Source organism: Salvelinus sp. IW2-2015, linkage group LG4q.1:29 (genome assembly GCF_002910315.2).
Source record: "Salvelinus sp. IW2-2015 linkage group LG4q.1:29, ASM291031v2, whole genome shotgun sequence".
NCBI classification, from domain to species: domain Eukaryota; kingdom Metazoa; phylum Chordata; class Actinopteri; order Salmoniformes; family Salmonidae; genus Salvelinus; species Salvelinus sp. IW2-2015.
In genome coordinates this window covers 7,524,704-7,584,343 of record NC_036842.1, presented here as the reverse complement: position 1 = coordinate 7,584,343, position 59,640 = coordinate 7,524,704, and the positions used below count along the sequence as shown (strand labels likewise).

Below are 59,640 nucleotides of genomic sequence, written 5' to 3'. Positions count from 1 at the left end.
ACAACATCCTGTGATGTCAATACATTGCATTCAATGGGAAAAGATGTGTGTCACAGGATAGACGCTTATGTCAATACATTTACAGTAGTACGGAGCGATTAGTGCTTTTTGAGGTCGGTTCGATTATTAAAAAAGAAACATTAAATGCACTATGCATTATGTGGGTTGAATGCTGTAACACAGAATAAAACAATTAATAAAAGTCCCATGATGGTAGTGACTGCCCATTACCGCTTATCACTTATTAACTATCTTTTCACATTACTTTACTTTGATAAAATATTTCAGTTGTTGCGCAAGTCATCATCTCATCTCTATAGAGCTGCTGCCTATGCTGTCTGACAAAATAACAATTTTAGAAGTTCTTCAAGGTAAGTAATGTATACTTTCATGACTGCTGTATACCAACTATCAGTCACTTAAATCATGTATTTTCAGGTAGAGATACCTCCCGAAGCAACTGCTCTCTATCCCTCTCGAATGTGCGTCTTCTGTCTCTTCTCTCCCTCTCCGGTGTGCCGCACACAGACCGGCGCCTAATGGATTATGGTCATTGTAGTTAATTACCATGTTTTCTGCGTTAAACTATGTATAAAATTGGCCTGTAGGAAAATATAACTCCGTACTACATCGCACAGTTCGGACTTGATCTGATTTATCTCTAGAAAAAACGGAGCAGGTCACAGGGGGAAAAATGAGTTGTTTAAAAACTGAAAAAATAACCTACATTTTGGTTAATCGCTCAGCAATAATTTGCAGTCAATGGGGAAAAAATGAGTGTCAACCTATTGACACACTAGATGAATACTTTGCATTCAATGGGAAAATAAGGGTCACAAGATTGATGCTTATCTCAGTACATTGCATTAAATGGGAAAAGATGAGCGTCAACCAATTGATGGTTATGTCAATACATACACCTCTACATACACTCGTTCTATCTCCTTCTCTTTGCCTCCATCTCTTTCTATCTCCTCTACTCTCCCTTCCCCTTCTTACACCCTCTCCCCCTTTCTCTCTCTCTCCCTCCCTCTCTTTTATCTCTCTTTCTTTCTCCTACCTCCCCTCCCTTCCTCTCATCTCTCTCCCACCTCTGTCTGTTGACTATCTCTCCCCTCCCTCCTTCACCCTCTCCCTTTCTCCCTACTCCCCCCTCCATTCTCTCTCCTTCTTTCCCTCCCTCCCCATCTTCTCATCTCTCTTTTCCTCTCCCTCTTCCACAGACAGGATATTTGACACATAAATATGCATCGAGGGTATTCGCGCACAAGTCTATACATTGCATTCCAGTCAAAAAAGTTGGGTGATACAGCTGCAATGGATAAATTGGTGAAAAACGCACAGACAGACAGAAAGACACAGACAGACAGAATAACAGACAGACAGACACCGACAGATAGACAGGCAGACAGTTTTCAGGGATGTAGTATATTCAACCTAGCTTCCTTTTCCCCTATATTCAACCTCGCTTAGGCATTTATTAAACACCTGCTACTTTAGTTTACATCAACCCTAACCCTAGCTTCATATCTACTACTTGCTCAAACCTTATGCTTCAACCCTGACCCTAACCCTAAACTTTTGCTTCATCTCTACATTTTGTCTCAACCCTAGCCCTAGACATAACCCTACACATAACCCTATGTAGCCCTTTCCTGCAGTCAATGACCAAAAGCGCCCTCTTTGGCTTCATGGGTGGAATGTCATTAATATTTTTCATAATGAATAAAGACTGATGAAAATCCAGTGTTTTTATGTTGAACGGTTTTGTTCTATTTCAGTCTTCTGTGATGTGTATATGATGTACAATATTGGGATGAAAACTCATAATTGAATACATTTCAACTCTATATCTGACATGGTACCGTTGTCTTATTTTTTAAGCCCATAACCATGAGTGTGAGATGTATATTTTTGCAAGCCGGACCATGTGAAAGGAACTCTTCAACAGTGAAAACTTTGTTCCCAAGAGAACAAGGCCTTTCTTCCATAGAGGAAAGCATTTCCTACAGCCCTCATATAACCATGACGCATCCGTGGTCTGCAATTGCGCTAGCTAACCGTCCTTGCGCACAACCCATTGCGACCCATTGAGAAGAGGTGCAGCGATGGAATGAAGGAGGGAGAGATAATGGAGGGAGAGAAATAGAGAGGGTGAAGGAGGGAGGGGAGCGGGAGAGTCAACTGACAGAGAGAGATGAGAGGAGGGAAGATGGAGAGGGTCAAGGAGGGGGGGGGGGAAGAGATAGGAGAGAGAAGCAGGGAAAGATAGGTGGTACAAGAAGGGGGAGGGAGGTAAAGAAGAGCTTGAGAGAAAGAGACAGAGTGAATCAAAGAGGAGAGAGAGGTAGAGGGGGATTAGAGAATAGAGAGAGAGAAAGAGACATGTATGTCTGTCTGAGTCTCGTCATTTCATATTTTCCCATTGACTGGAATTTATTTACATAAACATCAATTTGTTGACACTCGTCTTTTCCCATTGACTGGAATGGATTGACATAAGCATCATCCTTGTGGCTCTCTTCCCATTGAATATAAATGTATTGACATATGTCAACCCTGTCACACTCCTCTTTTACCATTGAATGCAATGTATTGACATACGCATCAAACCTGTGACAACACCTTTTCCCATTGAACGCAATACATTGACATAAGCGTCAACTGGTTGACACTCATCTATTCCCATTGACTGGAATGGATTGACATAAGCATCATCCTTGTGACAATCATCCCACTGAATGCAATGTATTGACGCGTCAACCCCGTGACACATCTTTTCCCATTGAATGCAATGTATTGACGTGTCAACCCCGTGACACGTCTTTTCCCATTGAATGCAATGTATTGACACGTCAACCCCGTGACACGTATTTTCCCATTGAATGCAATGTATTGACACGTCAACCCCGTGACACGTATTTTCCCATTGAATGCAATGTATTGACCTGTCAACCCCGTGACACATCTTTTCCCATTGAATGCAATGTATTGACCTGTCAACCCTGTGACACATATTTTCCCATTGAATGGAATGTATTGACCTGTCAACCCCGTGACATCTTTTCCATGCTCCGTAGGAAAGAGTAATAGCAGTACGCCTCTTGTTTTCAGCACGCAAGCTGTCCTATCCTACACTATAGCCTGTGTGACGTGAGAGCAGGCCACTTGTGGTGCGTCTCCCAAGTATGTGGGTTTCTGCTGTATTCAATTATGCTAATGCATACTATGCTATTATAATGGAATCGTGTTATGTTGGCATGTTGCCAATGGGTATAGAGTAAAACCATAATAGATCTTCTGTACTTGAAATGAAAAATAAAATGCACACAAACGTTACTCCATCCTCAGAGGACTTGGGAGGGACATCAGCTGCTTTTCCAGACAATAAACATAAACACGGGGAAGATTTGCGTTAAGGTTCTCGAAAACCATACACAAAATGTATCATTGGACCCAATGTTTAGGAAGAGGTCATCGTTTCATGAAGTCTGAAGGAAGTAACCAAATGGAAAAAGTGGTGAGCAAGTTAGGTCCAAAAAACACATTTTCACCAGGTCAAATGAATTTATTGTGTTAGAGGTTTAATTATGCTTGTATCTAAGCCAAAGTAGATCATTTAAAGATTGTTCTATACATCAGTTAGGGTCTCTCTAAGCTTCAATATGAGGTCCTAAACCAGCATGAAAATGTTTGCCTTGGAGGAAGTTGAGCCAATGGCAATGGGGTAAATTGAGCCAATGGCAAGTTGAGCCAATGGCAAGTTGAGCTAATGGCTATGGAGTAAGTTGAGCCAATTGAAATGTTTGGTCCCAGGCGTAACGCAGGACATTATCACTGGGATATGAGGTAACAACAGGGCTTGGCTTATGTTAAAAGTGTTTGTTTTTTTAAAGTACAAAGTCTTTGTTAAGTGTTAAGCCTGTGTTCAAATCTGCTTAAAATGATTAAAAGACAATGGTTTTAAAAAGGTAGTGGTCATATTTAATTCAGTACAGAAGTTTGTAGACGGCTTAATTTACCCTGTTCCGCGGCTCAACTTACCTCATACTCAGGGTAAGTTGTGTCAAGATACCACTTTTTTTGGACAAGCTTTGCTTTCAAAACTAATGTTTAAAATGAATTCAGATTTTTCCATAGATACACAATATCCTTACCCCCACTTTTGCCCTCAGAACAGCCTCAATTCGTTAGGGCATGGACTCTACAAGCTGTCAAAAACGTTCCACAGGGATGCTGGCCCATGTTGACTCCAGTGCTTCCCCCAGTTGTGTCAAGTTGGCTTGATGTCGTTTGGGTGGTGAACCATTCTTGATACACACGGGGAACTATTGAGTGTGAAAAACCCAGCACCAGCACCTTTTCACCTGGATACACCTGGCCAGTCTATGTCATGGAAAGAGCAGGTGTTCTTAATGTTTTGTATACTCAGTGTATGTCGGTATCTTTGTTAGAAACAATACTATATTTCCCTTGATGGAGTGATGCTGAATGTCAAAAATGGCTCAACTTACCCCACTCTCCCCTATACTATAGTTGATTATTGAAAAGCCCTCTCCAACGCATGGCACAAAGTCAACAAACGCACACATAAAGCATCTGTATTAAATCATTTCTCTAAGCTATAATAATGGCACGATGATACTCTATAGACATTCAGTTACCCACACATCAGTTTAATCATATGTATCCTCTCAGCCGGATCCAGTCATCTACAAAGGAAACTCCACCATCTGGACGTGTTTACTTATCTGGTCCCCACAAGAATAGTAAACAAATTAACATTTGACCAACTGGTGATCTTTTGTTAGTCCCCACAAGGTCAAATGCTATTTCTAGGGGGTTTAGGGTTAAGTTTAGAATTAGGGTTAGGAGCTAGGTTTAGTTTTAGGGCTAGGTTTTGGGATTCAGGTAAAGTTAGGGGTTTAGGGAAAACATGATTTTGAATGGGGCTGAATTGTGTGTCGCCACAAGGTTAGTTATACAAGACTGTGTGTGTATGAGTTTAACCAGGGGTTCTCACAAGAATAGTAACCTAAGAAAAAAATGGACCAACTGGGGACATTTTGTTAGTCCCCATAAGGAAAAAGGCTATTTCTAGGGGTTTAGGGTTAAGGTTAGAATTAGGATTAGGGGTTAAAGGTTAGGGTAAGGGTTAGAGAAAATATGATTTTGAATGGGAATCAATTGTGTGTCCCCACAAGGTTAGCAAAACACAACTGTATGTGTGTGTCCAATAAGAACTAAACAACCAAATCAATAATATATAGGCTATTGATATCGACACAGTATAAAACCCACACAAGACAGGTATAGAATACAAACAAATACAGTCATTCCACCACTGGGGGAGGAAAACACAGGCATATAACAGACGAGCTTATCTCTCAACAATACTATATAGTACAGTAGAGTAGTAATAAAAGTCCTATGGTAATGTTATCTCTCATTACACATAATAATAGAGTGGAATCAATTCATCAAAGGGATAGATCAAAGTTCGGTACATGCTCTCGTACCTCACGTCTTTTTCTCGTGTTCTGTCTTGTATTGAATTCAAATCTGAATCGCTCCCACTACGAAGTACATCGTGACCGAACGACTTCTGTTTTATACCTGAGAGTAGTGGTGTCGTGTAAATGTGGAGACTGAACTTTCAGCATAGTGAGTAGATAACGCTGAAATGTTCCTGCGAGCGTTTTTAAACGACTAATTCGTCGCCATGGAAGCTGCAGTACGGCCTTGCTTTGACTGATATATTGAATATCTACCCGCCACTTCTTCCACGGTCCGTTAGTTCACCTCTATGCTTTCAGAGAATCTATGATCATTAAAGACTGAATCAGTCAGAGACCAGTAATACTCATCCACTCAGTCTGACTCCTCAGTCATCTATCTGACCTCCTCAGTCATCTATCTGACCTCCTCAGTCATCTATCTGACCTCCTCAGTCATCTATCTGACCTCCTCAGTCATCTATCTGACCTCCTCAGTCATCTATCTGACCTCCTCAGTCATCTATCTGACCTCCTCAGTCATCTATCTGACCTCCTCAGTCATCTATCTGACCTCCTCAGTCATCTATCTGACCTCCTCAGTCATCTATCTGAYCTCCTCAGTCATCTATCTGACCTCCTCAGTCATCTATCTGACCTCCTCAGTCATCTATCTGACCTCCTCAGTCATCTATCTGCTTCTCAGACGTCTACTTAGACATTGCTTTATTCCGCATGTCTGTGTCTCGCAGACAAGCTGAACGTGGAGGGAAACAGACAAGTTATACATCACAGGCGATACATTCTGATTGATGGTAAGGCAAGGGAATAAAATAAATGTTCCCCGCAACCAGCGGCCCTATTTCACACCGCCTAATGACATCTCGATGTGATGAAGGATGGAAGGGGGGTGGGGACTTGGTACAGGTGACGTGAGTTTCCACGCTAGAGGGAACACACCAGGGACCTTTCCTCTCTCCCTTACGTCACGTTCTGGTAAACATGTCGAAACATATAAAGTTAACTCCCATACACCATTACCTCTGCATGTGACTGACATTTACCGTCCACGTTTCGGTCGTGACCTTTTTGAAGACACGACAACCAAAACGTTGACAATAAACAGCATGTGTATCCTGAATGCAGGAGTCATCTTTTATAATGCCTCCCCACCAGTCACCCTGCACTAGAAACCCTTCTCCATTTTTGTGATTTGAAAAGGTGTCTGGTTGTCTTGGTTTCCAGACTAAACCTTGGATTAACTAACCAGTGAGTCAAAAACGACACCTTTGTGTCAGAACATAATGTAGAATTCAGGGATCCAAAAGAACAAAGTACAAAATATAGCAGACGAAACATGATGAGAAATCATAATGCAGTGGCGGTCGAAGAATATATTGACGTCTCACCGTGGACTTCTCAACCACGACTTGGTTCAGTGAGAACCACCACTCATGCTTCTTTATCTTGTGTGCTGTTGACCGCTCCGTAGCTCCCATCCCCTGTCCTTAGTTTCCTGGACTGTATTGTTTCCACGGAGGCTTTCTTGCGGTTGCTGGCTAGGCCCATCCAGCACATGAGGTCGATAAAACAGGTGGTGGGGTTGAAGCGCAGGCCGAACTCACTGGTCGAGTAGTCAAAGGGGAAAGTGTGGTGGAAGTTGTGGAAACCCTCACCTAGGAGTATGTGTATAGGGGATAGGTGGGGAGTGGAAGTACAAATGTCATGTATTATTTTGCATACAGTTCCAGTCATTTCAGTCCATTCATCTGAATCGTAAAACATCAGACAATATATCAGACAAGTCACAGCAGTAATGAAGAGTGACCCTAGATACAGCAACAGTATCAGTCACTACAATATAAGACATTGTACAGGAGTTATAACATGTTATAACAGGTCATAGCCAGACTCACCGATGGCTCCGAAGGTGACCCAGCGGTTCTCGCGGGGGCTGATGTTCTGGTCGTACGGCCGGTTCCCGTACATGTGGGCGGCGCTGTTCACCAGCCAGGTGACGTTGAGCGAGACCGTGTAACGCAAGATGGATGCCAGGAAGTAGGAGTTCCACAGTGTCTCACCCCAAAAGTACCAGGGAACCACAGTGGGAACCAGGAAGCACATGATCAGGACTGAGGTCTTATAATACCTGGGATGAAATAGTAGAAAGGGAAAGGAGGTGAGAGGGAAGAGAGGAGAGTATATCTTAGCTCTTATTCAGAGTAACTTGTGATATCTGTATTCAACTTATGGTAAAACAAGGGCAGAGTTAGGGTGTTGTGTTCTGGTCAATCAAACAGGGCTAGAGCTAGGGCTAAGGGTCAATGTGAAATGGGGCAGTGGACCCACCTTCTCTGGAACTGGACGACGGGGTCAGCCAGGAGATCAGTGACGTCCAGCTTTCTTCCCTTCTCGATGACATCGCGGTGTTTATGCACAAACAGCCAGCCAATGTGAGCGAAGAAAAAGCCTCGTGTTGCATTGTGGGGGTCTGCATCTGTCTCTGAGAACTTGTGGTGCACACGGTGGTCTCTCGCCCACTCATAGATGTCATTCTGGGGAAGAGAGGAGGAAAACGATGTGTGAAAATGTGCGAAGTGAACATTTTGAATCCTGCATTCAGGCAAGTTTTACATAAAGAGGACATTCAGTTTCTGGTGGACATTCATGATTTATTTGTGAAAGAGAGACATGACATCATCTACAGTTTGCTATTCTAGACAAGTATCTCACAGTGCACCTGGGTAGTCATGACGACACCACTATTCTTTCTGTCCAGGAGACTTCCCACAGCAGCCATTGTTTCCCTGCTTTAGAAACCAGTGGTGTAATATATGTCAGGTCCTGGGAGGAGACTGAGAGCACAACGGTCAGCCACTTAATTAGATTCATTAAGCTGAAACTCAAATGGGGTCATGTGTTCCAGAGGGAAGAAACTCAGCTCAGGTTTATAGTTTGTCTGTTGGGTTGTGTTTTGGTCCTTTCCTCAGAGGTAATGCTGACATGACGCAACAGAGCCGCAGAGAGACTTCGGAAGAAATAGCTTTTGATTTGTTGAAGTACAGATATTAAACAATTAATATCTACCTGTTTTAGAAATGTATTACAAAAACTCTGACGTCTTTTATGTGTCTGAAAGGGCAGAAAGACCAGCGATACGATACTACATTGAAGTTGTATATTTATCCCCTGTGCTTTATGAAGGTTCTCTAATGAGTGACTCCCACCTGAACTAATTAACACATATCTTCAGGGGATGTCAACAGTTCGGAGGGAGAGAGAGGGATGGAGGACATGAACTAACCTGGAAGGCCATGGAGTTGGCGGCTGCGAGGAAGACTCTGAGAGGAAGCTTGGCCCTGTAGGAGCGGTGGCTCCACAGCCGATGGGCCCCTGCTGTCACCCCCAGGGCTGTCACGATGAAACACACATAGGCTGCAACAACAACACACCAGAAGACACGACAGTCATAAAAAAAATATGAATAAACATATAGGTGAATACCCTCCTGTTACACACCTGAGCACACAACAGTTTCATCTTTAAAAAACACATTCCTCTCTTTTATTTGACATTCATCTATCTGGGTTAGTCTCACTGAGATTACATTTATTTTACAAGAAAGGCCTGGTCCAGGATAGCAGCAGGGCGAGCAGGTTAGTAAATGTCACAGGTGGATACCAGGCTGAGAGTTTATGCTCATCCAAATCTCCCTGTTCGGCACCCAGTTCCACAAAAAAATTGTGCTTTTGAATAATGAAGGCTCATAGACCGGAGGCTGTGCAGCTATAAATAGTGTCCCTCCTGTTCAAACGATTAATGACTAGACTAATGAAAAGGGTTCCACTTGGAGAGCTGTGCTGTCTGATGCCTCTGTGGAATTGTTTCCAGGAACAGTGCATCACTGTGATGACTGACTGGGGCATGGTAAACACCCACCCAGAGTGGTACAGACACTGCCCATACAGGGCCGGACACACTGTGACTGGGGCATGGTAAACACCCACCCAGAGTGGTACAGACACACTGTGACTGGACATGGTTCAGCTTCAACGTTTTCCAAGAAAATAAAAAAATGACAGATTATGGTTATCCATCAATTAATATCTTAATAGCGCAAAATTATGATGTAGCTAATAATTATAACATGGTAATTTGGTAGATGATAACACTTGATTTTTAATGATTATTTTTAATTCGTTTCGGATATTACCTACCATATATTCATGTTTTAGGTCATCAACACACTTTCTCACTTAATCGTTTAAACAGGTTTAATTTAGAAACCCTTATAAAACAAGATGCCTGCTGTTTCTGACATGGTGCGTACTTGACGCCACTACATTTTGAAGGAACAATCTGTTCAAGATGTTCAGTTGTCATCTCAATTATCTCACTGAAAGCTCTCACAACAAAAAAAGATGTAAAAAATCTACACATTTGCTTACGTGAATTAAACGTCTATGACAATACCTTTCCAGTTATGAAATCAGAGGAATTACTGTCTCTAAAATAGTTGGTTACAGAGTAAGAAGACAGGTTACTCTGCTCTATAACATTGAAAAAACACAATATGCCTTTTTTTTAGGTCAAATTCCATTCACAGGCGCATTAAGGAGTAATTCAATTCACAAGCGCAATACTAATCATTATTTATAGTGCTGGCATCTCCTTTGTTTACTCATAAATGTGTTAACATAAATAGCATACACTTTGGGAGTCGGGTAGGCTACATATAACATGCATCTCATCACGTTTTCAGTGGCATCTGCTTGCACCGACCGACTGCAATGGTAATTTCCAGAAGTTGCACAAGCACGCTATGAGTGGTAGCCTCCACACTGCAAGTTATCTCCGGCAGATAAGACTTACACCAGACCCAGGTAAGGGGCTTCGCTCTGGGGATAACAAGGATGGAATACACCGCCCCGATGTGCAGAAGGGCCATGAGGATAACGTTTCTCCATATGATTCCCAGAGACCGCCACCGGTCAGCCTTCTCATCTCCAGCCCGACACCGAGCTTCCATCGCCATCTCGCTGCAGTCCTCAGGTCCCATTGGCTCCTCGACTACAGTCTCCCCATCTTGAAGAACAACTGCGTCCGGAACACTCACCATCTCCACAGCACAATGCGCAATGTGGTCTATGATCAGTCCGACTAGGCTAAAACGATGTTACCTCAATGGAAAATATAAAGTCACAAACTATGTAGCAAAAACGCATACATTTCCAGGTAAAAGCTCACACACACTGAATCTCTCGCCTTCCTCTGCTCTGACCTCAATGCCAGTGAGGATGAGGAGGTGCGCTGGCTGAGAGCGTTGAAAGCCCTACTGTGGCGCACCCAATAGCGTGCCGCAGCTGAGGTGGTCCTGATGTAAGAACACGTGGAATCAGGACCAGCTGAGCGCAAGGATGATGATCTAAGAAAATAACTTTCCGTGTACAGTTTAGCTTTTTACCGAAAGGTTTTCAAGCAACAGGACTGTCTGTAGACGAGCATATTTGCCACAAGACGATTAAAGTAGGTGTTGTGTGAAAATATTCTGTGAGTTAAAGTCCATCTGTACAGGCTCGATACGTTACAGTAGCCTAATGTATCATGATAGAATATTGGAGATCTGAGGAAAAAGATCAGACTGCACATGATTTGTGAAAGCATTTATTTATTTTTTTACAAGTTACATAGTTAAATCTAATGTACATACATATTAAGCCTAGTACATATGAGGGAGGGCAGGCAGAGATTGTTATAAAAGCTAATTGTAACTATTTTGTAAATACATAAGAACATTACAAATTCAAGATACTAAAAACTCCAAGGTCAAGGCTGAAGATGGATCTAGACAGTCAAGACATGCATTTCATTCTCCGTTCCAACACACTCACATTGCATTCAGACACTGCATCCAGTATCAGATTAGTTAAATGTCCAGTACCAACTAATTGGCCAGTATTTGTAAACGGAAAGACAATTAGTCTATTAAAACATGGCATCCAAGCTGTTTATGACACACATTAATTAGTGACATCTGAAAGCAACTGATATTAAAACAATGAAGCAGCAGGTTTTAAATAAATACTATTTATTGAAAATATTGCATGTTGTCGATTTTAAAAATGTCCCATTTGCAACATAAGTGTATTTCTGATCTTACCAGGATGAAGAGACAAATAGACTGTTTAATCAAAAGCCTAAATCATACTGAAGACAACTGAGGGAAAGGAAATGGACGCTGTCGCGTGAAATTCATGGCATGACGACCATTATTAAAAGCTAGTTCCCTCATTATTAAACCTGACAATAATACCCAATTAAAACCAGTCTGATGATGATCCCTGGCATATTATCTTAGCATGGATTCCTCCTGTGTTTTAAAGTACAGTCTCTGGTTTCTGTGTTTTAAAAGTACAGTCTCTGGTTAAAAGGGGAGCAACCCCCATTGCACTCTGCTCTGTCAAAATCATGATTACACTAACAATGAACAAGAAAATAAAAACAGAACGAAAAAAAAATATTCTAAAAACAAAATATGATCCTCAAAACTGGGTTGTTTGGCTTTTTAACATATTATCCCAGTGACAACGATAAGACTGGCAATATCAATACATCTTGGTCCTATGTCCCGCATGTGTTTACTATACTGTATTGATACTGGTGACATGGCTTGTGTTTGAGTTGTAAAAGAGAAGGGGGAGGGGTCTCTTGAGTCCGGAATGGGATGAAGAAGTTGATCGGACAGTTATGTCATAAAATCTCATGATTCTACAGGAAGTGTAATATCTGCACTGGGAGCCACATGGAACTCCCACTGATTAAAACACCTGGCTCCCTCCGTCTACTTCCTGGCCTCTTATGACATCATCTCTGACCAATCCATCTCACCTCAGACTCTGAGGAGTCGGGGAGGGTCTCTCCTGCTCAGACCCCCAGTTTGTTGGCTTGTGTCAGCACCACCTTGAGCACAGGCATGAAGGCAGACGTCTCGCTGAAGTTGCTGCTGCTCACTATGTGTGTGTGGATGTTGAGGCTCTCCACGTAGGATCGAGACTCGATGCACTGCACCATGTTGTGCAGGCCGCCTATGATGGCTGGGGAGAGCTAGAAGGAAACAGAGAGAGGCGAGAGAGAGAGAGCGTGAGAAATGTGCGGTGTAAGCGCACGTCTCAAAATGATATGCAACATTCTAACACAGAATTTTTGAATTGTAACAACGTAGAATTGTTCCAACTCACGGTCTGCTCTCGTAGCTTGTCGTAGAGGGCCTCAAGGCGTTTGTTGGCGTCATCCAGCTTCCTCTTGGTTTGCTGTGGGGAGAGAGAAATACGATGACACACGCATATCAACAGCCCTAAGCTGAGGGAGTGTTTGAAGAGGAAGTGTGAACAATTTTACACGAATTATATAACTTAAGGAAAAGTAGTTGTACGTGACGATTTATGAACTCCGTAGCTAATCTGACTCGATAGACACGCCGCACTCACAGGATCGGTGGCAGCAGCCAAGCACTTGTGGATGAGGCCCTCAAAGGTGTTTTTCAGGACCAGATGCTCATCAGGCATGGGCTTCATGGTGATCTTCTCAGCAGGGATGGACTGCAGCGGCTGGAAGGTGAACAGAACCACAGCACATGGGTTTTAGACTAACTCTTAGGAATTGTCACGTTTTTTATTTTTTTATTTCACCTTTATTTAACCAGGTAGGCTAGTTGAGAACAAGTTCTCATTTGCAACTGCGACCTGGCCAAGATAAAGCATAGCAGTGTGAACAGACAACAACACAGAGTTACACATGGAGTAAACAATAAACAAGCCAATAACATGGTAGAAAAAAAGAAAAAAAGAGAATCTATATACAATGTGTGCAAAAGGCATGAGGAGGTAGGCAATAAATCAGATAATTACAATTTAGCAGATTAACACTGGAGTGGTAAATCATCAGATGATCATGTGCAAGTAGAGATACTGGTGTGCAAAAAAAAGCAGAAAAGGAAATAAAAGCAGTATGGGGAGGGTGAGGTAGGTAAATTGGGTGGGCTATATACCGATGGACTATGTACAGCTGCAGCGATCGGTTAGCTGCTCGGATAGCAGATGTTTAAAGTTGTTGAGGGAGATAAAAGTCTCCAACTTCAGAGATTTTTGCAATTCGTTCCAGTCGCAGGCCAGCAGAGAACTGGAAGGAAAGGCGTCCAAATGAGGTTTTGGCTTTAGGGATGATCAGTGAGATACACCTGCTAGAGCGCGTGCTACGGTGGGTGTAGCCATCGTGACCAGTGAACTGAGATAAGGCGGCACTTTACCTAGCATAGCCTTGTAGATGACCTGGAGCCAGTGGGTCTGACGGCGAACATGTAGCGAGGGCCAGCCGACTAGGGCATACAGGTCGCAGTGGTGGGTCGATAAGGTGCTTTAGTAACAAAACGGATGGCACTGTGATAAACTGCATCCAGTTTGCTGAGTAGAGTATTGGAAGCCATTTTGTAGATGACATCGCCGAAGTCGAGGATCGGTAGGATAGTCAGTTTCACTAGGGTGAGTTTGGCGGCGTGAGTGAAGGAGGCTCTGTTGCGAAATAGAAAGCCGACTCTAGATCTGATTTTGGATTGGAGATGTGTGATATGAGTCTGGAAGGAGAGTTTGCAGTCTAGCCAGACACCTAGGTACTTATAGATGTCCACATATTCTAGGTCAGACCGTCCAGGGTGGTGATGCTAGTCGGGCGTGCGGGTGCAGGCAGCGAACGGTTGAAGAGCATGCATTTGGTTTTACTAGCGTTTAAGGCAGTTGGAGGCCACGGAAGGAGTGTTGAATGGCATTGAAGCTCGTTTGGAGGTTGGTTATCACAGTGTCCAAAGAAGGGCCAGAAGTATACAGAATGGTGTCGTCTGCGTAGAGGTGGATCAGGGAATCGCCCGCAGCAAGAGCAACATCATTGATATATACAGAGAAAAGAGTCGGCCCGAGAATTGAACCCTGTGGTACCCCCATAGAGACTGCCAGAGGACCGGACAGCATGCCTTCCGATTTGACGCACTGAACTCTGTCTGCAAAGTAGTTGGTGAACCAGGCAAGGCAGTCATTAGAAAAACCGAGGCTACTGAGTCTGCCGATAAGAATATGTGTTGACAGAGTCGAAAGCCTTTGCCAGGTCGATGAAGACGGCAGCACAGTACTGTCTTTTATCGATGCCGGTTATGATATCATTTAGTACTTGAGCGTGGCTGAAGTGCACCCGTGACCGGCTCGGAAACCGGATTGCACAGCGGAGAAGGTACGGTGGGATTCGAGATGGTCAGTGATCTGTTTGTTGACTTGGCTTTCGAAGACCTTAGATAGGCAGGGCAGGATGGATATAGGTCTAACAGTTTGGGTCCAGGGTGTCTCCCCCTTTGAAGAGGGGGATGACCGCGGCAGCTATCCAATCCTTGGGGATCTCAGATGATACGAAGGAGAGGTTGAACAGGCTGGTAATAGGGGGTGCGACAATGGCGGCGGACAGTTTCAGAAATAGGGGGTCCAGATTGTCAAGCCCAGCTGATTTGTATGGGTCCAGGTTTTGCAGCTCTTTCAGAACATCTGCTATCTGGATTTGGGTAAAGGAGAAGCTGGGGAGGCTTGGGCGAGTAGCAGCGGGGGGGCTGTTGGCCAAGGTTGGAGTCGCCAGGAGGAAGGCATGGCCAGCCATTGAGAAATGCTGTTGTTGAAGTCTTCGATCATCACGGATTTATCGGTGGTGACCGTGTTACCTAGCCTCAGTGCAGTGGGCAGCTGGGAGGAGGTGCTCTTGTTCTCCATGGACTTTACAGTATCCCAGAACTTTTTGGAGTTAGAGCTACAGGATGCAAATTTCTGCTTGAAAAAGCTGGCCTTTGCTTTCCTGACTGACTGCGTGTATTGGTTCCTGACTTCCCTGAACAGTTGCATATCGCGTGGGCTCTTCGATGCTATTGCAGTTCGCCACAGGATGTTTTTGTGCTGGTCGAGGGCAGTCAGGTCTGGAGTGAACCAAGGGCTATATCTGTTCTTGTTCTGCATTTTTTGAACGGAGCATGCTTGTCTAATATGGTGAGGAAGTAACTTTTAAAGAATGACCAGGCATCCTCAACTGACGGGATGAGGTCAATATCCATCCAGGGTACCCGGGCCAGGTCGATTAGAAAGGCCTGCTCGCAGAAGTGTTTTAGGGAGCGTTTGATAGTGATGAGGGGTGGTCGTTTGACCGCGGACCCGCAGCGGATACAGGCAATGAGGCAGTGATCGCTGAGATCTTGATTGAAGACAGCAGCGGTGTATTTGGAGGGCAGGTTGGTCAGGATAATGTCTATTAGGGTGCCCATGCTGACGGATTTAGGGTTGTACCTGGTAGGTTCCTTGATGATTTGTGTGAGATTGAGGGCATCTAGCTTAGATTGTAGGACTGCCGGGGTGTTAAGCATATCCCAGTTTAGGTCACCTAACAGAACAAACTCTGAAGCTAGATGGGAGCGATCAATTCACAGATGGTGTCCAGGGCACAGCTGGGAGCTGAGGGGGGTCGGTAGCAGGCGGCAACAGTGAGAGACTTATTTCTGGAGAGATTAATTTTTAAAATTAGAAGTTCGAACTGTTTGGGCATAGACCTGGAAAGTATGACAGAATTTTGCAGGCTCTCTCTGCAGTAGATTGCAACTCCTCCCCTTTGGCAGTTCTATCTTGACGGAAAGTGTTATAGTTGGGTATGGAAATCTCAGATTTTTTGGTGGCCTTCCTAAGCAGGATTCAGACACGGCAAGGACATCAGGGTTGGCAGAGTGTGCTAAAGCGGTGAGTAAAGACAAACTTAGGGAGGAGGCTTCTGATGTTGACATGCATGAGGCCAAGGCTTTTTCGATCACAGAAGTCAACAAATGAGGGTGCCTGGGACATGCAGGGCCTGGGTTAACCTCCACATCACCCGAGGAACAGAGGAGTAGTAGGATGAGGGTGCGGCTAAAGGCTACATCAAACTGGTCGCCTAGAGCGTTGGAGACAAGGAATAAAAGGAGCAGATTTATGGCCGTGGTAGAATAGATTCTGGGCATAATGTGCAGACAGGGGTATGGTGGGGCACGGGTACAAGCGGAGGCAAGCCCAGGCACTGGGTGATGATAAGAGAGGTTGTATCTCTGGACATGCTGGTTCAATGGGTGAGGTCACGCATGTGTGGGAGGTGGGACGAGGGGGTATCAGAGGTACGGAGAGTGGAACTACGGGGTCCATTGCAAACCAAAACAATGATAACTATGATAACTAGCCTGACAAACAGTTACAAGGCATATTGATATTTGGCAGAGTAAGGCATAAAGTGATTGCAGGTCTTGATTGGGAGAGCTAGCTAAACAACAGGTGAGATAACAGCAGCTAGTCAGCTAACACAGCAACAGCAGGTAAAAATGGCGACGACTAGGCAGAGAGGGTCGGATTAACTACACACAGAGCCTGAGTTAACACAGAGCCGACAGATAAAACACAAGTAAACAGAATGGAGTACCGTAAATTAATGGACAGTCCGGCAGGCATCAGCTATGTAGCCAGGTGATCATAGTGTCCAGGGGGCAGCCGTGATGGAGCAGGGAAGTCGCCGCTAAGCTAGCACGCGGTGTTTAAAGTTAGTAGCCCGGGGGGGTGAGTCTGCTCAGACGAAGGGGTCTGCTCAGACGGAGCCGGTTGAGGGTACAGCGGATGGGGTATCGTCTGCAGACCAGATGTGGACGTGTCGACAGAGAATCCAGGCCGGATGGCGAGAGAGAGGTTGTGATTGTAGAATTGTGTTTGCTAACTGATGCTAGCTTCGTAGCAGTGGCACTAGCTGTGCTAGCTGCGTTAGCTGCAGGCTAGCTGTGAGGATCAGAAGTAGTGGCTCAGGGATTACCGGCAGGGATCCGGCGTTGTTGTCGAGAGACAGTCCGATGCTGTTAAATTGGTGAGTAATATCCAGGCTAATAACAGGGCTGGTGTCTGTGCCGAAAGTAAAAGCTGCTAGCATCGGTTAAAAATGGCTAAGTAGCTTGTAGCTGGTAGCTTGTAGCTGGTTAGCTACTGGGGGTTCTTGAATGTGTTCCACAGTTCCAACGGTAAAAGCTGCTAGCATCGGTTAAAAATGGCTAAGTAGCTTGTAGCTGGTAGCTTGTTAGCTACTGGGGGTTCGTGGATGTGTTCCAAAGATAAAAAATGATAGCGATTTCGTACCACATTGGGTGAGGTAGGTTACCGGAAGGTATAATCGAATTGAAAATCGAAAAGAGATAGAAAAAAAAAATATATATATATACAAGAAGTACGAAAAAATACAATGTGCACGAGAGCACTAAAAAATACACGTCTACACTGCTACGCCATCTTGGATTATTGTCAAGTTAAGAGCTTTGAGGCCATATTGCACTACCAGTAATGTAATCCACTAGCAATATGTTTCTCATAATTTCAATGAATAGACCAAATGTATGTAGGACTAGACCAGCACCTGTATGATATCTCCCGTCGGGGCTCCGGGCGCTCCCTCCACACTTCCTCCACGTGTCTTGAGCATGCCAGGGTTCATGGGTGGAGGGGCCGTCTGCTGCTGCATGCCCTGGTAGGGGGCCTGGTTCTGGGCCTGGCCTGGAGGCATGTAAGGGGGCTGCTGGGGGTCCCCGGCACCGAGGGGAGAAAAGATGGGGGCCGTGATGGGGGAAGGAGGCGTGTAGTTCTCTGGAACCTGCAACAGTGGTGTGTAATGTGTGTAATGTACACTGAACTAAATATAAAACAACATGTAAAGTGTTGGTCCCATGTTTCATGAGCTGAAATAGCAGAAATGTTCCATACGCACAAAATGCTTACTTCTCTCATATTTTGTGCACACATTTGTTTACATCAGTGTTAGTGAGGAATTTCTCCTTTGCCAAGAGAGGGCAGAGCCCCACCTGTTTTGAGCCCCACTTAAAAATAATATATTTTTTGTGGGTTTGATTACAGGCTGTAATAAAAAAAAATATATATACACACACATATACATATATATATATATATATATATACATATATATATATAAATATACTTACTTTTTGCATGCTATTTTGGCATTAATACGTGTCACATTAGTTTGCAAACTATGTAAATAAAAATGTATATCATTGAATTAATAAAGATGCATACAAACAGTCTCTTTTTTGTTTTCTTGAGTAAGGCAGCTCCAAAATGCAGCCTAGCTCGGTGCCTTCTGTGGTGGTGTGTACTACTCCCTTCACAGAACAGCGCAAAATGGCTCTAACCAGAATAGAAAGAGGTGGGAGACCCCGGTGCACAACTGAGCAAGAGGACAAGTACATTAGAGTGTCTAGTTTGAGAAACAGACACCTCACAAGTCCTCAACTGGCAGCTTCATTAAATAGTACCCGCACATCACCAGTCTCAACAGCGAAGAGGCGACTCCGGGATCTTCAGTTTCTTGGCAATTTCTCGCATGGAATAGCCTTAATTTCTTACAACAAGAATAGACTGATGAGTTTCAGAAGAAAGTTCTTTGTTTCTGGTCATTTTGAGCCTGTAATCGAACCCACAAATGCTGATGCTCCAGATACTCAACTAGTCTGAAGGCCAGTTTTATTGCTTCTTTATTCAGGACAAGTTCAGCTGTGCAAATATAATTGCAAAAGGCGTTTCTAATGATCAATTAGCATTTTAAAATGATAAACTTAGACTAGCTAACACAACGTGCCATTGGAACACAGGATTGATGGTTGCTGATAATTGGCGTCTGTACACCTATGTAGATATACCATTACATTTATATATATATAGTGAGTTATATATATATATATATATATATATTTTTTTTTTTTTATCAGACGTTTCCAGCTACAATAGTCATTTACAACATTAACAATGTCTACACTGTATTTCTGATCAATTTTATGTTATTTTAATGGACCATTTAAAAAATAAACAATAATCAACGGCTCCTATGTCCTGGAGAGCTAGAGAGCTATAGAGCAGTGACCACAGCATGACAATGTATAAGTGTAATTGATTGTGTGATAGGTCTCACCTTCTTCTTCTTTGGCACTCTGTTCAGGGTAGGCGGGTCGTTCCAGCCATTCTGAGGGCCTGTTGACAAGCAGATAAACCCATCACACACACCCGTCTCTTCACTACAGTCTGGGTGCCACGGTCTCTGCACTCACACGTGCTACATTGTTAGCTAGCCTCGCTAACTCTAGCTGGGCAAGATAAACAACCCCAGTTCGACTGGCACCTAGGCTACTCGCAGCACAACACTACATATTTCATACAGCATCAGCACGACAATGAGCAAAGAATGTTTTCTTCTTGTCATTTAGCAGACCATCTTATCCAGAGGTACTTACAGGAGCAATTAGGGCACAATTTATTTTTCCACCTAGTCGGCCCGGCGATTCGAACCAGCAACTTTTCGGTCCCTGGCCCAACACTCTTAACCGCTAGGCCACCCTGCCACGGTTGGATCATTTTCTTACCATTTGAGCAAATGACCAAAAACAGCTCTTTCAGGCTAAATGTATTGGTATTTGAGTGCAGTGTAGCCTGGGCTGACCCCTAAATATAATCACCATGATCCCCCTGCCTGCCATTTTCATCAGGATATTGCCTGCCCTAGATAGCCAAGCAAAGCTCCGAAATCAGACCAATCTGACTAACTTACCAACCCAATCCTTACGCTCCTGCCCAGAACACCACACATCTGGGTCAACCAACTGACACTCATATCCATGTTTACCTTTCTATCGACAGCAACGATGATGATTATGTCCTTGGTACTTCAGGTCTATGAAAAAGTTGATTATGTGATAGCGCCCGTTAAAATGAGCTGGTTTTAAAAATTGCTGCAGATTCTTTGATTGAACATTCACCTGAAAACAGAGGCGGCAATGCAACATAAGCGGTAATTCATCACATTGTTGATCATCAGGGATATTGGAAGAGCGCTTTTGATTAAATTGATTAGTATGATCTGGTCAGGCCGGTGACGGTCATTTACAGGCAGTAATTGCATAAGGTAGCAGAGCGGTCTTTCAATTCACCTTCACCTTCCATGAAACAGGTAGTGTCTGGATTATATCCCTCTGTGGACGAAAAAAATACACTCTAGAATACTTCACTGAGCCAACAGAGCAGATGTGAGAGATGCTAATGAAGTTGATAGCTAGGGAACTAATAATAGCATACTCAAAATGTGTCGTTAGTGAGTGTTACTGTACCTGTACCTGTTTACAACTAATAAAGTCCCATTTCATTTAACAATGCGCTAATGCTAATAACATTAACACCCCTGACACAATTCGGTAACCCCCCCCCCAAATAAAAACAGTAGTGACCCTGTTAATAAGGAACCACCATATTTCAGAGGAGTAACAGTGTCTCAGTTAAATTGCTACCTCCGCTTTCCCCACCCAGGGAGAGAGAGGTGCGAGAAAGAGGCTTGGAACAGCAGCCGTTGACTAATCTGAAGGCCGTCTCTGCTCGGCTGCACTGTGCTCACTAAGCAGATAGATAGCACACACACAGACTCCTGGCTCCGCTATGGCCTTACAGGTGGACACTGTCTAAACAGCTGCTTTCGGTCACTTACTCCATCCAGACCAGTTCAATATCCGCCATTAACTTCCTATTCTGGTCTCTGACCCTACACTTAACATTCCCTGTCCACATTTGGCCCGGCCATTCAAACAGAACTATGGCTATGTTCCAATACCCACACTAGCATACCACTTTAGAATACAGGTCCACTGCTTCTTTCTGAGGGGTATTGTAGTGTGGATCCTGAACAGATCCAGTCACACCTGTTCTCCCAGAGGCCGGATCAGGCTGTGTACCTGAGGATCCGGTTGGTGGGAGCGGCGGCATGTACGAGGCGGGCGACCCCGGTCCGCCATGTTGGAAAGACGCTCCAGATGACAGCGGAGGAGGAGAGAAAGGAGGAGCGGAGGACACAGGCTGGCCCATGGAAGGAGGTGGGTAGAGGGGTTGTTGGGTGTATTGGGGCATGAAGCCTGGAGCTGGGGCTTGGGGTGAGGAGGAAGAGAAGGAAGGAGGAGGAGGAGCAGAGTACTGGAGAGGCGAATAGATAGCTGGGCCACCAGTGCCACGGTTGTACTGGCTGGCCGGAGGGTAGGCTGGGGGTTCACAGGAGAGAGAACAGCATGCATTAGTCACGTAGTTACGTTAAAGACTTCAACTGGAACAGTGCTCTCTGGGGTCCTGTAGCAGTAGTAACATGCATTCTAATTCTTAGCAGTTCAGGAAATGTGAAACGGAAGCATTTCCTCTTAATAATTACAATATGGTAACGTTACAGAAAAATGCTTCAACTGTTAGAACTTCATTCAAAAGTATGCAGACGTTTATAGATAGTCTATCGGGCATGAAAGATTTGTTATTCAGAACGGAACAGCATGCAGAGAGATAGTTAACAGCCAAACATTCTCGTTCTCAATTAAGGGCGATATTTCAGGTTTAGAAACATGGCCATAGAAGGGCTCAAGGCCGAGCTAATTAGCAAAGAACTTTCGAAAGGGAGAACACTAGGCAAACATTCTCCGCCAGAAAATGCTTGACGGTTTAAAATGTAGAATAACGGGGCTTCGAAGTCAGACTAACTGTATATAGAATACCCAAGGCTAGCACCTGTACCGCACCTCTGATCCAGAGGGGTTGGGTTAAATGCGGAAGACACATTTCAGTTGTACAACTGACTAGGTTTCCCCCTTTCATCTGTATGCGCGAAGCCACGATTAGCTCCTGAAACCACACAGTGTGTACTCCAAACCAGTTGGTGGCAGCAGACACACACTTCCAGGTGTTCAGGCTGCCATTTTCCTCCGACACGAAGAAGAGAGTACCTATAACCTGGAAGTGGCAGTGATGTTTGAGACACTTACGCTGGTACTGATGTGAGTACATGGGGGGGTACGCAGCAGACGAGGAGGCTGGGGGAGCAGCTGACCCAGAGGGAGGCATCCCATACATGGGGGGTGACGGCTGAACCTGTAATGATCGACAGGACAGACACAAAAGATGACATCACAGACTCAGGAGGCAGCATTCCAAATGGCAGCCTAATCCCTATATATTGCACTATAACAGAGCCTTATTCCCTGGCTTATAAAGTGCATTATATAAGGAATAAGCTTCCATTTGGGAAGCAGCCAGGATCATAACCACGACTAGGGCTGGCTCTCATTCCAGAGAGAATCTCCCCTTCGCAGATCTTAAAGTAACTGCCCAGTAATAATGTCACTTTTATAAGTTCATATTCTGTTAACTTGTGTCCAAATACTGTTTTTGACTCCGTTTTTGTATTTATACTCGTATGTGGCCAAAGCATAAATTGAAGGGGGAAAAAACCCACTTCAAAAATCCACCTTAGACTGTTGCAATAATGCTTGCCATTTCCTCATAGAATATGTCATCTCCCCAAGGAGGATGAACTGGCCAATCAGTGGTCTAGAGGAGAATTCTGGCCAATCAGCGGTCTACTTGCATGAATATTTTTTTATGACCGATATATGCCCGCAACATTCTGTTGTTGGAGTACGCCCACACCATTCCAAACACAGAAAAGCTGCATTTTAACATAAATACAATTAGTCGGGGGAAAAATATTTCACTCATATTGTAAGTAATTATAGGTTCATGTACTCATAGGAAAAAAGAAATTTTTTTTTTGGGGGGGGGGGGGAACACTGGGCAGTTATATTCGAGACAACTAGATAGATGTACAAAATAGTGTAACACAAGAGCTGTGCGTGAATCAGAAACAAGAGACAAACAGGACACGGACTGAAGAAAGAGACATGTTTTAGAGCAGTGCTTCTTCAATCTGGTCCTGGGGACCCAAAGGGATGCACTTCATTGTTTTTGCAATACACACCAAATTTAAAAATCATTCAAGCTTGATGATGGGTTGATCATTTGAATTAGCCGTGAAGTACTAGGGCAAAAACAAACCCTTTGGGTCTCCAGGACCAGGATTAAGAAACACGGTTGGATCAGGTGTTCCACACCGACATGCATGACAAACCACACATGAATCCAGGGTGGGTTGGGTATCAACAGGGTGACATGCATCCAGGGTGGGTTGGGGTATCAACAGGGTGACATGCATCCAGGGTGGGTTGGGGTATCAACAGGGTGACAGGCATCCAGGGTGGGTTGGGGTATCAACAGGGTGACATGCATACTACAGCATCCGCAGTAAGTGACCAGCTGGTGTGGGGATCATGGGAACAGGGGGTGGAGATTTGTCATCCAACAGACGGCGCCATGATGAAGCGACGCGTGTTGCAAGGAGCGGCGCAGAAAGCCGCCGCGCTGTCTGACGTACGACAACGGGGGTTGGAGCTGTGACTGTGGAGGTAAAGGGTCAGGTAGAGAGACAGACAAGGGGCATGCGGAGTGGGGGGGGGGTCAGTGGCCCTGAGGTGAGAGGTCAGGGGTACATGGCTGTGACCCTGTGCTTGGTATACGTGTCAGGTCTACGTCGTACCACAAAAGCAAGAGAAGCGCTTGCAACAGAAGAGAGTAGCAACGTATTGACCCATAGTAGAACCAAAGCATGCCCAGAAAAAAACCTTAGTAACGAGACCATTGGAAAATCAATTCATTGGTTTAAATCCCATTTGAATCAATGTAATTAATCAATTCATTGTCAACCAGCCAAACCAAAATGGGACGACAGTCAACCAGAGGAAAGATCAAAGAGACGTATAAAACATCCAGGGGAAAAGAGTTTGAGAGGAAAGCTACTGGTACTAACTACAGCAGGTAGTGACCGGCAAAGAAAGCAGGGAAAATATTTCAACAACATCTGTTATGTAGTGATCTGTGTGTTTATTTAGCTGCAAGAATTAGATTTCAGAGTTAGTCAAGATTGAGGAATATTGAACGTAAGCCCAAAAAGCTGAAGCACAGTTGCTGATGTGGTACACGTGTGTGTGTGTGGTCACAGCCATAGTCAGGGCTAGTGTGTGTGTGTGTGTGTACCTGGGGCTCTGTGGTGGCAGGGCCTAGATGAGGAGGAGGGACACTGGGGAGAGCTGTGGGAGTTTGGTTACTCCAGGAGGTAACTGTAGAGGCAGACCTTACCTGGAGAACACACACATACCGCATGGTACACACACACACACACACCAATGATGAACACACAACGGAGGAGCCCCGACAAAAACAACCCCAGCTCAGCACTAGAGGTCGACCGATTAAATCGGAATAGCCGATTAATTTGGGCCGATTTCAAGTTTTTATAACAATCGGTAATCGGCATTTTTGGACACAGATTGTGGACGTTTGAAAAACTAGACAACCACCGAGGTAGACAAGTCAGTTAAGGACACATTCTTATTTTCAATGACGGCCTAGGAATGGTGGGTTAACTGCCTTGTTCAGGGGCAGAACGACAAATTGTTACCATGTCAGCTCAGGGATTCGATCTTGCAACCTTCCGGTTACCACCTGCCTTACATTGCACTCCACGAGGAGCCTGTGTGGTAGGCTGATTACCTGTTACGCGAGTGCAGCAAGAAGCCAAGGAAAGTTGCTAGCTAGCATTAAACGTATCTTATAAAAAACAATCAATCTTAACATAATCACTAGTTAAACTAGTAATATCATCAACCATGTGTAGTTATCTAGCTTGTCCTGCGTTGCATATAATCGATGCGGTGCCTGTTAATTTATCATTGAATCACAGCCTACTTCTCCAAACGGGTGACGATTTAACAAACGCATTCTTGAAAAAAGCACCGTCGTTGCACCAATGTACCTAACCATAAACATCAATGCTGGCTCGTTGCGAAGTGTGTGAAGACCATTTATTCCTAACAAAGACCGTAATTAATCTGCCAGAATTTTACATAATTATGACATAACACTGAAGGTTGTACAATGTAACAGCAATATTTAGACTTAGGGTTGTCACCCATTCGATAAAATACGGAACGGTTCCGTATTTCACTGAAAGAATAAACGTTTTGTTTTCGAATTGATAGTTTCCGGATTTGACCATACTAATTACCTAAGGCTCGTATTTGTGTGTTTATTATATTATAATTAAGTCTGATTTAATATTTGATAGAGCAGTCTGAGCGGTGGTAGGCAGCAGCAGGCTCGTAAGCATTCATTCAAACCGCACTTTCCTCCGTTTTCCAGCAGCTTTCGCAATGCTTGAAGCATTGAGCTGTTTATGACTTCAAACCTATCAACTCCCGAGATTAGGGTGGTGTAACCGATGTGAAATGGCTAGCTAGTTAACGGGGTGCGCGCTAATAGCGTTTCAATCGGTGACGTCACTCGCTCTGAGACCTTGAAGTAGTTGTTCCCCTTGCTCTGCAAGGGCCGCGGCTTTTGTGGAGCGATGGGTAACGATGCTTCGAGGGTGGCTGTTGTCGATGTGTCCCTGGTTCGAGCCCAGGTAGGGCGAGGAGAGGGACGGAAGCTATACTGTTACACTGGCAATACTAAAGTGCCTATAAGAACATCCAAGGAACCACCAGCTTTCATATGTTCTCATGTTCTGAGCAAGGAACTTAAACGTTAGCTTTTTTACATGGCACTTTTACTTTCTTCTCGAACACTTTGTTTCTGCATTATTTAAACAAAATTTAAACATGTTTCATTATTTACTTGAGGCTAAATTGATTTTATTGATGTATTATATTAAGTTAAAATAAATGTTCATTCAGTATTGTTGTAAAAAAAAAAAATCGGTATCAGCCTTTTTTGGTCCTTCAATAAATCGGCATCAAAAATCATAATCGGTCGACCTCTACTCAACACCAACAGAGTCAGCGGCCGTCGGCCACACAACATGTAGGAACAAGACCAAAAGGGCACCCAGAACAGCGTCAGAATCAAGAGAGGATCATCAACCATTTAGGGGCTAATGAGGAGGCTGTGTGAGTGACTGTCACTTACCGGCTGGTAATACTGTTGCGGTGCGCTGGCGGCGGCAGGCACAGGGGCTGGAGCGGGCTGCTGGGACACCATAGAAGGCTGGGCAGGGGTGAAGAGCTGCCTGGGCTGGGCAGCTGTGGGCTGAGGGGATGGGAGTTGGGGTACCGGGGCTGCAGCAGGAGCCTGTTGACCCAGAGCTCTGCTGAGACGGTCACGCAGCTGCTGCACCTCAACCTGGCCGTGGAGAAAATACCACCGAATGAGAAGCGGTAGAACGGACATTACATTCCGGTTCTGAACGAGTAATCCGAGGCAGATTGTGGGGCAAATGTATCGTGTGTATCATTGACCTGCTCTGTGTTCTGGGGCAGGTATGCGATGGCGTTGGTAAGGCTGCCCTGGGAGGCCAGCAGGCTGGCATACTGACTCATCCTCTCTCCCAGTAGAAGCCCCACAGCAGAGGGACCAGACTCCTGGTTCTGCTCTACCGCCTTGCGGAGCACCACCACCTTCTCGACCAGGTCCTGCCGCAATACAAACATTACATAGAGTTAGACCCACACACACACACAACCATGTCTTGAGAGAGACGTAGGCAGCCGCACACACAAAACGGACGTACACACTCCACACACACGCCCGCGTACCTGCAGAGAGAGAGGGCAGTGTCCGTCCTGTGCTCTGGTCCAGCAGGACACCAGTTTCTCCACGTTGCCAGCGCAGATGTAACACAGACAAGCCTGAGCCTGCAGCGTGCTGTCCTCCACAGCCTCCAGTCTGCAGCCCAGCAGGTCTACAGAGACAGCAGCACAGTTAGGTTCAACATTCACATCCCAACTGGTTCACACGGCAGCAAACGCGACAGAAATGGAAAGAAACGTTGAAAGGGGGTGGCCAGTGAGGGAGAGCGTGAAAGGCTAAGAGAGACAGTAAAAGGCCCCGCATGGTCAATCCGTCGTCTGCATTGACCATGCAGCATTTACTGTGACCCGGCCTCTGCAGAAGGCAGGGCATTCATACTTCTTGCGCTTCGCTGAGCAGAGCTGTTGTGAAGGAAGTGAGCTTGTGTTTATACAGGACCTCCCGCCACCAACCAACCATGTCAACGCGAAGCTATATGGAGCCCTCCGCATTGTTACAAATGTACAAAATCTGGGAGGCGCACAGCGATGCAGGAGCAAGCATAAATTGGCTTTAAGGGAGAGTGCGTGAAAGATGGGAGAGAGAGAAAGTGTGTCAGTTCCTACCACACAGAGAGGAGAACTCCTCGGGCTGAGCGTAGGTCATGACTGCAGCCAGAGCCTCCTTCCAGTTCTGCAGCTCACAGGTCTGCAGCACGTCACGCCAGTCCCCCATCACCACCGCACTGATCAGCTGTCAATCAAAAAAACAAATCAGCAATACCGTAGACCTCCCTCTGATCAGCTGCGAGAACCAATAACGGCCATAATCAAGTGTCCACGTCCCTCTGCCAGTTCCTCAACCCCACCGATCAGCTGTCGCGGGATACACCGACAGTAAATCAGTAGCAGAACAGTAGCCAATACCACGGATCAACAACTACCTGATCACATGACCATGACACTGACTGACATCATGGTCACGGTGCTCGTCACCTCGGTGGTCTTGCAGTGACCAGTGCTGGGTTACCTTGGTGATCTTGCAATGACCAGTGCTGGGTTACCTTGGTGATCTTGCTGTGAGTCTTGGTGAAGTACTTCCTCTGTGTTTTCTCCAGAAGCTCCGCCCCTCCGGCGATGGCCAGGATGATGCTGTCAGCCATGCGGTTGTCATGGAGACAGAGGTCCACTGCGCCCTGGAAGTCCCCCGTCAGCAGGGCCTGGGTGATCAGGCCATCCACGCCTGACGGGACAAACAAACAACGGTTTGCTTTTTAAAAATTTGACAACAAAAAAACAGCAGCACGCAGTCAACCTAAACTGTGAACGACTACAAATAGAGATTCAGATTGATATTAACGGATCTTTACCTTGACTGACGCGGAGTTTAATGCCCTCTGGGACTGGAGCTGGGGTCTCCCCTGGCAGGCTGGCCTCTACTGGTGGAGCCGCCTCCTGACAGACCAGAGAGGGAGTTGATCAATGTTATTTGACCGAGAGCAGTACCGTCCCTGGAGTTTCAGTACAATTCCAACTACTGCGTAAATCAGTTGATGTCAACGGGAGATTTACTCGGAAGCATAACGACGCAAAACAATTGTTATTCCGTACCGCTATACCATCTACCTCAGAGCTTTACATATAACCATAAAACAAAGGGAAACAAAATGAACGGGTGTGAGTCTAGCCCAGAGAGAAAGTTGAAGTTGTAGGAAAATAGGGGGATAAAAGAAATTTGGGCGAGTTACTTATAGTTAGAGATTAGACACTATGTGAAAGCAATGTCACAACATAACCGGAGCAATATAATGACATAGCAGCACCAATGTAATAGGTTTACAGTTTTAGGGATGAACAACGATAACGACAAAGCAATAACAGTACGATGTGCCACTCTCTCTCTGGGATGGACTGACGGGATGAGAAGAAGGTACCTCCTCCAGAGGAATCTCTTCATTTACTGGCATCTCTTCCTGGGTGATGGTCTCAGCTCCAAGGGCCTCTGTCAGGTCTACTTCTGCTGCCAATGGTTCCAGAGCTCCTGTCACTTCCAATTCCGCTGCTGACTGGAGATTTGCAGCAGCGATGAGGTCAAATGGATCTTCCGCTTCTGGTTCCGGAGCAGGTGTGAGTTCCAATTCCGCTGCTGRCTGGAGATTTGCAGCAGCGATGAGGTCAAATGGATCTTCCGCTTCTGGTTCCGGAGCAGGTGTGAGTTCCAATTCCGCTGCTGGCTGGAGATTTGCAGCAGCGATGAGGTCAAATGGATCTTCCGCTTCTGGTTCCGGAGCAGGTGTGAGTTCCAATTCCGCTGCTGGCTGGAGATTTGCAGCAGCGATGAGGTCAAATGGATCTTCCGCTTCTGGTTCCGGAGCAGGTGTGAGTTCCAATTCCGCTGCTGGCTGGAGACTTGCAGCAGCGATGAGGTCAAATGGATCTTCAGGCGGGAGTCCAGGGTCTGCTAGAGGCTGCAAGGTGGGGACAGGAGGAGCCAGGTCCAGCTGGACTGCCGACTGCAGACTGGGAATTGTTGACGTCGGGTCGAAGCCGGGCACTGGCTGCAGGTTGGTGAGGTCGGATACAGCCTGTAAGTCCACCTGGTTGAACGCAGAAACAGGCTGTAAGTCGACTTGGTTGAACTGAAATACAGGCTGCAAGGCCACCGGGTCAAATTCTAATACATGCTGCAAAGCTACCTGGTCAAATTCAGATACAGGCAGTGAGTTCACTTGGTTGAACTCTGTTGGAGGCTGGAGGGTAAAGGAGGCAGTGGGATCAAACATGGGTGCTTGCTGCAGGTCAGCTGGGGGGGCCAGAGCTGGGGGGGCCAGAGTAGGGTCAGACTCTGGCAGGAGAGCAACGGGAGCAGCAGGGGCAAGAAACTGGGGTTCTGCGCTGAGGTCAAGAGTAAGGACAGGCTCCGATTGGAGGACAGGCATAGGATCAGAAGCTGAAAGGTCACCGCTGGGTGGGGGGGCAAGCTCTGGCTGGGGTCCGGGTTCGGGCTGGAGGGCGGGCTCAAGCGGCGGTTCGGGGGTGGGCTCAACAGCAGCAGCCTCAGGCACGGGAGGAAGGACCTCAGGCTCCGTGTTGAGCTGGGGAGCGGGAATGGGCACTACCCCTGGTTCTGGTCCAGGATCAGAGGTGGGGGCAGGAGCAGGGACGGGCTGCATACATTCATACAGCAGGAGGGGAAAGGAGTAGGAGAGGAGAGCCAGATTCACACAGAGTTCAGCAGATAGAGCCATTCAATTGAGAGTCGTAGATAAAGTATCAACAGAATCACTGACATGTTGGAAACCCAACAATATTCATAAAACGTCATTGATTGTGTCCATTGAGATATTAGTACCGTTACCTTTGAGCCCGGGTTAAGTTAATTTTAGCAGTACAATAGCATTAAGAATCAGATGAGAAAATAGCATTGTCTTGCAGATTAAAAATAATAATTATATAAAAAGGTACAATTGAAATATGTGAGGTGAAGTTCCCCAAATTATATTCAATGATGATCTATGACAAAAGTCAGGAAAGCAATTCAACGATGTTCAGCGCATGAATAAGACCCGCATCTTTTTCTTACTTCACATAAACTGCATGGTGAAACCTAGAGTTAGTGAAGTCGGACACTTTCCCAACGCCCCTACCACTTCCTGTTTGAGCAATGAGACCGAAGCTACAGAGAGTGAACGAGCAGATATATTTGCTCTGCATTACCATCAACTTTACCGCATACTGATCCGCATTCCATGTTGTTCATCGAATTGTCACAACTAAGGAATTATATATGTTTCTTCCTTACCTCCTCGGGCTGAATAGGTTCTCCCTCTAATGCTGCTGCAATCTGTGAACAAACGAACAACACCAGCAGAATTAAACCAGGCTGAGACAGCATTAGGACCAGACAGACAACAGACTGACATGGCCTGAGGACATTCAGTGACAGTTCATTTCAAACCTCACCTTTGCTGCTAGCTCCTCCTTCTTGTATCCCAAAAGCTTCAGGTATTTTCCGCGAGCGTCATTCTCGAAGTTCACCTGAGAACACAATTTAACTTTGGTAGTCAAAGACCAGCAATACTGTGAAGTACAGCAAGAAACAAACTTCTGTTTAAACAATACAAGTCCAAGTTCCCATCCTTACCTTCAGGAAGGCCCAGACGGTCTTCTCAAACTCGTTCTGGGCAGAGTCCATCTTCTCCTGGCAGAAGTCAATGAAGCTGCCTGCAGCCAGTGTGGCCTGCAGGTGGGCAGAGCGCTCCAGGAAGGTCGTCTCCGTAATCACCTGACTAATGTAAACCACATGGGCCGTAGGCTGCTGAGGCTGCTGGGGGTTGGGCTTGATGTTCTCCAACGACACCAGCTTACCACCAAACTGGATTGTGTGGGGGGGGGGGGGTGAACTTATTAGCACCATTTCAACATATCGATAGAATATCTTTGGTCAGAGAGACAGGAACCAGCAGCAAAGAGTTGCCAGGAGGAGAGATGACACACTGTACATCATACATCCGACTTGACAAACATAGCAAAGAAATGCAGGCAGAGAAGATAGTGACTCACAGCGAAGGAGGCCCCCACGGGCCTGCGGATCCACTTGGGGGGCTTTTTCAGGGGGGTGATGGTGGTGGAGGCGGGCGGGGCCTGGGAAAGCTGCAGGGGGGGCAGGGTCTGTCCCATCCCAAATGGATCCATATTGCCAAATGACGTGCTGATCTAAAACATAGCCATGCCACAGAGCGCCAAAATGCATTTTTTTTAACAGATTATGCATTCATTCATATAAAGTGTCTCCAATGATGGGCTAAAATTGAAGCGAGTTTCCACTCCAAATCTCAGAATTCGTTGGAACCGCGTGTGTAACCACCAACACGGAGGCCAGTTTCCAACCTCAACAGTGTTCATATGTGAAACTGTTACCCACCGTGTCTGCCTGTGTCTGGCTGACAGCCTGGCTGCTGCCCCCCATGATGGAGTAGACGCTGATGTGTCCGTCGAAGGCTGCAGCCGACAGCACCGCTGGGTTCCTGGGACACCACTGGATGTCAAAGCACCACTGGGTGCTGGTAGGCAGCTCATACAGCACCTGGAGATAAAAGAGCAGACAGGAATGCCTTTTTGGTTACATGTCCCCGTAATGATAATTAGTAGCAGTGTACTGTAGTTTGTAGTTAGGGACCGTGCTAAGAATAGCACAGAGACAGCGGCTCCGTGTATGCAAGACCACACACACACACTCACCTCGGCGGTGTTGGGGTTCCAGCAGAGGATTCTGTTGTCTTTCCCGCAGCTCAGTAGCAGCTCAGGGTCCGCCAGGCTCCAAGCGATGGCCAGGATACCCCTGACGAACACACACCCCCCGCAGATTGAATTAGCATGATGTAATCTGATCACATTCGATCTAATGAACACTTGCAATTAGTTCTGACATGTCTTGGGTGTGCCATTATTTTGTTAGCTTGTCACACCAGATTAGCGTGTTCTGATCACTCCTTTAATAGCAGTCCTCCCCATCTCCCAGAGACCTCTAGTAACCAAGAACAAACTCATACCGCAGCCACATTCCTACGTGGTTCTCTCACAAAGTTCAGCCTCATGATTCCATTCAATATGATTCCATTCAATACAAAAGTTTGGACCATGACAGTCAGTGTTTTGACATGACTTTTCCCAAGACTGGATACCAGATTCATTTGAAGTCATCATTTACCGTGTGTGGTTCTCCAGGACTTTGAGAGGGGAGGTGGCAAAACGCAGGTCCCAGATCTGGATCACTGGCATCCGGTCATCCTCCGAGGCCAGCACCAGCTGAGTAGCCACCTCAGGGTTCCACTCTAGCCCAGAGCAATGCATCTGAACACACACAAGTTACCTATTAATTGACTTATAATAATGAATGTGTGGTTCTCTCTCTGCCCATCTGTCACGTGGTGTTAATACTATGTTTGTACCAAGGGTTGGAATCAGTTCAGGGAACAGAACCAAAAACAATTTTATGATTTGAGGAAAAGAACCCGAACCGAAAGTGATCTATACTGTTGCGGAACGGAACCGTTAATTTAAAAGCAACGTTCTGGGCATTTTTTTCCCCCAGTTTCACAAAAATCCCAACAAAGTGCCTATGCAAAGCCCTCACTCTGTCACTCAAATGTATTCCAGTGCCCGCCAGCTGGAGATCTTTGCCAGTGTCTGCGCGTGTAGGCCACCTGCCCTCTGAAGCATAGGTTACTGTAGCCTACTGACGACATTGCAAGCGTAATTCAGAAATTAGGGAGAGGTGTTTAATTAGAGAATGGATTTACTTTTTCAACGCTAGTTAAGGACACTACAGTTACCACGTTTCACACGGCATTTATTAACTACAAAAAAGGTAAGGCGTGTATTTAATTCTAGTGCTGCTCTGCACACACAAGCTAGTTAGCTAACGTTTGCTCTGGTCCAATGTTTAACCAATGCCGAAGTTGAAAGATATTCAAAGTTCCTCCATAGAAGCCGCTCCTCCGTAGGTATAATTCTGTGGGCCTGATTCAATAAGATGCCGAGCGCTTCAAGGCAAGCTTCCTACATCCTTTCTCCTCAAAATGTATTTTGCATCTCACGCCCTACACTGTTGCTGGCAGCACAGTGTGTGTGTGTGTGTGTGTGTCTTTTATTATTATTAAACCATGCGGTTATGGCAAAATACAATTTACTCATAACGACTTTCCTATAGAGATAAAAAAAAAATCACAGCAAGCTTCTCTATCCACACTGATTGGTGAAGTAATTTAAATGTCGAGGTAAATGGAAAAATAAATAATATATTTCAGAGGTTTAAAAAAGAAACAATGTAAATCGGTATCCAGTGGAACGAAACAAAAAAAAACACTTCTGGAAAATAATTTTGGTTCCAACCCGTTTTGTACTAATGTCAAAAGCCTCAGACCTATTCGGTTGCCAATCCTGTGTCTGTCTGTCCCCAAAATAAGTGGCAAGCTTTTAACTGAAGGAGCTAGGAATACTTCCCACCCACCCCCACAGTTTACAGAAAGCTGCAGGCCAGGGAGAGGACTTTTAAACTAGAGATGAAAGTGACAGACTGAGCCTTTAACAGCAGACAGACATGCATCTAGAGTACCATCTGTTGTGGTCACAAATTACAGACTGAGGCTTTAACAGCAGACAGACAGACACGGACAAACGTGTGTTTCTGGGTACCTTGTTGCTGTGGTCATAAGTGGCAGACTGAGCCCTAAACAGCAGACGTGCCTTCCGGTACGTACCCTGTTGCTGTGGTCGCTGACTTTGATGATTAGGTCGTTCTTGCGGAGGTCCCAGATGGAGGCTCGGCCGCTGGGGCTGGCCGAGGCCAGGATGTGTTGGACCTGCCTGTTCCACGCCACACAGCTGATGTCCTCTAGAGGCTGAAGTAAACAAAAAGCCTGCTCACTCAAATGTTCCTCTACTATCAAATGACCTTGGCGCTGGATCCTCGTAGACTAGATAACCTATGAAAATTTTTAGGGAAAGCACTCCCCAAAAAAAAGTTAAATGTCAATACTTATGGATTTCTTAATTAACCATGCAGAGACATGTTTTGGTGCCATTGGGTCTTACCTGAGTTTTAGGACCCGGTGTCATCGGGGAGCCAAAGTTGTTTAGGTCCCAGATGTAGATCTCTGATTCATTACCTCCTGAAGCCACCAGGTTGGTCTGGGGAAGGGGAGACGGAAGTAATGCATTATCATCACTCGCTAACATGGGGTGACAATGTAAGTACAGTAACAAACACAACGAGATACACTTGACAAAGTTGGCGGACCAGTCAACAAAGGTCAAACAAAAGCAAGAAGATCAAGTGAGTTGAGCAATATCTCAACGTGCATATTATGCACAGAGCAGTATAATGCCAAAGCGGTTAGTGAGAGCATAGTTACAGTTAGTTCGGTGTACCTACCTGGAAGGAGTTGACATCAAGGGCTCTGACTGGCCCGCTGTGTTTGTTACTCTGAGCGATGACAACGTCACTGTCTCCAGCAATGATTTTGGCCGGGTCGTAAAGAATGACGTCGCCGTTCTCTCCCCCTGCGATGAGCACTCCAGACGGGAGACCCTGTGCATCCATGCCGTGGGGACCCCACGCCAGCTTGTGGTATCTGATTGAGTGTGATAAGAGCAGTCTGAGCTATGACGTATGTTTTCTAAACCTACCCAAGAGTTGACTTGCTCTGATGCTTATTGTTGTACCCTTGTCAGAACCCTTCACCACTCTTTGTTAATTGACTATACTTGTTGTTTGTTCCAGTAACCTGAGTTTTAACCACTACAGTTTTCACAACTACTATTCCCTACCTGGGTTTACCATACTACCTGAGATGCCTGAAGAAATATAATTTACTAAGAATCCTGTTGAAAGAATGGGGCTCCCGAATGGCGCAGCGGTCTAAGGCACTGCATCTTTTGGGGCGGCAGGTAGCCTAGTGGTTAGAGCCTTGGACTAGTAACCGAAAGTTTGCAAGATCGAATCCCTGAGCTGACAAGGTAAAAATGTAATTATGTCGTTCTGCCCCTGAACAAGGCAGTTAACACACTGTTCCTAGGCCGTCATAGAAAATAAGAATTTGTTCTTAACTGACTTGCCTAGTAAAATAAAGTTTAAATAAAAAAATAAAACTGGGTTTGGGTTACGGCTAGTGCTAGGGTTTCCCTACCTGTGAGAGGAGGAGTAAGCTCCCCGGAGCTTCATGTCCAGAGAAGGCTCGGCCAGGTCCAGCTCAAAGATCTCCAGAGAGGCAGAGGTACTAAAGGAGGCATCCAGCTGCTGGGCTGACGTACCTGGACACAGAGACAGACGGGTGAGGGGGTCAGCAATACCTGACCAGGTAGACGCACTAACGGGGACAGCTGTTCAAACCAATATTCAACGAGTCAGTTCTCATAGTTTTCAAGGATATTCAAAAACTTGTGGCTCATGACGAGACTATGACTCCAACATAGAGAGGAGAATAGCTGCCACTGCAGCTGAACACTTTCTGAAATGCATCTGGGAAATTGACGCATCAACCGTCAGTGCAATATGTACAGTTGGGGGTCGTGAATTATGGGATCCCTTGATGATAAGCAAAAAAGATTGTATAAAATAAATAACACAAATACTGAGCTATATTGTATGCAAACACATTTTGGGAAATTATTATATTTGATACCAAAAAATTGCTCAGAGAAATAGATTTTGTGTAACAAGTAATAATGGGGGGGGGGGGGGGGGAAGGGTTAAAAATGATTGGATCCCATTTTCAATAATCCAGCACCCTCCCCTTACGAGGACAACGACACTGAGCCTTTTTATAAAATGTTTTATGAGATCGGAGAACACAGTGGGAGGGATCTTAGACAATTCCTCAATACAGAATCTTTCCAGATCTTTGATATCCTTTGTCTGTGCTTATGGACTGGCCTCTTCAATTCAAACCGCAGGTTTTCAATTGAGTTTAAGCCCGGAGACTGAAATGGCCATTGAAAAATGTTGATTTTGTTGTGTGCTTCGGGTATTGTCTTGCTGGAAGATTCACGTGAGGCCAAGTTTCAGCCTTCTGGCAGAGGCAACCAGGTGTTTGGCTAAAATGTCCTGGTACTTGGTCAAATTCATGATGCCTTTGACCTTAAAGGCACCAGGACCAGTGGAAGCAAAATAACCCCATAATATCAAAGATCCTTCACCATATTTTACAGTTGGGATTAGGTCTTTCCTGCATTGCTCTTTCAAAGTCAAACACCGCTGGTGTGCGTGGCCAAATACCTTTATTTTTGTATGACTATAGCACCGATTCCAATCCAAGTGCCAATGCCGTTTAGCAAACTCCAGGCAGTGCTATGGTCAGATGACATGAAAATAGAGCTCTTTGGCCACGCACACGAACGGCCGGTTTGCCCTTCAAAAGAACGCATATGCTGAAAATACCTACTTCCTACTGTCAAATATGTCCGAGATTCTCAGTGAAGTGTACAAAACAGGAAAACATACCTGCTGCCAGGTACACAGGATGGTGCTGTGCTGGGCTCCAGCTCTGGACGGCCGTGCGGTTGATCTCTTTGAGCTTCATTCTGATGGGGAGAAAACAACCCAAGCAAGAATGTATCAAGCTTCTAGCACACAGAAATAATGGATCACAATAGATAATGAAACGGTCCTGAAAATCTACCGAATCTTCATCTACGGTCACTTTTTACAGAGGCAGATGTGTAGGCTAACGTCTGATAATCAACGTGCACAAAAACAGAATAAGGGGACTGGATATGGTGTATCTGAACTGGGTATAGATTTATAAGGCTGTAAATAGGGTAGGTAGGGCAAAGGTGCATTCAAATGAAACAGACATTTTGAATGGATTTCGTGTAGTTACCGTTCCATTTTTACTGAATAGATCGCCAAGGCACACAAGAGGAACTTCCCATTCAAAGGAGATGACACAGACAAGATGTTTGTGCAGCAAAGTAACCTACATTTTTCGCTGGTACGCTAGTTAAAATAAGAAGCCACAAAGCTAATGCCAAAAATGCGTAGGTACCTTTCAAGGAGACTATGGTTGTGATAGTAGCACTTGATTCGTAAGAAAATAAAACCGACAGCTGCAAATAAATTGTTTCTGTCCTAACACAATGAACTCAGTAGCCAGCTAACTTGTACAGTTATAGAGCAATCTGTGAGCTAGAAACTAGCAACATGGCTAGAAGTGCTAAGCGAAGTACTGTCCAACAGGGTCACACATCTAGCTAATCCAAAAAGTGCTTACCTTCTCAGTTCTGTTCGCTCTTATAACACATACATACACAGTCGATATGCGACAAAAACGTTGATCAATCGTGCAAGTTCCCTTCTCTTATTGTGCAAGACTTAACAAGCCGACAGCTCTCCGCTGCAGAATGGACATTCAATGAAATTCCACGTCCGCACTGCTCTTCGGCTCCATCAACGTGGCACAATAATCTCCTCCTCCTTCAGGGACTTCCGGTGAACGTTGTGCTGTACGTACATGTACTCAATCGCAGCCCTACTGTACACGTTATTTGTAGCGAACACATATTGGTTGCATAATTCACTTCTTACGGCAGAGGGAGTGCACCCTCTGCCGTAAGTGTCAACATCATTATAGGATTTACATTTGAAAACCCATTCCATCTTGTTGCATCAGACAAAATGTCAACCGCTGAATAAAGTGAGTAAATCCCTCAGTATCATTGTAAGTGAATCTTAATTTCCTCTCATTGCAAAGTATTGGGTATCCAAGCTTTGGTCCTAACCACTCTACTTCATGCTACCATGGTTTAGCTATTCTAGTAAAACAACCAGGTTAATCAATTTCCCTACGTGCATTTCAATTGAGTTTGTGTAACCTTCACATGTCATTTCAATGTTTCACATGTCATTTCAATGTTCTATTGCCAAGACAGCACTGTGAGACACTACACACATTTCTGAAATGATCAGGCATTCAAATTAACATAGGGTATTTCCACAAAACATTTATTGGAATTGGACATGGGATAGTAAATGCTTATATCAATTTGTGCTGCAATTTCACAAGGTGCCATCTTTGTAGTCAATTTCACCATGGAAAACATGAGACCTTCTAGGGCACTCTTCTTGCTGAAGCCTGGGGGGAAACAGAAACTCATGGTTAGTGTGAATAGTGATATGTCCTTTGACAGCCATTTTAAAACATGCCTGCATACTAAATAACAATTACACAACCTGGCCATATAACTGAAACATTGAAGACACTACCCTCATTCAAGGTCAATAATAAAAAAAATCTCCCCCAGGCTTGGAAGACTAGGTCAGATTGGTAGTAATCATTAAAACAGCCTGCACGCATATCCATATTAAAATCTACCCTATAGGATTGCCTGCATCATACTTATGCAATAAGGCACAAGGGGGTGTGGTGTATGGCCAATATACTTATACCATGTGCTTGGATACAGCCGTCGCTGGTATATTGGCCATATCTCACAAACCCACGAGGTGCCTTATTGCTATTATAAACTGGTTACCAATGTAATTAGAGCAGTAAAAATAAAAACGTTTTGGTATACCTTCTGATATACCACGGTTGTCAGCCAATACCCACAGAGTGAGCTGTTGCACAGCACTGAAGAAATCAAGAGCCTCTCCATGGTTGCTATGACCCATGCAGGCCTCCATGTTGCACCAGGGAAAAATACTGAACTCCTGGTCCAAGTCACATCCTTTCCACCACCCCACAGTATTCTGTTGGATCAGCACCAAAATGTAAGCTTAAAATACAGTACAATCAAAGCTAGTCAAAATAATACCAATTATAGGCTAATGCACGTCCTCATATTAATGTAATAATAATCACTTTGGTTCATGATGTGAACAGCAGATACAGATTTGAATCATAGGACAAGGAAATGGTCTCAGTTGGACTCCATGAATTCCTCAAGCAATTTAAAATTACTGTTCAGAATTATAGTTTGACATCTTACCATGTGTCCTGTATCAGTTTGTCATCCATCCTGCAACATTGCATCCGAAAGACACTAGAAAAGGCAACAAATTGATACATTGTTACAACATTGAGTCAAGCTACAGACCACGTGCACAGACTAGACTTACACAATTTTAAGCTAGTTACGAGTCCTCATAGTTGTAAAAAAATATGTAATCACAGAGGTTCATGATGTGAACAGCAAAGATTTAAATCATCGGACAAGGGATAATAATCTCTGATATTGATAGCCAATAGTTAACACTGGCTAAAGATAGCAAGCTAATAACTATCGGCATATGTTAGCAGTAGCTAGGTATGCTATTAGAGGACTGAAGACAACTTACTGCAAGATCTGCATCAAATATCCAGTCATCATCTCGGCAACAAATGACGAAGTCGTTTCTTTATCAAAACATTCTTCAATATAATCATTTTTTTTTGCATCGATGTCACACGACTTGCTAGATTTACGCTGTACTATTAACCAAAGTGAAATGACCAGACCTCGTGGTGGTAATTTGCGCACGCCTTTTATGTACACCGCAAAGCAGTGTGGGAAATACAAGAGAAAGGCAGGACTTCAATAAGATGTCTGCTGACAACTTATAAAATAAATATATCAAATATGGACATCTATAATAGCGTTACAATTACAAGTGTTAATGTATAGGAAGTGTTAATGTATAGGTTTAAATCGCTTGCAAATCAACCTCATTTCACTGTAAAAAAAAAAAAAAATCTGAAATCTGAAAATAATAGTGTTATATCAGAGATCTGACACAATATCCAACAGGCTTATGCATTTGTTTGTAAAATATTAATGCAATTTAGTGTACCAATTGAGAAAGAAATTCATACTTAAATGTATAAATTTAATTTGCTTCGTACTCCGCTTACATTACAGTCAACATCTTACATACGCTTTACTGAATATAAATCTTTAAATCTGAAAATAAAAAAGTACTTTAATTCTGTGTGATACTGTGTTATAATCATGAGGATAACGTGAGATAAATAATTCTTGACAGAAAGATGTTTACAAGAACGGTGACAAAAACAAAAAAAACTTTTTTTTTTTTAAGAACTTGATTTCACCTAGAAAGTAATACAGGTAATGGTCACGTAACATATACAATCAACCAACCGGAATACAGAGGAGTACTACAGATCCATTGCACATGGTCTTTGAAACATGGAGGTGCAGATTTACACAGTTCAGTACAGACTCCCTCAGTAAAAAAAAAGCCTGTTATTGCAAACATTTTAAGGTCCATTGTTTTGTTTAGTGTACATTTATTACTACCAAGTTTCATGGGTTAGGTTAAGTTTCTCCTGAAATATCTAGATTTGTTAGAAACTTTTCTGTTCTCCAACAGAGCACAATTTAGCAGTTTAGCTTGATTGCTATTGATTGATTAATTCTGTTAAATGTCTCACTTCGTGAGAAGACAATCTAAAACAAATTATTCCCTAATTTTCACCATCAGATTGACGTAGTGAGTTTAGCACCATCACAGGGTTCTGGTTGTGCTCCTCTATTGGAAGCCCTTTGAAAATGTCCCACTTTGTGGGATGACAACGGATACTAGAGGTGTATTCAATGAGGTGAGACAAACGTTGCAGATAGACATGCAAAACAGAACATACAATTCCAATCCTCTACCTAAAATACCATTGTATCGTTTTTCTACACGATCCATTTCTATCTGAACGTTCTGTAACATTGCAACCTCCTGAACAGGCATGAGAAATGTTCATTTTCTCATATGAATAAAGCTATTTGGGATGCATCATGTCACTCAAACACACAGACCAATTGTTGATGCTGCTGTACAGCAATTTTGTAATACTTCAGCATCCAGCAAGGTCACCCATGCAATAAACAACGTTTTCAGTGCATAGGGATGATTACAACTTTGAAAAGCATGTGTGATGGTGTATAACATGGTCTTACTCAATCTCTTATGGTGAAAAACATGACACACACAAAGGTCCTGTTTGGACAAGGGTCATTTGTCAAACGCCTGCTTGGAGGTTTTTTCTTCTTCTTTTTTTAAACGTGTGTCTTCAATAACATTGCAGGAAAGAACAATAGACAGACAACGTAGTAAAAGTCCTTCAATGCCCTGAGCAGAGTGGAGAACGTAAGGCAAAGGTATCCTGGGGGGGAAATAAGGCTACAATAACTAATAACAGTATTTTTTAAAACACACGGTCCCAATACACTCAACACATATAGAAAGGGATTGGCTTTGTGAGTAGGGAAATAACTGACCCAAAAGGGTCTTAAAAACATCACTTTCTTTATTCAAAACACTACCCAAATGCTGTTGAACACACACACTTGATGAGTAGCATTACAGTGCGACACACAAGAGGACAAATCATGTGTTGCCTGGTAATCCGTGATGACTTAGTAAAGCACAAAGCTACCAAGCAACAGCTTACTGTAGCATAAAGGCACTCTGCAAAGCTAAAATAGTTGCAGTGCTTCGGACATAGTGATACTATGACTAGATTAATTATCCAATCGAACAATCTACCACTGGTTCTTGACGGTTATCCAACGTGTATGTGTGTGCTGTTCTCCATGCGTTTGGAAAGAGGCAAATTGATATTCACAAAGTAGTAAAAAATAATAATAATAGGGGCACCTAGCATCCAGTATTAATATTTCCCTAATAAAGTGGACAACTTTCATATCCTGACAATGAATTTAGAGTACCATAAGCACTTTAGTAGCGCAAATAACTTGGATTTGATATTGTGAAACCTTACTCTACCTGAATGTGTCAGAAACAGTACCCCCCCTCCCAATTGAACAAACCCCCCATACCAAAATACATACTATTTAGTTGTTTAAAAAAATGGCAAATGGAATCCTAATCTGTGATAAAAGTCAAAGTGGGAATTTGTTAGTTGTTCCTAGATATTTTGCGAAGCTCTGAGCACAAGCTGAAACAGAGGTTGAAGAAAATAAATAGTGGGTAACATGAGCATATCTTGCTAGTTACTGTAGAGCCAGTTACTGTAGTTACTGTAGAGAGATGGCCATCATGATTAGAACCTGGGCTACTACCTGTAGAAGGCAGTCAGAATGTGACCCTTCTTTCCTCGTCTGCATCCAGAACCCTCAGAAATGATTAAAACAGAGGGAGAGGGTGAAAAAGAGGGACATATGCAAACAGAGCCATAATAAGATGGAGAAAATAAATGTGATAAAAAAAGATAAAAATGTTAAAAATCCTATTATCTAAAACAACTCCCCTTCACAAAACACAAAAACATTTGTTTGTTCCCCCTTGCACCTCTTTCTCTGGCGAGTCTCTCCCACAATCCTTACTTTTTCACGGAGGCTGGGGGCATGGGGACAGCCCCTTCCTTCAGCCAAGGCTATGCAAAGGCTATTCCCACTAACTGTGAAGGAGAAGCACCAGCTCCAGAGAAATTCATGTCCTCCCAACACTAGATCTATGAGGGTGGGTAAAAGGTAAGCAGTGCTCAGTACTGTCCTTGCCTCCTGGTGCTGGCTGGGTCTAGCTAGCTAACAATTGACGGGACTGTGCACCACTCTCCACCCTATCCAATGCTAGCACTATGGGGATGGGAGAGAAAGCACATGGGCATGGCTAGCAGTAAGTGGCGCAGACAGACAGTCCACTCCTTTCCCAATGCTTTGCCCAGAGGGTGGGCGAGAGAGACGGCGCCCAGGGTCGACTCTCCTCATCTCCCAGACCCACTGCTCATCTCTGAGACTGGGCGGCTAGCTAGCCAGCCCGGGAGGCAGAGAAACCAAGGACCACTACCACTCACCAGTCCTAATGTTTAGCTCTCAAGCTGGGGGAGAGAGGAGGCCACTATTCCCTTCTAGTCTCCCAGCACTAGTTTTCACTGGGCTGGGTGAGAGACATACAGACAGCGAACCCATGGACCTGGCCTAGCAGTTGGAGGGACAGTCCGTCTTGCCCGCTGAGCTGATGATCCTCATGAGGCAGCGTCCAAACTCCTCCAGGATCATCCTCTCTGCGGTGGCCTGGGGCTGCTGGATCAGCTCTGCCTGCTCAGCCTGCTCCAGCAGACACTCACACGTGGCCTCTGCCACCTCCTTCGTCACAAACGTAAAGGGCATCCTGGTGGAGAGAGGATGAGATCAGCCACTGTTCTACCACAAGATACACAGCATAGAGTGGGAGTACAAAGCAGGATAGGCTGAAGAGGGGGAGGCGAGAGGGGTTGAGTCTACACAGAATACATCTAGAGGAGAGGGGGTGAGAGGTTGCAAAGCTAACAGTAATTTACCAAAGTTACCAGAATCGTCAGTAATTTGGCAAATTAAAAGAAAATCTATAGCAATAACTTTGGTAATTTATACAGGAATAACCCAAAAAAGTATTCATATATAGTATTATTTTCACACACACACACACATAGTACCAGTCAAAAGTTTGGACACACCTACTCCTTTCAAGGGTTTTTCTTTATTTTTACTATTTTATACATTGTAGAATAATAGTGAAGGCATCAAAACTATGAAATAACACATATGGAATCATGGAGTGACCAAAAATGTGTTAAACATTTCAAAAGATATTTCATATTTGAGATCCTTCAAAGTAGCCACCATTTGCCTTGATGACAGCTTTGTACACTTTTGGAATTCTCTCAACCAGCTTCACCTGGAATGCTTTTCCAACAGTCTTGAAGGAGATCCCACATACGCTGAGCACTTGCTGGCTGCTTTTTCTTCACTCTGTGGTCCAACTCCTCCCAAACAATCTCAATTGGGTTGAAGTTGGGTGATTGTGGAGGCCAAGTCATCTGATGCAGCACTCCATCACTCTCCTTCTTGGTCAAATAGCCCTTACACAGTCTAGAGGTGTGTTTTAGGTCATTGTCCTGTTGAAAAACAAATGATAGTACCACTAAGCACAAACCAGATGGGATGGCATATCGCTGAACGCTGTGGTAGCCATGCTGGTTAAGTGTGCCTTGAATTCTAAATAAATCACTGACAGTGTCACCAGCAAAGCACCGTCACACCTCCTCCTCTATGCTTCACGGTGGGAACCACACATGCGGAGATCATGCGTTCACCTACTCGGCATCTCACAAAGACACGGAGGTTGGAAGCAAAAATCTCAAATTTGGACTCATCAGACCAAAGGACAGATTTCCACCGGTCTAATGTCCATTGCTCGTGTTTCTTGGCCCAAGCAAGTCTCTTCTTATTGGTGTCCTTTAGTAGTGGTTTCTTTGCAGCAATTCGACCACGAAGGCCTGATACACGCAGTCTCCTCTGAACAGTTGATTTTGAGATGTGTCTGTTACTTGAACTCTGTGAAGCATTTATTTGGGCTGCAATTTCTGAGGCTGGTCATTTAATGAACTTATCAGCAGAGGTAACTCTGGGTCTTCCTTTCTTGTGGCGGTCCTCATGAGAGCCAATTTCATCATAGCACTTGATGGTTTTTACAACTGCGCTTGAAGAAACGTTCAAAGTTCTTGACATTTTCCGGATTGACTAAGCTTCATGTCTTAAAGCAATGATGGACTGTTGTTTCTCTTTGCTTAATTGAGCTGTTCTTGCCATAATATGGACTTCGTATTTGACCAAATAGGGCTATTTTCTGTATACCACCCCTAACTTGTCACAACACAACTGATTGCACTTGAGCCATTTAGGAGGAAAGAAATTCCACAAATAAACATTAACAAGACACACCTGTTAAATTGAAATGCAATCCAGGTGACTACCTCATGAAGCTGGTTGAGAGAATGCCAATAGTGTGCAAAGCTGTCAAGGCAAAAGGTGGCTAATTTGAAGAATCTCAAATATAAAATATATTTTGATTTGTTTAACACTTTTTTGGTTACTACATGATTCCATGTGTGTTATTTCATAGTTCTGATGTCTTCACTATTATTATACAATGTAGAAAATAGTAAAAACAAAGGAAAAAGACATGGAATGAGTAGATGTGTCCAAACTTCTGACTGGTACTGTACGTAATTATCTTATTTCATATATTTTACATGTGATAAAACTACACAGAGGGCCGGAGACTATTACAGACTATGATAGTCTGAAGTACCAAAAAGGGCCACTAGATGTTTTTCGATAGATTACATAAAATCCTTGAAAGATAACAAAAATCTGGTAGTTTACTGGTAAACTTAGGAAGTTTCCAGTAAAATACCCTTCCTTTGCAACCCAAGTGAGAAGCGAGAGGGTGAATCTAGGAAGGTGAGGCTGGAGAGAGTGAGTCCAGAGTCAGTCTTTACCTCCCCCCTCCGCTGGTGATGGCCGGGGTGGTCCTTGTGAACAGGTCCGAGATCTGCGACGACAGCTTGGTCTTGGCTGCCGTCTGCTGTTGAACTCTGACCTCAGCTGCGTCGGCCAGGTGCATCAGAGTCTTCCTCTCAGGGCTCTCCTCAAAGTTCTTACAGCCCACACACTTACAGGTAGACGAGCACATGATCTTGGCCTGGCAGAGAGAGAAGAAGAAACAGTAAGGCTGCGTCTCCATGAGGTCAACCAGGGGTGGGGAATCTTACCCCCGAAAACGATGAGCTGAATTAGGTGTGTTACGGCTTGGTTTTACTGCTTGGCTGGAACAAAAGCCATGCGCCCACACCGACAAGTAAGGTCTTCACTCGGGCTGTTACAGTGACCGTGTTATCGCCAGTCACGAGTCGTGACCGCAGTCAAATTCCATGTGACCGTTGAGTCACGATAACCAGGCAACTCCAAGACGCACTGATGCCGCTGATGGTCATTAGTAGCCTACCAAACTTGCTCACGGCCAGTCGCTAATGGTCTGGTACTCAGCACTCCATTATCCAGGCTGTATCATATCCAGCCGTGATTGGGAGTCCCATAGGGCGGCGCACAATTGGCACAGCATCGTCCAGGTTTGGCCGGGGTAGGCTGTCATTGTAAATGAGAATTTGTTCTTAAACTGACTTGCCTAGTTCAATAAAAGGTTAAATAAAAAATCAAATCACTCTGACATCAATGCAAATGCCATCGAAAATCAAACCAAACACTTCATGAGAGCCCTGGCATTCAGAGTTTGAGCGGAATAGGATCACCTGCTGCGCAGGACCTCTGAAACAGGGTTGGAGAGCCCATAGCCTAATGAAACATGTGATCTTATAAGCAGCCATTGCGCAATCGTGTGTGAAAACAGAGTTTTGACTGGCCGCTATTTAAAAGAGGATCCCAGCTTTCTCGTGCTGCTATATTTATGGCTCAATTCTTAAAGTTAAGCACATAAATCTGCTTTACAACCACCTGGTATATTAAAAACGTAACCTCCATTTGCAGGTTACGGATTATGTTTTTTTTTGTGGGCAATTCTAAAAGAAAGAAAGAAAGAAAGAATAGATTCAATTAAGAATAGTCTGATGGGTGAGAATATTATCAAGTGCTTGTCAAATTGTAAATGAGAGACTGAGGAAGTGTGTGCAGCTTGCGCAAGAAACAGAGCAGAGCGCATGCCTTTCAATGCGACCCCCCCCCCCAAAAAAAACATTACAACTTCTTAAAATGTATATGTTCTAAAAAGGTCTGCATCAGTGACTTGTAGGCTATGCGTGAAAGCCCGGAGATGCTAAGTGCGTTTATGTTAATTAACAGTCAATTTACTGTGAGACCGGCAGTTATTTGCATGACAGTTAAAGGCTGACAAAATGTCATGACCGCCACAGTACTAGTCTTCACATTATTTCCTACAGTGATATCAAAAGATTGGACAAGTGAAAGTAAGATGGAATAGAACAGTATAGAATACAACTTTAACGTCCACCCGTAGAAGGACAGGCGTGTTGGTGAGAGAGAGAGATGGAGGCCCACCTCATAACACTCGCAGTAGTTCTTCAGGCATCCTGAGCGTTTACAGTTGCAGCCTTTGCTGTGTCTGCGGTCCGACTCGCCCTCTTTACCTTTACCGATCTTCGGCTTGAATGCCTCCGGGTTACGGTCCAGACACGCCTGGGGGAAATAATACAACCCTTTTAAAACAACTCTTTACACAAGTAGTCAGATACAACCGATGGTTCCTTTTAACACAAGACCAAGTGATAACACTAATCAAGGAGTACATTAGCCACGCAAAGCTTTTCTCCACACAAAAACCAAGAGAGATAAGGTGACAGAGTCGAGTCAAATCTGACTTGTCTTGTGGTGGCGGCCCGTTCCTCACCTTGATGGCTTTAGCTCGCTCGGTCTCGTGTTCCAGGTTGTTGAAGCAGTTGGTACAGTTACAGCTCTGACAGAACTCCCCGTTGGCAAAGCAGTCACAGTACCTGCAGAGAGAGCAAGACCACATTCAGAGGTTATGCCCATCTCCATGACATCTACACTCTAAATACAGGACTTTTCTTTTTTTAAAGCAGGAATTCTGTTACACATGAACAGAGTGTGTTGGAGCTCCCTGTAAGTTATAGTACATACAGTTTGAGACACTGAGACTTGTTGCAGTTGCAGGGCTTCCGTGGTCTGGAGGCAGCGTCTGATGTTGATAAACTGTGGGAGGAAGGAATACGCGCATTGATTAGTCAGCGCATTGACTTTATAACAACCTTGTCATAAAAACCTGTCGATGTGCCTTTGAGCAAGGCTCTTAAGCCCGATTTGCTCCAGGGGCGCCGTACTACTGTGGCCGACCCTGTAAAACAACATTTTACTGCACCTATCCAGCGTATGTGACAACAAAACATGAAATACAGTGAGCTCCACAAGTAGTGAAACATTTGTTGTTGTTTTGCCTCTGTACTCCTGCACTTCGGATTTGAAATGATATAATGACTAAATTCTAAGTAAGAATAGAATATGTTTCTAAACACTTCGACACGAATGTGGATGTTACATGACTACAGATAATCCTGAATAATGAAGAACGAAAAAGTTACACACACAAATATCATACACCCCCCCCCCAAAAAAAAATAATATATATGCCAAACTCCCGTTATTGTAATGGTGAGAGGTTAGCATGTCTTGGGGGTATGATCATCATTATTCACGATTCATTCAGGATTATCTGCAATCATGGTAGCATCCACATTCATGTAGAAGTGTTTCGAAACATTATACTCTTATTTCCAATAAAAGTGACTCCAAAATGGCACAATACATTATTTACCATTCATTTCTATTGAAAAAAAAAAAACTGGAACACAACCAAAATAAACAGCAAATGCACCCAACAAATTTGTCGAGTCCCCCACTTCATGTAGTCATTGCGTGCTATGAATATGGGATCACAAATACTGAACTTTGTACTACTTTAATGCACATAAGTGAATTTGTTCCAATACTTTGGTCCTATAAAATGAAGGGACTATGTACAAAGCATTGTAATTTTGAAAATACCCTCAAATTAAAGCTGACAGTGCACTTTAGCCTCATAGTCAGTGTCATTTCACTTTTGGAGCTCTGTAAATAAATAAAAATTTCAAACATTAAAACAAAGTGCTTGATCGCAAACCGCATTTTTACTGACAAGGACTTCTTTCCAATCAAAGCACAGGTCATATCCAGTTGGAGATTTCCACTGTGTGATGCTTTGCTGTGCTCACCCATTGAGAGGCAGTCTGGCCTGAGTCTGGATGCCTGTAGGGGTGGGGAACCCAGAGCTGCTGGCCAAAGTCACATACGCAGACTGTTGGAGCTGAACGGGAGCGAGAGAGACGTGAGAACACGGACACACACATTTAAAATGCCTCCAACACACAACCCAGCCCTATACCTGCGTGACATAATGAGCGGGCAGCACAGCATAGCCCATGTTCCCAGAGCCAGGCGCCAGCACGGTGCCCGGGGGTAGGTTGGTGAGGTTGGGCTGGATCTGGGGCAGCGGCGTGGCGGGCATGATCAACCTCTGCTGGGTCTGGGTTGTCAGCACCTGGCCCGACGACGTCAGGGGCTTGGGCACCACCTGAGAGAGGGGGAGAGTAATGAAGGTTAAATTACACTATATTAATTGAGAGTGCATGTCTGTAGCTATTGTGGCCAAGTGAATTAATGAGTAAGGGAACAATTCCATCTGTAAGTAACGTGTGTGTGTGTGTGTGTGTGTGTGTGTGTGTGTGTGTGTGTTTCACCTGCTTCATGGTCTGTGCTGGGATGATGGGGACAGACATCCTGACTTGGGCTGTGTTGACCACCATGGGCTTGGCTGTGGAAGGAAGAGAGGTCATATGAAATACCAGCACACTATGGTAAATGCTTCTCTATATTATGGCTCTGTTTGGACCTAAAAGACAACCCCTGCCAGTCTCTGTGGATGGTCAATCAATCAATCAATCGTAATTTTACATCAACAGATGTTACAAAGTGCTATGGATGGTGAGTCTGTCTCCTACCGGTCATGGATGAGTTGGTGCAGTGGCTGCCGGCCTGTCCCGTGCTGCTGCCCGTGGTGGCAGTGACCAGCCTGACGTAGTGAAAGCGGCTGCCTGGCACCTGGATCTGCTGCACGTTGGACGAGGTGGACAGGGGGAAGATGGTCTTAAACTGGGGGCCGCCCACCGTCACAGTCTGCACCGGCTTCATGGGCTGTGAGGAGAGGAGAAAAAGAAATGGTCAGGGTCAGCAGTAGCATGCCTGATTCAAATTATCAAGGGCTTGGTGATTAACTTGGCGGCCTTGTGGTTAGAGTATTCTTTTTTTTCACCTTTAATTAACCAGGTAGGCCAGTTGAGAACAAGTTCTCATTTACAACTGCGACCTGGCCAAGATAAAGCAAAGCAGTGCGACAAAAAACAACACAAGAGTTACCACATAGGATAAACAAAAAGTACAGTCAATAACACCACAGAAAAACCTATATACAGTGTGTGCAAACGGAGTAAGGAGGTATGGCAATAAATAGGCCGTATTAGCGAGTATCCGCCGTGAGATTGGAAGGTTAGGAGTACGATCCCCGGCCCGAGTCATACTAAAGTTAAGATAGGAAGCAATGCGTCTCCGCTTGGCACTCAGCATTAAGGAGATGGCCCTGCGATAGTGTCCTGTCCAGGGGGAGTAATGGACAGGACACTAGGCTCATGCTCCTATGAGCGGTTCCAGAAGGCTACTTTTTGGTGATTAGTTGGCTAGTTGAATCAGGTGATCCAGCGCTTGAATAGAACAAACAAATGTGCAGTCCTGAGGCTGGGGTCCCAGAGGGCCAGAGAAACTGTTAGAGAGGTTAGTTTTACCTATGCGGTAGAATGGCTGGAGACTACCTTGGCTGGAGAGGTGGCTGTAGACTGTTGTACTAGTATCTGCTGTCCCAGGTGGGTCATGTTGAGCGGCAGAGACACTGACTTCTGAGGGGAGTTGGGTACCTGGGAGGCCACCGACACCACTGTCAACTGTTACACAAAAAGAAAACAGTATAGGTTTAGTCATGAAATCCAAATGCAAAATGAGGAAAACCGCAATGGGTCTCTCTCTCCCTCACTCAAAGTGGGGTCAGAGGGATTGAGTGGCAGCATGTCTGACTTTGCTAGGTGACTTGAGGGGGGAGATGGCAATCTTGCTGCTGGAGCTGAGTGTCTCAGAGAGAGTGATGGTCCGCGGGGGGGTCACTGGGCTGCTCGTGGACAGGACTCGACCTGGGAGGTGGGGTTGGGGGAGGGCACAGAATCACAACGATGAGGTCAGAACCAGGAACAGGGATCAAAGTCTACATACATTTCTATGGCTCAAAGCGCTTATGACACAGTTATAACTCAGGCTGTACGTTCAATGATTACACAGCTTATCCCTGAGCGTGTGGCACATTACAAACCAAGCATTCTTTCTATGAAGAGGTCAATGCGACAAACACGTGACGGTGATTACCTGTAATGACATTAGATACTGATGTCTGGGTGGTCAGACCTTTGTTGTTGACAGCTTTAGTGATGATGAACTTGATTGGTCCAGCTGATGACACCTGCGTTTTCTTTGCAATCTGTTGGCAAATACATTCATTGACCTTCACTGTACGAACTCCAGCGAAGAAGAGACCTAGACATAAAGCTTCCCAAATCACTAGCAAACCTCCAAAAAGGTAACCCGTGGCTAAATTCATCTCCTCACTACAAAATGTGTACACAGCTGAGCACAGACTAACAGTTCAACAAACAAGTAAACAGGTCAACAAACAAGTAAACAGGCCAACAAACAAGTAAACAAGCCAACAAACAAGTAAACAGGTCAACAAACAAGTAAACAAATCAGGCCTCGGGCCTCCCGAGTGGCGCAGCGGTCTAAGGCACTGCATCGCAATCTGTGTCACCACAGTTCCTGGTTCGATCCCAGGCTGTGTCACAGCCGGCCGCGACCCGGGAGACCCATGAGGCGTCGTCCGGGTTAGGGGAGGGTTTGGCCGGCCGGGTTGTCCTTGTCCCATCGCGCTCTAGTGACTCCTGTGGCGGGCCGGGCGCAGTGCACACTTGTCAGGTGTACGGTGTTTCCTCCGACACATTGGTGCGGCTGGATTCCGGGTTAAGCAAGCGTTGTGTCAAGAAGCAGAGCGGCTTGGCAGGGTCGTGTTTCGGAGGACGCACGGCTCTCAACCGTCGCCTCTCCCGAGTCCGTACAGGAGTTGCTGCGATGGAACAAGACTAACTATCAATTGGATATCACGAAATTAGGGAGAATTTTTTTGTAATTTTATTAAATGTATCAGGTCTCACCTGAACAGTCTTCAGCTGCTGGGCCTGCAGGGTGGACACCTGACTGACCGCCTGCCCCACCATGACCGGCTTCAGGTCTGTCCTCCCCCCTATCGTCAGCACCTTGAAATGCTGCGGGTGGGCCTTGGCCTCCCCCTGACCTGAGCCAGGCTTGGAGCCCGTGTGGGGCAGCTGCAGCACAATAGACTGGCCTGACTTGCCTATAGCCGTCACCATGAACTTCTGGCCCCCTGGAGTGATAGTGGTAGTGCCTGGGGACCTGGTGGTGTCTGCTCCCGGGAATGAGGCCACCTTATTGAGGATGATCTGGTGGTTGGATGAGAGCTTCTGTAAGCCCGCCGAGGTGAGACTGACCCCGCCCGGGCTGGTAGTGGTTTTGAGGGTGGTGGAGGTGAGGGTGGATGCTGTGGCGGGTCGGAGGGTAAGGGGGGAGGATGAAGCTATGGATGGGGTGAGGAGGAGCTGAGTGGCGCAGGTGGTGCTACAGAGGGCGGAGTCTGTGGTGATGGAGGTGGTCTGGGCCTGGGTCCGCTGGGTCGGAGGGGCATCCGAACACAGGCTAACGATCTCTGGGACAGCGAGAACATCTGTTTCCATGGGGATTGGTGCATCGTCGCTGGGCTGTGATTGGCCAGAGGCTGCAGGGGACTCGGCGGGGGGGTCGTCGTCCATGACGATGGCCTCGGTGTCCATTATCTCGTCAGGGAGGAGGATGTTCAGCTCTGGCGACACCACGTCCATGTCTCCAAGTTTACACTCAGCTCAAATCAGTCGCTGGAGGAGACAAAACGGGGAACATTAGAATGTCAGTCCAAATAATTTATTAGAAGCATCAAAAACCTTTTCTGGTACTTTCCTTTCATATCAAGGAAAGTACCAGTACAAAAAAAAACTACAGAAATAGCTACAGCAACTTTTGGGATATAGTCAAAACATGCATTTCCAACCAGAGGTTTTTAGATCCTGCTTGGTGCCAATAAGCAATTGATAGGCAACCAAGAACAATTGCAAAAGTATTTTAGATCTAGAAAAAAAAAGTTCAATAAAGTGAGATGCCTAAAACTGAATTACCTTGTTCCAATTTCTGCATATGAACATGTGTTGATGTTTGTGGATGTTGCACACACACTACTGCAACGACACGAGAAGGTGCAAACCCATCACTATTGATTTGAAGGATGTCACTGTCATATACAGCCCAAAACATGTAGTGTGTAACATCAGTAAATATATTAAGATGCATAGATCTGCTATCAATAACGCAAGACTCAAGAGCAAATCCACCAAATAGTTTCAAAGACAGCGGTGAATTTCATAAGATGTGAAAAAGTTGGTACACACATAGGCAATGGAACATCGAGTATCTGACGTTACAGAATTATAAAATCATAAATTATCTGTTTAAATAGCATTAGAAATGTTGGATAGCTTAGTTAAATGCGGTAGTGTAGTCAGCCACCAAGAACAATACCACATTTTGTTTATGTAACGACATTATGACCCGAACTCTTTGATCGCAATACTACATTAAACGCTTACTTTGCAACATAGTCCACCTGATTTCGAACGGTATAAATTTGAATTTAGCTAGCTAGCTAACTAACATGTCATCGATTGTGTGGATAGCTAGTTAGCTAGCTAACGTAGCTAACTTGGCTAGGCCGCTTCAGACATCCAAGAGAATAACAATCTTTGTCCTACCTCCGCCGTACTCCAAATAAGACAGATGGTACACTATACAAGTCGATAAACTACGGGGTATCGATGTTCATCTTCTTAATTTTCTATAAGATATATGTTTGGGGCCTGATTCTTGTTTTCGCAACTAAGCAGCCTGTCAAAACCATCAATTGGTGACAGCAGCAGCACTATGAAAACGACCAGCTAGCTAGCTACGTTTCTATTTTCAGGCCGGGGTTGGATTTCGAAAGATCCGCCATTTTCACCTCGTCATCAGTTAACTAAAGAGATGAGAGGAAGATATAGCAATAGAGATGAACGCCCATGCCATGGATCTTGTTTACCAATGAAGTAATGGTGGTACCGTTTGCAATTGATTATTACCGGGTAGTGCAACACAGTAATTTTAAAAGAGTACTCCGGGTTGTCACATAACGTTACAAACCATATGATCTTGTAAATATTTACATGGTACTCTGTGTAGAACTACACAGTGAATAACGACACGAATAATACATCTACATTATTGTCCATTGGTAATCAACTGTGGTGAACTGTTATTTTGTGCTTTGGAAAAAAATATTAAAATGTAAAATAATCCAATGTCATTAGAACAACCCTTTTTACAGTCATTTGTCACAGAACAACACCCCAGAAACCTTGATATAAAAGGGGGATATGACTTTCCTTGGGGGGAAAAGCAACCTTAGAGGAACTAAGCCCGAGGCGAGCATCAGACCATTTGACAGTCAAAGCCCCAGCTGCTTTCAAGCCATTTCACCAAGCAGACAGTAGACAGACCAGGAGGGTATTTTTCCGGCTAGCCAAAATTGAATAGACAGGATAACTGCAGTGGCAAACCCCCCTGCAAGCTAAGCCCTAATAACAAACTGGTCGAGCGAAATCAGAAAATTACTCTCCATTTGTCAGGGTGCTGGAAACAAGCTAGCGGGATGCATTTGTAATGCATTTGATGTCATTAAATATTAAATCACAAAGTTAGTCTGAATAAACTTCGTCACTCAAACATCAGCAAATGCAGCTATGCAACGTTGATAGTCACCTTTATTTGAATGAATGGTAAACAAATGTGTTATAAATGTGCCTATGCATGTTTTCTAACTTCCTATCGCTTCTACAACAGCAGTCCTATGCTAAGTTAGCTAGTTAGAATAAGGTATCTTCCTATGCAGCTAGCTAGCTGTCTGCTAACTGGCCAAATGGACATAATCAGCTGTTAGCTAGCAAGCCTGGCCATCAGCTAACTCATTAGCATGTTGGCTAACATTATTTTGCCCCTTTCACACAGCGAATAGATTCTTACGTGGCTTGTTTTTCCCCTCGGTGCAACACCTTTGGTGACACGAAACGTGTTAACGCACACACTCCTTCGCCGTTCCGTACAGGCGGAGCAACATCTCGGTAAAACCCACAGAAACGTAGACGATTGTTTAAAATACCGCGCCTAGCACCATTTCACCCCTACCATCCCATAATAATGTTACGCCCTCCTTGACAACCACACCGCGCGTCATCGATAGCGCTACAACAAAGGAGTGCGTTCGTAAATTAACTCTGGCTATCTACTCCTATTCCTGAGCACGCTTGTCAGAGTGTGGCAGAGCGCAGAGTAATTTATGAATTTACGAATGCGCAATACCGGTTGAATATGACGGGTTTCAGTAAAATTCGACAAAAAACGTAATTCAATTGCTGCTAGCAGCACATTTACAGTCACCAACGTTATAGGGTGTGTTCGTAAATTCAATGTGGCCATCTACTCCGATTTCAGACAACTCTCGTCTGAGTGTGCCAGAGCGCAGAATAAAATGCATTTATGAACGCTGAACACCCGTTGAATATAGCCGGTGTCGGTAAACGTTGGCAAAAAAAGCTTAAATTAAATTGTTGCCAGCAGCACAGTTACGGTCACCAACGCTCTGGATAACATCAAAATAGCCTAACCAGCTCTGCTAGGGCTGGTAAAATGGCCACAGTGAGGTGTTCTCTCATTTATTTGTGTCTGGAAGTAGCTACTTTAGACAGTTAGCTTGGGTGCTTGGATCACTCAGATCAACCCTACTCCTCTGCCAGAGATTCCAGTGTGCGAAACGCTCTGAATTTAGGAATGTACAATCTTGGCAATGCTGTGCATTTATGAATGCCCAGACTGCACTCTGAGCGCACTCTGTCACTCTAAAGTGAATTTACGAACACACCCTCAGCAAGACCGCAAAGTGCACAAAAATAAAATATTTTGGAATATAAAGGAACAATTACGTATTTGGTCACATTTAACCGCTGATGTGACAACATGTAAATATAGTAGTCTTTATGTAATCATTAAATCTCAAACACTGAATTCACTATACCCCCATATTTGACACTGTGGCTCTGGGAACTCTCTCCCTGTTGGTCCGCCAGGCTTTTTGTACCACACTGTTTCTGTGACAGAGATAGAGAGATGGGCCCAGGGTCGGCCCGCTCATAAGGCATATTGACGAGGACAGATTTTCTGAGCTAAACTGACGAAGGCGCACATCCAAAAACACATAAAACCTCACACAATTCTGACCCAAAACAAAAATATTTTCTTTCAACCAGTGGCATATGGGCTTTTTAGGTGAGCGCTGATGACGATGATAAGCAGTGCCCAATTTAAAGGCAGGGACACAAAAATATTTAGCACGTCTATTCCCAGCGTGCCTCTCCAGGGTGCTGTTGGAGCGACGCATCGCCGCAACGATCCGAGACCCATGGTGCGGCGCACAATTGCCCCGCCGTCGTCTGGGTTAGGGGAGGGTTTGGCTGGCAGGGATGTCCTTGCCCCATCGCGCACTAGCGACTCCTGTGGCAGGCTGGGCGCAGTGCATGCTGACACGGTCGCCAGGTGCACAGTGTTTCCTCTGACACATTGGTGCGGCTGGCTTCCGGGTTAAGTGGGCATTATGTCAAGAAGCAGTGCTTGGTTCGTTTGTGTTTCGGAGGACGCACGGCTCTCGACCTTCACCTCTCCCAAGTCCGTACGGGAGTTGCAGCAATGAGACAAGACTGTAACCACCAATTGGATACCACGAAATTGGGGAGAAAACGGGGTTTTAAAAAAGAGATTAAAATTACATTTAAAAATTAAAACGATTTTGTCTGGCTTGGACCAGCCTTGATTTGGCCCAAACAATTACGTCTTTTCAACTTTCATTCAGAACCGAAAATTAACCTGATTTCAAGGTACGAAAAATAAATGTTTTCAACTTTCATTCAGAACCTAAATTGAACTTAACTTCAACGAGTGGCGGTCGCTGACATTTAAGATGAAGGAGGACATTTTTTTTAATGAACATGGCCTTATTTCTATGACAGCATATTGGATGACTGTCATTCATATTCCATTCACCCAGTTCAATTTAACATCGATAGGTTTAGGCTACTACATGATACTCAAATTTTCCCTATACCCATCATGAGGTTGCTACAACCTAGCCTATAAATTAAAGTTTATAATGTAGGTGCACACAGGTCAAGATTTTTTTCAGACAGTGACACTTGGACAGACAGTGACACATTCAATACTTGAATGTGCACCCTCTGCCTGCATCTAGCTAATATAGGGTGTAGTCATTAGTCCAACAGTTGCAAACGAGCATTTATATTGGACAAATTCAGGTATGTTTATCCCCATTTTGTTCCGTTTAATAAACGTTTTTCAACAGAATCGGCGGAATGAATACTCCCCTGATCACACGTAAACACGGTTCACTTTCATAGCAGCCACGTTGTATTCCTTCTCGCCTCTATGCGCTATCCTCCTCTCACCTTTTCCCTTCGCTTGTGGACTTCAATACAAAATACATCAGCTGAATGTGACCAGGCGAAAAAACCTTTCCAAGCCAAATCATATAATAACCGCTGCACACAGCCTACATCGTTGTCACCATATTTTATAAAGTAACGTAATAGTCAACATAGCTAACAGAACTATCACGTTAGTAAACCCGCTACAATCATGAAGTAATGTTACAGTGTACAGTCAGTAAGCAGTTTAGCAGTTACACTGGCGGTCCCCAGTGGCAATACATTTGTAAAACCAAAAGCTTCCCTTGACTTGGAAGAGTTCCAGAGTTATGTTGGATAGTCATAGCCAGCTAGCTAACATAGCATCCATCTGTTTGATCCAGGTGTTTGAGTTGGCTAAACTAGCTAGCTGGATTTGCTAGCTAAGTAAGTGAACATGAAAGAGAAAAAAATTACAAAGCTCTATCTCTCTCTTGCTTCTCCTTCATTTTTGAAGAAATTGATTTGTTAAAATCTGTTCAACTGTTGTTTTTCTCTCTCTTTTAGTCAACTAGCCAGCAGCATACCACCCTGCATACCACTGTTGGCTTGCTTCTGAAGCTAAGCAGGGTCGGTCCTGGTCAGTCCCTGGATGGGAGACCAGATGCTGCTGGAAGTGGTGTTGGAGGGCCAGTAGGAGGCACTCTTTCCTCTGGTCTAAAAAATATCCCAATGCCCCAGGGCAGTGATTGGGGACACTGCCCTGTGTAGGGTGCCGTCTTTCGGATGGGACGTTAAACGGGTGTCCTGACTCTCTGAGGTCATTAAAGATCCCATGGCACTTATCGTAAGAGTAGGGGTGTTAACCCCGGTGTCCTGGCTAAATTCCCAATCTGGCCCTCAAACCATCATGGTCACCTAATAATCCCCAGTTTATAATTGGCTCATTCATCCCCCTCCTCTCCCCTGTAACTATTCCCCAGGTCGTTGCTGCAAATGAGAATGTGTTCTCAGTCAACTTACCTGGTAAAATAATGGTAAAATAAAATAAAAACTACTCACCACATTTTATGCACTGCAGTGCTAGCTAGCTGTAGCGTAAGCTTTCAGTCCTAGGTTAATTCTCTGATCCTTTGATTGGTTGGACAACATGTAATTTCATAGTGCATGAGCTTTGATAGGTTGGAGGACATCCTCCGGAAGTAATTACTGTGCAAGTTTATGGAAGGGGGTGAGAACCATGAGTCTCTTTGGTGTTGTATTGAAGTCAATGTATCCAGAGGAGGATGGAAGCTAGCTTTTCTCCGGCTACACCATGGTGCTACCCTCAGAGTGCTGCTGAGGCTACTGTAGACCTTTATTGCAAAACAGTGTGTTTTAATCAATTATTTGGTGACGTGAATATATTTAGTATAGTTTTATCTAAAAAGGATAACTTTTTATATATTTGACTGTTTTTATTTTTTTGAAGTTTACTGAGGAGGATGGTCCTCCCCTTCCTCCTCCAAGGAGCCTCCACTGACTTAAACATCTGGAAAAATACATATTTTAGACGTCTTTTCAACGTCATTTTGCTTACTGGGACTTTTCTAGTAGGGGCAGCCATTTTTCTGTCTGGCCTAGGGCAGTGCTTGAGGCGTGACTACAGACCCGGGTTCGATCCCAGGCTGTATTACAACCGGCTGTGACCGGAAGTCCCATAGGGCGGTGCACAATTGGCCGAACATCGTCCGGGATAGGGGAGGGTTTGGCCGGTGGGCTTTACTTGGCTCATCGCACTCTGGCGAATCCTTATGGCAGGCCGGGTGCCTGCAGGGTGACTTCGGTCGTCAGTTGAACGGTGTTTCCTCCGACACATTGGTGCGGTTGGCTTCTGGGTTAAGCGTTATGAAGCAAGGTTTGGCGGGTCATGTTTTGGAGGATGTATGACTCAACCTTTGTCTCTCCCAACCCAGTTGTGGAGTTGCAGCGATGA

General features: G+C 44.7%; 3 protein-coding genes across 11 annotated transcripts; all 3 read right to left on the bottom strand.

Annotated features, from left to right (window-relative positions):
- Positions 1-3,459: 3,459 nt before the first annotated feature.
- Positions 3,460-10,871, bottom strand: LOC111961341 (stearoyl-CoA desaturase 5-like). The gene is made up of 5 exons (XM_023983531.2): positions 10,368-10,871; positions 8,800-8,930; positions 7,845-8,050; positions 7,412-7,644; positions 3,460-7,171 (listed from the first exon to the last, which is right to left on the bottom strand). The coding sequence occupies exons 1-5, from the start codon at positions 10,612-10,614 to the stop codon at positions 6,948-6,950; spliced, it is 1,041 nt and encodes a 346-aa protein (XP_023839299.1). The 5' UTR covers positions 10,615-10,871; the 3' UTR covers positions 3,460-6,947.
- A 272-nt stretch (positions 10,872-11,143) lies between these two features.
- On the bottom strand, positions 11,144-38,039 carry LOC111961340 (protein transport protein Sec31A). 6 transcript variants are annotated; one of them, XM_023983523.3, is made up of 30 exons: positions 37,821-38,039; positions 37,052-37,131; positions 35,739-35,862; positions 34,985-35,183; positions 34,645-34,740; positions 34,311-34,451; positions 32,759-32,901; positions 32,290-32,389; positions 31,973-32,134; positions 31,612-31,764; positions 31,193-31,423; positions 31,012-31,086; positions 30,851-30,892; positions 29,745-30,215; positions 28,983-29,645; positions 28,419-28,503; positions 28,113-28,291; positions 27,676-27,802; positions 27,076-27,221; positions 26,779-26,952; positions 26,450-26,662; positions 24,521-24,622; positions 22,417-22,522; positions 21,352-21,651; positions 20,560-20,601; positions 19,548-19,606; positions 17,982-18,215; positions 12,983-13,102; positions 12,734-12,805; positions 11,144-12,599 (listed from the first exon to the last, which is right to left on the bottom strand). In XM_023983523.3, exons 2-30 carry the CDS (start codon positions 37,128-37,130, stop codon positions 12,420-12,422), a joined length of 4,818 nt encoding a protein of 1,605 aa, XP_023839291.1. In that variant the 5' UTR covers position 37,131; positions 37,821-38,039; the 3' UTR covers positions 11,144-12,419. The 6 variants fall into 6 exon arrangements, with proteins under 6 accessions (XP_023839291.1, XP_023839293.1, XP_023839295.1 ...); XM_023983525.3 differs by lacking the exon at positions 20,560-20,601; XM_023983527.3 differs by lacking the exon at positions 24,521-24,622.
- Positions 38,040-38,530: 491 nt separating this feature from the next.
- LOC111961338 (protein lin-54 homolog) lies at positions 38,531-55,566 on the bottom strand. 4 transcript variants are annotated; one of them, XM_023983519.2, is made up of 18 exons: positions 53,916-54,159; positions 53,286-53,345; positions 52,215-52,988; positions 51,376-51,487; positions 51,034-51,146; positions 50,775-50,903; positions 49,911-50,103; positions 49,650-49,723; positions 49,295-49,483; positions 49,125-49,216; positions 47,998-48,069; positions 47,747-47,849; positions 47,398-47,535; positions 45,825-46,027; positions 39,887-43,672; positions 39,538-39,591; positions 39,124-39,298; positions 38,531-38,681 (listed from the first exon to the last, which is right to left on the bottom strand). In XM_023983519.2, exons 3-15 carry the CDS (start codon positions 52,953-52,955, stop codon positions 43,480-43,482), a joined length of 2,352 nt encoding a protein of 783 aa, XP_023839287.1. In that variant the 5' UTR covers positions 52,956-52,988; positions 53,286-53,345; positions 53,916-54,159; the 3' UTR covers positions 38,531-38,681; positions 39,124-39,298; positions 39,538-39,591; positions 39,887-43,479. The 4 variants fall into 4 exon arrangements, with proteins under 4 accessions (XP_023839287.1, XP_023839289.1, XP_023839286.1 ...); XM_023983521.2 differs by lacking the exon at positions 53,916-54,159 and adding an exon at positions 53,754-53,902; XM_023983518.2 differs by lacking the exons at positions 53,286-53,345; positions 53,916-54,159 and adding an exon at positions 55,219-55,566.
- Between the last annotated feature and the right edge of the window lie 4,074 nt (positions 55,567-59,640).

Coding starts and splice junctions, on each gene's coding strand:
- LOC111961341 (XM_023983531.2), bottom strand. CDS start 10,614: ATGGTGAGTGTTCCGGACGCAGTTGTTCTTCAAGATGGGGAGACTGTA. Junction 7,645..7,844: donor GTCGTCCAGTTCCAGAGAAG/GTGGGTCCACTG, acceptor ATTTCATCCCAG/GTATTATAAGACCTCAGTCC. Junction 7,172..7,411: donor GGTCACCTTCGGAGCCATCG/GTGAGTCTGGCT, acceptor ACATACTCCTAG/GTGAGGGTTTCCACAACTTC.
- LOC111961338 (XM_023983518.2), bottom strand. CDS start 52,955: ATGGACGTGGTGTCGCCAGAGCTGAACATCCTCCTCCCTGACGAGATA. Junction 51,488..52,214: donor AGCAGCTGAAGACTGTTCAG/GTGAGACCTGAT, acceptor ATTTGCCAACAG/ATTGCAAAGAAAACGCAGGT. Junction 50,904..51,033: donor CCCTCAAGTCACCTAGCAAA/GTCAGACATGCT, acceptor TTTGTGTAACAG/TTGACAGTGGTGTCGGTGGC.